This window comes from Lepidochelys kempii, chromosome 7, assembly GCF_965140285.1.
Source record: "Lepidochelys kempii isolate rLepKem1 chromosome 7, rLepKem1.hap1, whole genome shotgun sequence".
Classification (NCBI taxonomy): Eukaryota; Metazoa; Chordata; order Testudines; family Cheloniidae; genus Lepidochelys; species Lepidochelys kempii.
Genome location: NC_136386.1, coordinates 84074688 through 84146776, shown reverse-complemented (window position 1 = coordinate 84146776; position 72089 = coordinate 84074688).

Genomic DNA, 72089 nt, shown 5'->3' with positions numbered 1-72089 from the left:
CTCTTGAGTTGTCTAGGGAAGAATTTGATGATATCTTTAAATTCCTGGGTAAACTGTGGTGTGGGATCTTCTTTGAGTTCTTTATAGTAGGTGAGGTTGGAGAGTTGTCAGTTGGTCTTATTAACATAGTTATCAAAGTTGAATCATAGAATATCAGGGTTGGAAGGGACCTCAGGAAGTCATCTAGTCCAAGCCCCTGCTCAAAGCAGAACCAATATCCAATTTTTGCCCCAGATCCCTAAATGGCCCCCTCAAGGATTGAACTCACAACCCTGGGTTTAGCAGGCCAATGCTCAGGATGGGGTGGGGAGAAGCAGATGGAAGACCTAGCGATAAAATAAACAATTAGCAAAAAAGTAGAAGTCCCAGATGGTTACTTGCCTAACCAATCCCAGATGGGAGCAATTTGCAGTTTTTAAAGGATGTTACCTGTAGATGGTAACAAGTCTTAGCCACCACAGATCTGCAACCTATTCAGCTCAGTGATGGAGAGGTGAAAGGTTCCTCTCACCCATCTCTTGAGCCAGCTGGTATCCATATGTTATAAATGTAGTGTTTTGATTACTATTCTTTTCAGATAAATTTTTTCTCTAAAACATAGGGCACGAAATAACCTTGGCAATGGGTCTGCTGACTGGACTCTGGAGGGTTTGATGTAGAAGCCAAGCTTTTATTCACTGCCAGTGTAAACAGAGTATAAAATGCTAAGCATATGAAGCATTCAAAGGGCTTTTGATTTCTTTGTTGCAGAGACTGGGAGGGAAAGATAAACTCAAGTTAAAAAAATACAACTTTAAGATGTTTATAGCTGATTTTTTAAACTATTTCCCAGAATCCCCTCCTGTCAGGGCAAGGATGAAAAATAGATATTCAGGGTATCATTTCATACACTCTTAATAATTCTAACACCTCCAAAAAAAACCCTTGGATAAATAAATATCTTTCCCCTACCATACACTTGCCTTGGATAGACATTCTTCATCTTCATCTTCTGCATTAACTGTAACTTTGTCAACTCGGAGCTCTATCCTACTCCCAATCAAGTTAATAGGAAAACTCTCGTTAAGGCGGTGGATCAACTCCTAACAGCTTTGGTCACTTAAATTGTCTACTTTACCCTCAGACTGCTGTATTAGCACTCTACTGCATCAAATAACTGCATCATAACACTGCTCAGATGGTATTGGAAGGGCATTGACCTGAAAATACCTCGTCAATTCAGCCAAAGCAAAGTCACTAAGTAAAGATGCATAATATCTATGAATTACTGTACAATAGCCAATGTAATACCCTCTAGTTAAGTGAGACCTCAGTTGATTACCCCCTTTCTTAAATGGACAATCAAGGTTGCTAGGCCTAAAACTGCTTTTGTTAGCTCAAACTGATGCTCATCACTTAAGAATTTATTTTTGTAAACTGAACAATTTCTGCAATTCAGATCCTTGAGTTCCTTTATATCCCATTATCAACAACCCTGAAAGATGAGCTTGTACCTCGATGCCTACCTTTTCAACAAGGTGAATCCAGCCTTTTAACTCTAGAGCTCAAGATTTTCTTTCCAGAATGAAACCATGCAGCAAAGATGAGAAAGAAGGGGGAAGATTCACATTTTTGTCCAGTTAGGTCAAGCTGCACTGTGTCACATATCAGGTAAACTCATATCATTTAGGTGTTTGAACAATCAGTCCATTCAAATCATACTTATTATGAACATGAAGATCTCTTTTTCCAGTAGAACTACCTCAGATTATATACCAAATTAAACAAATATATCAATGATCTCACTTGACAAAACACATCAGGAATAACTCTAATTTCAGATACTCATTGTTATAATAACAGATCTTTTCATCCCAGGGTCCCAGAGGTGCTTTGAAAAGGCATGCATTATTATGACCTCCATTTTACAGTTGGGGAAACTGAGGCACATTACATTTAAGTGATTTTGCCCAAAGACACATAAGTCAGTGATATCGCAGAGAATAGGATCCAGGCCTGTGAGGCTATTATAAATGGGACTCCACTTAAACTCTACAGTAGGGACAAATTGAACTTTGGGGTCACTTCATTGGAGTTTCATTACCTATACTAGGACTATATTTGCTCCTAAAACTTGTTAAAGGATAGAGACTGTCACAGTTCAGGGCAACGGCACCTGTATTCCCCCTCTGTAGTCCCTTGAGGGCATATACCTAGGTATCTGGCTCCTCAGTCATCCCCTCTCTTGGACAGAGAGACCCGTGTCTCTCCCACTCCTGACTGAGTTTTTTTTCTAGACTGCGCAGTCCCTGCCTGCACTGTGATATTCCTAGGAAGCCAGACTGCCTAAATAGGCCTGCATCTGCAATTTACTTTCTCTTCAAAGGCTATAAACAGTGCAAGTGCCACCAGTTACAACTTACCGCACACCTCTTTCTAATAAGCACATTGATTCTTAAAATGAATCAGAAAGAATTACTGGGAAAAAACGCATATTAAAACAATAAGAGAATCTACATGCATACTAAAAATCTTACCAGAGATCACCTCCCAACTCCAGCAAAGGCTCCCAGTAGGAATCAGTCCTTCAAACCCCACAAAGAGGTTTTTCTGTGATTACAAGTTCATAACAGCCTCAGTTCAGAACTAGCCCACCCATGAATAGTTCAGTCTTTCCTTTATACAGTTTGGGCCTTTGATCCTGAGACTGCGGGAATAGGTAATCAGCAGACAATGGATCCCTCCTCAGGGTGCAGCCTCAAAAGACTGGGGTTTTGTATAACCAGAGGTAGGGAATTTACATTCATCTCTCCCTACAGATTTCCTGGGCAAAACACATGACACAGTTCCAAAGGTCCATTCTTGTGTGGGATGTTGTTCAGTGTAGTCCTTTGAAGTTCACTTCCCAGGGTTCACTTTCCATTTCCCTTCTAGAGAGAGGTTCCATACAATCCTGGCCCACAATAATACATAAGCCGTTCATTTCATACAATGGACCCCGAACATGAGCAAGCTTAAAGCTACATCTACGCTAGAGACCTTACAGTGGCACAGCTGTGCTACTGTAAGATCTCACATGCAGCTGCTCTGTGCAGACAGGAGAGAGCTCTACTATTGACATAGTTAAACCACCCCCAACGAGCAGCAGTAGCTCTGTCGGTGGCAAAGCATCCTGTTGCCCATTGCCTGGAAGGTAAAACCCTTTCAAAGGAACCCACAGTGAGATCCACTGGCACTGCATTACATTTCTACTGTCTCAAGCCAGCTTGTTTATCGCTAGCTGCAGGCTATATACTCTTGGGCCCTATAACGTCTGGGTATCTGAGTGCATCTGGAGTAACAAATTATGGCCCCCGTGGTTGTATTGGAGCCACACTGTGGAGCAAAAAAGGGCTGAACAAACTCCTCAGTAGGAGAATAGAACTATATTTGCATTAGAATGGTCTGAGCAAGGGAAGATCCAGCTTGTAGTAGCCACTCAAAAGGCAATGACTCTGTCCCCCATAGCTCAAAAGGTGGCTGGCAAACACCAGGCCAAGACCCACGTATTTTGCCCAGCCTCAAGCTAAAGGGGTTCTTTAGCCCTCTGGTGACAAAAAGTCTTGTAAAATTTCCCCAGACATGATGGATATCCATGTTACACACTGTACCATAGTAATAACGACAGTAACTAATGATATGCTAAATTAAATAGTGATTTGGGGAGTAAAAGCCAAATAGAGGAAACTATAGGCATGTTCTGAATGCACATAACCTTTTCCCTTTCCATCAATTATTTTGGGATGCTCAGATCCTTCCTAGTTCTTCCTTTCCATTCACTAGTATCTGATTCACATAATATATTTCTGTTCACATGACACCTACTTGCCCGGGCTCACACTTAAGTTTGATTGTCTGGGCTGATTGCCAATTGCTCAATCTTAATTTACCCATAATATCTATAAAAGCAGGAAGCCTGTAACTTGAGCCAGTTCATCTTTTCTTAGCTCCCATTAAAGTGAAAAACAAGACTATACACAGAACAGCAGCTTTACATGTTATAAGGTGCTAGGCAAATCTAAGTCCACATTCATCTTATTTGGAATGCACAATTATCTTGAACAAAATAAAAGCACATTTTAAACAATTGCAGCATGAACTGCTTTGCTCTTTAAAGACCACTACGCCAAATTCAACATCAGGGTACCTCCACTGGTTTCAGCAAAACTACACTGGTGTGAATATGGTCCACTATCTTTATTTTGAAACAAACAAGTGTGTATCTGCAGGTTCACAGATCCATAAATGCTGTCCTCCTCTCTGCAATTTGGATGGGAGGAAGATTCAGAGGCCCATCTAAGAGTAATTGAGAATGTTTTAAAAAGGTAGAATAAGTTAGCCCAAACTTTGACTAAGGCAGCTCAACTGGAGCACAGCCACCTTTCAGGTTCACTCATCTTTAGAAATAATTCACCATCCAGGCAGGCATTAATGCCATGCTTGATATCCTGGGTAAAGGTGGATTTCAGGAGAGGGTTTGCTGTTCAGTGTATTTGACACACCTTTAATGATTTATTACCCCGTGCTCCTGCTCTCTCTTGTGTGTGTATGGTATAACAAAAGCTGCCACATGGGTGAAAGAGCAGATTCATCCCTGGCATAACTCCATTATCTGTGGTAAGAGGGGAGAATTGGGCCCAGCTAGTTTAAATGTGACTCACAATGCCCTTTGTTCCTCCCGCTTTGTATCCTAGGCTATCCCCCTTTTCACTTCCTCAGTGCTCTCTACTCAACTGCACCTGCTTGCCAATTAAACTACCCACCTGCAATTGCTTTAGAATAAGCTCACTGCAATGTGGCCATAACCTTATCCATGAAAAGGCCATCACATATAAATCAATGGAGTTACATAAGGAATGGATTTAGCTTCTAGCATGTACAGTTATGGACTCCACTATTTAGGAAGAATGTAGAAAACTAGTTAAAATATCAATTACAGATGATACAAGAGTAGAAAATACAAGAGGGGATCTGAAAGAGCTAAAACTGACAGAGCTAGTCTAGTGAGGGGAAAATCCAAGGGGACAGATTACCTCTAAAAAACTTTAAGATAACAGTATAAACAAGGAAAGGGAATTATTCTCAGTTTCACAAGGATGTTAGAACAAGGACCAGCAACCTAAAGCTAAGAAAAGAAACTTGTATAGCCATAGCAAGTATTAACAAAACATTCTTAAATGTAAATGCAATTGGGTAGCAGAATAACCAGTTAGTAGCTTTAAAAAAAAAAAAAAAAAAAAAGTGAAAGCAGCTTGGTCCACTTATACAAGGTATCTTATTGGGCCTAACTGGGCTGGAGTCGTTAGAGGGCTCAGTCTACCTGTGAGTCATTTGGTATCTGCCTGAACTTATAAAAGCCTCAGTGAGAAGACATTGCCTAGAAGCTTCCTTCCACAGGGTTTCTTTCTCTGTTCCCCAGTAGATGTGTTTTATCCAAAGGTTTTGTCTTAGAAGTTAAAGGCAGAGGACCTTTGTCCTTAAGATTGGCTAGGAAGAAAAAAAAGTTAGGGTCTTTAGCTAAAGATAGAAGAGCTGATTTAAGCTAATTTGCTAGGGTTTGCTGTTGTATTTGGAGAGTCCCTTTCTTACCTGTACATCTGCGGTAGAGGTGCTAGAAGTAAAGGAACTTGTTTATGTGCAGTAGTTTGAATTCTTTATCATGGGCTGCAGATTTTGCATAAATAAATGTCTGCCTGGAATGGGTCCTTGTCTTAGGACTCTAACCATATCACAAGAGGAGACTAAAGCAGTGTCACTGCAGTGTTTCTAGAAGTGATTAGATAAAGGTATTAGAGAAAATATCAGGAGAAATAATACCTTTAAAATACCAAAACTGCCTTGAATTTTAAAGGGCTCTTCAGTGCACAGAAAGCTCCCTGTGTTGGCCAACCAGTAAGTCTTAGGGTTCAAAGATCATGGTGGCAGGCTGATGGCCTCTGATGGCACATGGAAGTCTTTGAAGCACATAATCATAATAGTTTCTCTTTAATAGAAAACATACATGAACAATGTAAACTCTCTGCTTTTCCATGAATATTTTAGAAAGTGGATTTAGGGCTCGAGCAGTGATTGCTAGACAGCCCTAGTGATTGCAGTCCATCATTTACGTACCCAACAAGTCCAGCTGGGAATGCAAGCTTTTGCACATTATCATGCTAGTATGCTTTAGGGACTGGACTGATTTCACCAAGTAATCTTATAGAGGTCATGGAACATTTGGTCATTAGATGAGGCACAACTAGAACTCCAAGTCTGAATCACTTCAAAACTTTTTAGGGGATGATTGATCCAGAATTGAATCCCCAGATTTGAACCTGCCTGTACAGTTTAGAGCTTCTAGATTGGATCTAAAACTACAAAGGGTCTATTTTCCAACGGAGATCTGTTTGATATTGTGGGAGTTTACAATGTTGGGCCAGAATTGTAGAAGAACAGCACTCAAAATTTCTGCACCATTGAATCTAAACTAAACACAGCCTTGATCCAGATCCAAAAACTGCTTCCAGGCCTGACTTCAACCCAGTATTACCATGGCTGGTTGATAATCAGTTGCTAGTTCAAAATCTCCTGAGCCAGCCAGGCCCTCCCCATTTATCTTTGCATTATTAATGAATTGCATAAAGAATCGATGTGTTTTCTGGAGATGGTTCAGCAATAGCACTGTTTAAGATCAGAAACTCTTCTCTAGGGGCTGTTTCCCTAGAACAGTGGTTATCAAACTTTTCTTTGCCCCAAATCTCCCCTCCCCTTAGATCTTTCATACCAGAAATCTTTCTTTGTATGCTTTCGTTTAGCTGTATGGAAAAGGCAGGGTAGTTGTGCATTGAGCTAGCCCAAGGATGACATTTCCATTTCATGACAACATTTTTGAGGGTTTAAAATTTGGTTTTGTTGTTCTTTGGAATGAAACACAAACCTTTCAAACACTTTCACAAAGGAGACTTGTGTCAAAATATCCATTTTCCAATTGAAAAAGCCAGGTTTTCTGTTTTTGGTCTCTCTCACTCTCTCTAGACACTGCTGACCAGAGAGTGTTAGACCTTAGCAACCTTCATATTTAAAACTTTGTTGAAATTGATACATCTCTACCAAACATTTTGGCTTTGATGAAACAGCATATTTCAACGAAAATACATTTAGTCAAAAATGTTCCAATCAGCTCATACCATGACCAACAGGTGGAGAACTCATGCTCGGTATGTCGTCTTTTGAAGTTATTAGACCCCCATTTTGCCAGTTCAGTAGGCCATATTTCATGGCTCTTCCATTGAACTGAGTCTATATGATGAACACTTTCTAGATTCTTTGGTGCAGTGTTCTGCCCTGTAAAGACCTCCTGGGCAGGGGGTCTAAAAGTCTTATTTTAAAGAGTGGGCAGTGTGTTCTGTGTTTCCCTGTGACTATAGTCCAGTGTGAATAGGAAAACTTTGCTTGAAAGTAGTAAGCCATCCTAGAACATTCCTAGACAAAAGGTACCAACAATCTTGAAAATACACAGCTATAAAAAGAGAATATGAGTCTGAAGAGATTTATATGAATATATGCAAGTGGTTGGATTCTATTTATTCAGGTCATGTCATCTCAGTGCACTTGAATTACAGGAAAGGAAACTAGGGAGAGCAATTCTGAAGTGAAGCTAGAGAAACTTTACTCAAACAGAGATGTGCTAGAGAGCTAGGTATAAACTAGGTGAAAGCATTAATCTTTCACGCATAGGTTTAGATCTGGCCTGGATCCCACTTACAATAGCAAACAAATATGGTGGCCTCAAACTACATCTAGTAAACACGTCTATACTTTATAACAGGAAGGAGCCAGCCTGGCCTGGGGAACTTTAATCCCCTTTGAATTTTTTGTATTAGCTTTTAAATTTTAGAATAAATCAAAACATTTGATATTCATATTCTGTTAGAGCTGGCCAGCCCCTCCCCACCTCCCCACTTGAGAATGGGTAAGGAGAGCTAGGGAGTTGTGTGTATGAGATGCAGTTCTGAGTCCCTTAACTGACAATCCAGTATGTAACTAGTGAGTGCAGTCTCTGGCATTAACAGTGATGGATTTAGAAGGTAGCATGACATTAGAGGGAGAAATTGGTTTGCTTCTGGACTTACTTGGCCACTTACTGCTTCTGGAATATTTGACCACTATTCCATTTCACAATGGATATTTCTCTAGATTTTACAAAGAAAACACACATGCTGAGACTGATGGCAAATGGAGAGATTTTAATGGAAATCCCTACCACTCCTGACACTAATGACATGGTAAATGGCTCTGAGTGTTTTTACTGCTCCTGGAGAATTAACTATTAGGGGTGACCTAGAGGGCAAAAGTGTCAACAGTAAGCATTTTTCCTTTTTTGTTACATGTGAAAACAAACAAGTTGGTCTAATTTTAAAGGCACTTCTCTCCTCAAACTGAGGATTTAAGGAGCCCCAAGAAAAGGGCTAGTATTGGAAATGATTGGTGCAACTCAAAAGCGCAACTCTAAGACAGAGATGCTGGAACAATTTTTTTATAGTGGGGGTGCTGAGAGCCATTGAACCAAACTATAAACCCTGTATATAATGGAAATGACTTCAATCCAGGGGGTGCATCTGCATCCCTAGTTCCAGCACCTAGGCTCTAAGAGAAGTTTCAGGGGATTTCAGAAAAGGTGGGTTTCATGGAGAGTAACCCTTAATCCCAGACAGTCTGACATGGGGATAGGGAGTGCAGGGGACAGAAAGGGGAGCTTTGAGGGAAAATTTGAAACGCCTTTATTGCTACAGAAATCTCACAAAGCTTTCTTAGTGCAAGACTAAGAAGTAAAAGTCCTAAAAGGACTGTCTTTCCTCCTATTATTTCACTTACAGTATGAGCCTATGTACTCAGTTATTCACTAGGCCAACTCCTGGGCCTGTAACATCTCCTTTTTACCGCTGATGTAGTTATACTAGCCAGGGAGCTACAGATTCTTCCAGTGCGTGGGAGATTCCCAGGTGGTGTACAGCCATTATAAGCAGCTCTATCCTCCCGTCCCCATGCCTAAGGGGAGAGTGTGTGAACGTATACATTGAAAATAACTTATCAACATCTATGTGATGGCTCCTGCTGTCTCTGGCACCTGGTGGCAAGACACTGGAGTGGAGTCTCCCATCTAGTGGCTGCATTTGCTACATGCACCCTGCACATTATTGCAGCTGACTTGAACAGAGGCACATGGGGTCACTCAGAAGCTATTTTAGATGGTGAGCATATGGGGATCTTGCCTCTAACCAAGTCATTAGCCGCTGTGTTAACTGGAATTCACTCAAAATAGGGTACAAGTGGAACTCACGTGGTACAGAGGCTTTGTACTGGCCTTCTGAACAGGCCTGCTTATCTCTGATCTCAGATGGGTTTCTGTATCTTAAATGGGAGTCCCATAATTAACATTGATGATAGGTCTTAATTGCCAGCTACTTCCTGCTGTTCAGTTTAGAGAACCTGACTTCTACCTCTTTCCTGCTCTAGAATTTGCTGTTAGGCTCAGCTGCATTTTCCGATAGCAGCTGTGCTTTGAGCAAACAGGTGTGCAGGTCTCTCTTACCAGGCCTAACTAGGTCAGGGGTGTGGTAGCTCCCCAAATCTGTGTGTGGTATTTTTAGAACCCCTGCATCTCACACATGATACTGTGTAACAAAACAAAACCGAGGTACAGCTTTCGCAACAATAACCTAATAAATTGAGTTTTTTCCTGCTGTTGCAGGGATACCCTTTCAGCCAGGAGGATCAGCCCACAAGATCACGCATGTAATCCCAGCCATAGAAAGTGATCTTCAAAATCAAAGAAGATTAAATCCCTTAATTTAAAATAACCTGATTAACTATTGCATCCCCCACCCCAAAAAAAGCTCGGAGAAGCCCCTGCTATGCAGATCTCTGTCGGTCCACATTACCTGCGGAAGAGCTTCTAGAATCAATCAGTTATTTTATTTCTTTTGGTTTATAAGGGCTCATCCTCTGCTTTCCAGTCCTTTTCTCTTCACCCCCTAGAGAAATGATGGGCTTGCAGCACATTCAAAAAGTGGCATGTCTGGGCTCTGGGAGGCCAAGGGGAGAAGTGCATTCTGGGACTGATGGGACATCATGGAGGAAGCTCCACCAGCGGCTCACTCTGTTCATACTAACCAATCTCCAGCTTGAATATCTCTTGTAATCACAACTGCAGTAGCAAGGTTCAGGGGGAGGAAGTCTGATGGGTTGATCCCAACCCATTATAGTCTTTAAAGGTCAAAAACAACACCTTGACTTCACCCTATAAATCCACAGCAGTTAGTACAGCTCTTGGCGCGTTTGCCTTTTATGGGATTTGGGTGTGAGGCTGCAATGAATAGGTGACATCCTCTCAGCTGATCTGGTGTGAGCTTTATCCTGCCTCTTCCTCCCAAATATAATTCACGGAGGTAGAGCAAAAGTTATCAACCTGCTGGGCAGGCCCCCCGGGGTTGAGGGCCATGGAGTGTATCCTGGCGGGGTGTGAGAGTTTTAGGGGAAAAAATGCACTGTGCACATTTACCCACAATGATGAATAACTACAGGAAAAGCTGATTCCTTCAAACATAGCAGGCCCTCTGATGCCGCTGTGCTTTTTGACGGATTTCTGTTAAGCTTGCGTAGCATTATACAAAGTCCTTGGCATCTGTATGTTAATCCTTTTGCTACTAGGCAGTGCGCACACTTAATTGTAAGTATGGAGCACAATTACAGGTTTGCTGCAGAATATCTCATATTCTTTAAGGGTTATTGTTGACTAGGTTCCTAGAGAACAAGAAGGTACTTCAAGGCAGAGAATGAGTGAAGAGAAAGATGCATGAGCACAGCCATTCATGTGTTATACATCCTTTTGAAATGTGGCCCAGTTTGAATTAGTAATATATTCATGCTGTGTGCTTCTTTGTAGAGCACTTCCCGTCTCCAAAGCAGTGCACAAACATAAACTAATTTCTGCAAGACTCCTATGAGGCAGGCAAGTATTAGTCCCATTAGTATTAGTCCCATTAGTTTACAACTGGGGGCACTAAGGGGAGACAACCAAGTTCATTTTTGGTATAAATCCACTGAAATAACTGAAGATGAATTTGGCCTGGTAACTCCAGTAACTTGCTCAATGCCGCACAGTGATTCAGTGTCAGAATCTGGATTGTGCTCCAGTTATTGGGTAATCCTGTCATTTTCATTTACAAGGTATACTCACTCACTGTAAATAGATATATGATAGCAAAAACTGACCAGTGACTCGGTATAAAATGGTTTATACATTACAGTGATAGATCCAACTCAATAACAAGTTGGAGCCAACTGACAAGCAAGAAAAGGGGACTGATTTTTACTGCTACCTTCGATGACTGCAGAAAGAAAACCATTTAGTCAGAATAACTAAGTTTATAAGAAAATAGAAAAACAGTATTTAAAATAATTGAACATTTTCTAAAATCTCCATTGACATGAACTGGGCAGCTGTGCGACCCCAGGGGGCTCTCACTTTGATGATCGCTCCAACAGAAGATGCAGGCTGATGACATGTATAAAGGCAGAAAAATCAAAGCTGCAGCCAGAGGCGCATGTCACAGCAGGGGGGTTTCACAGCTCTATTTTAGAAGAAATGTAATTTTTTTCAGTATATTTATTCACTTATTTTGATTTGCTTCACACTATGATGCAGTGGCATACAGGTGCATTTCCTGGCGAGTGGTATTCCCATTTTGGGGAAACCCAGATGAGTCTCATTGAATATTAAATAGAATAAGGTGCCATGAACCAGGTGTATTTAGGAGAAGGAAAACTTTAATTTCAAATTGGGGTAGACAAGGCTCACTTAGCCTTTTTAGGCAAGTCTGCCTAGGAGAAGGAAACCTGTGATTTCAAATCTAAGCAGTCCAAGCTTGTTGGCCTTAAAAGGCAAGCAGGCTAGGGTGGAACTGCTGATGCCTGTTCCTAGCAGGCCTGCAGGTTATGACATGGCATTCTCATGAGCTGGATAGGGTGGGTTGATCTAACAAGCTATTACATCCCAAATGTACTTGTTATAGAAACAGTACAGCAGGCCAGACTGACTTCTATGGATTTTGACCCAGGCCTATCAAGCCTAACAAATTGAAGTGGTCATGCATTTTGGATACCAGCTAAACATCTTGCACATATTGCGAGCTGGAATGTTAGAAATCTCTTTGCTCAGGCCAAACTGAACTAATAGTGGAGGAGTTAAGGAAGTTACAAGTTTCCTTTGCTGCCATTCAGGAGACACACTGGGCAGGGAAGAGGAGAGACCCCAGTTGGAAATTATATTTGCCTTTATTCCAGACGTTCAAGTGGACAGGCAACACACAGGGATAGGGTTGCTATAGCACTAGACAAGGGGACAGTTACTTCAATGAGCAGATGGAAACTGGTGTCTGAGCAGTTTACTGCTGCCTACAATACACTATGCATAGCTGTGATCTGCACTTATGCACCAACAGAAGCAGCAGAAGAGGAATCATAGAATCATAGAGTATCAGGGTTGGAAGGGACCTCGGGAGGTCATCTAGTCCGACCCCCTGCTCAAAGCAGGACCAATCCCCAACTAAATCATCCCAGCCAGGGCTTTGTCAAGCCTGACCTTAAAAACTTCTAAGGAAGGAGATTCTACCACCTCCCTAGGTAATGCATTCCAGTGTTTCACCACCCTTCTAGTGAAAAAGTTTTTCCTAATATCCAACCTAAACCTCCCCCACCGCAACTTGAGACCATTACTCCTTGTTCTGTCATCAGCTACCACTGACAACAGTCTAGATCCATCCTCTTTGGAACCCCCTTTCAGGTAGTTGAAAGCAGCTATCAAATCCCCCCTCATTCTTCTCTTCCACAGACTAAACAATCCCAGTTCCCTCAGCCTCTCCTCATAAGTCATGTGTTCCAGGCCCCTAATCATTTTTGTTGCCCTCCACTGGACGCTTTCCAATTTTTCCACATCCTTCTTGTAGTGTGGGGCCCAAAACTGGACACAGTACTCCAGATGAGGCCTCACCAATGTCGAATAGTGGGGAACGATCAGAGAGAATGATTTTATCCACAGTTGGATAGCATTGTAGATGAGATTCCTCACCATGATACGATATTGATAGAGAGAGAGAGGAATGTAAGGGTCGATAGCAGACATGATATAAGCATGTTGGACCACAAACATTGGGACAACAAATGATAATGGGGAAAGGTTAAGAACTTGCTGTGCGATGCAGTTTGATTGTCAGTACTTCTGTTCCTCACAAAGATATGCACAAGGTTACATGGAGCTCATTAGATGGTCCAACCAAAAATTGGGTTGATCACGTTATCGGTAAAAAACATAGACAGTGACTATTGGATGTTTCTCTGTAGAAGTGGTGAATATGCCAGTGATTGTGAACTACTAATGAGAAAGAATGAGATTAATTAAAAGTCCAAGAAAAAGATGGGTGCAACTGAAGCCAGATTTGATCTTGATAAGTGAAAGGATAGCTTTGTGAGGATGGCATCCAAGGTGATGTCTGCAGGGCGTTTCAAGGCCATTAATTTGCAATGATGAAGAAATCTCACTACAGACTGAATGGGAAATATTCAGGGAAGTCATCCAATAATTTTCACCTCTGTATTTTGTAAGGCATAAACAAACAAGGAAAAGCTAGATAAGCAATGAAACAAGAACATTACAGGAAAAATATAAACAAGCCAAGACTGCTGGAAATGTGGAAAGAGTAAAAGTGTTGTACAAAGTGGTGAAGAAATCACAAAGACTGCACGAGCAAAAGTTCTGGAAAGAAGAGGCTCAATAATTGGAGGAAGCATCAAGAAAACAAGGTATGAAAATGGTTAAGCTGTATGGAAACCCAATGATGCAAGTGGTAAGAACAGCATTTGTTGTCAGTTCACCAGTAGCCGAAAGACGTTCTGGAAGCGTGGAAGGGACATTTTGACCAAGTGCTGAGCCCTGTAGTTCATCAGATGCAAGCATTCTAGACCTGCTCGGTGAACAGGGAAGCTTGTAAGGTGGAGTGGATATCAGCACTGAACCATTGTCGGAGGAAGAAATAGAGAGATCAGTGAAACAGTTAAAAATGGGAAAACTGTAGGAATAGACCGTGTAACTGTTGAACTGCTTAAAAGTGTGCAGGACAAATGTTATCAAAGCATCAGGAAAAATATATAGGAGCAAGAGGAGGTACCACATGGCTGGCTAAAGGGAATAGTTGCACCAATCTTGAAGAAAGGAAACCCTGCCAATCTGAATAAGTATAGATGTTTATGCTTATTATCAGTACTAGGAAAAGTCATGATGAAAGTAATTGTCAGTTTTAGAGGAAATAGTAGGTGAGGAATAATGCAGCTTCAGACCAGGCCAAAGTTTGATTAATCAGATATTCATGATTTGACAGTTGATGGGGGAAGGGAGCAAGAATGCGGACTGCTGTTTTTCATTGACTTCAGAAATTTGATTTGGTTTGGAGGGAAACATTTATGGAAAGTAGTAAAATCATATGAAATTCCAGATAGGATAACTGCAGTATATACAGGTTCTGTAGAAAGGCTCCTGTCGTGCTGTAAGAATTGGTGGAAAATTAAGCATCTGGGTCAAGTAGAAGTCTGGTGTAAGATAAGGGGCCATGGAATCACCATCACTTTTCATCATGTTCTTAAATTGGATTCTAAGAATGGTAGATGAATTGGCAGGTGCGACATTGGGTAATCTAGAGTTAAGCACTTTAGTTTATGCAGATGACATCGTACCACTGGCAGACATGTTTAAATTAATGATAATACTCTTTGCTACCTTAGAAAATTGACTTTGTTGTCTAGGACTTATAATAAATACCAAGAAGATGAAGTGGTTGCACCTTGGAAAAGAGAGACTGAAGTGTTGAAATGCAGCAGCGACGTCATAGAACAAGTAAAATCTTATGTGTAACTAGGAAGCTTGATCTGTGCCAGTGGTTCTGTGACACTGGCAGGCCAGGTGCTAGCTCATGCCAAGGCCAACTATGTCTCAACTGGACACTAACAGACACATAGCTGAAATCTGTCTGGCTCACTTGTGGGTTAATACTGATAAAATAGGTATTTGAATGATAAGAAACTGCTTCTTGTTTAGATTCTATTGAATACTTATGACTTGCTGCATGCATTAACCTTACTTATAATATCTGTGTCCCATATTGTAATGTAATGTGTGAGTGATTGTATTGTGAGCCTCTGTGACTGTATGAATTGCCATGCAGGAGAAGGACATTCTTTTGAAGGGGCATAACAGTTTCTGTAGAAGAGCAGCTCTTCACACTAGAGACCCATTGATATCAGACAAGCTATGGGAGGATCTTACAACTGGAAATTTACCACATCTGGATTGAGCAATCATCAACAAAAGGACTAAAGGTTTTTGTTTTTTTTTAATTCTCCTCTCCTCCCTGTGAAGATGAGTCATGCAAATAGACTCCTCCAGTCACCTGAGTATGCAGCTCAGAGCACATGACAGGAGGGAATAAAAACCCCAAACAAAAGGAACTAAATATTTCTATGCTTCTTGGACTCTGGGGGGCAAGGTGTTTCTAGGCATAAACAAAAGATCCCCAGCTGCTTAGCCTGAGTTAGCCCTAAAGGTCAAGTAGAGCTTGCTGATTATAGAAGCTTCTATTATTTTTTGAAACCGAAGACTGTAACTCGTTTGTGTGTGTTTTCTTGCTTTAATCTTGTAAATAACTCTCTAATTTCCTTTTCCTATTTAATAAATCTTCATATAGTTTAGGATGGAATTGGTTATGAGCGTTATCTTTGGTGGGAGACCTAAAGCTCAATTGACCTGGGGTAAGTGATTGGTCCTTTGGGATCAGGAGTAGCCTGAATATTTCTGTGATTATTGGTATAAGGGGCCATGTATCACAGAGATACAAAACAGACTTGGGTACCCAAGTGGATTGACCGCGACTCTGGGTTAAAGTGCCTGAGGAGTTTGCACTTGGTATAGTAGGCTGCTGGAATCTAAGTTTAGAACTCACAACCAATTAGGAGCTTGTGCCCTGGTTTTTAAGAGTCTGCCTTGAGGTTGGCACTCATGCTCTTGTGCACTGCTGGGAATCTTACAGGTTCCATCAAGGATGAGGTTACAAGATGTGCTTTAGCAACAAGTGGTGCACAGAAGTTAAAATATGGACTGATAAAAACTTTACATTTTGTACCAAAGTGAAAATGTATCAAACCAGTGTACTAACAGTATTATTCTATGGTCTGAAAGCAGTTGCATGAAATGAAACAGACTCCAGATGACTGGAGGCAGTAGAGTTGAGAATTCTTTGGAAGATGGCAGGTGTAAAGTGGAATGGTTGTAAGACAAATGGAGAAGCTAAAAGGAGAGTAGGATGTGAAATCAGGGTATGGGATTTTCTGCAATAAAAAAAATATTATGATGGTGAGGACACTGTAGAAGCAAAACAAATGATTGGATGCCAAAGAAAATAATACAAATTTGTCCAAGGTCAGACCGACCTGGAGGCTAGCCACAGACTAGCAGGGACATGACCAGGCTGGGCTTAATGGAAGAAGAAGCCAGGGACAGGAATGAATGGTGATACTGTACTGCTCCCTGTGCTGGAAAGATGCTTTGAGGTGAGAAGAAGAGAGGGATTTTTATTTATTGCTTTCAGTCATGAATCCTAGAGAAAAATACAGAATTTACCTAAAAAAAACTCTCTGAAAATCCATTCTCATCCCCTGTCTCTCTGGCTGTGATTCTAATATTCCTGCCTTGATGCATCATTAGGTTGGTAATGAGACTACTTCTTGCATCATTATTTCATTTTATTTAACATTTTATTTCATTTTTACACATTTTAAAATTTCAATTTTAAATCAGCAATCTAGTTATGTTAATATTTGATCAGGTGATTGGAAACTATTTCCTATTACACTGTCATTTTCCCTTTAAGACAGTTTGTCTTCAGGATTGTGTTTGCAAGATGTCACTTGGGAGTTTGAACTCTCATTAAATTTGACACAAATGATTGTTGGCCTGAACACTTATTATACAAGCGTGCCAGCTGAGATTTGCTGTTCTCTTGTTTGAAATCTTTGTCAAATCAGGAAGCAGACACAACACTATGGATCTTAGGTGACCACATACACAAATGGCAAACTGTTGAGAAATATCGTACACAAACAACCCAGAGTCTGAAAACTATTTGTCCAACCTACTTTGTGAAAGCTTGTGTATAAGGAATACATTCAAAGAACAACAGGGTTAGTTTGTGAACAATTTGCTAACCCAGCAGGAAGACCCAGGCCTGATTTAGCCTGGATAGGATGCACTTAAGTTAAGAATGTGCTTAAGTGCTTTGCTGAATCTGTGCCAAAACTCCTAACAAATGTTCTTTGTAATGAATCGAATTGACAGACTCTAAGGAACTGTAAAAACTGCAGATAGATTTAGAATAGGTTAATACATTAATCTTTTGACTCTGTCCACTTGTTCCTCTTTGAAAAGGGAAATTCCCTCTACAGCTTAGACATCAGAACTCCAAAGAATATTTAGACTTCTGTTTTCTGCCAACTGGTGACTGTGCACTCCAAGGGAATTTAGACCAATGTATCCCTCTGTATCCAGGGTTTCAGCTTGCTGTGTGACAGACACAATGTCTCAAAGGGGACTAAGAGCCTCAGCCCTCCTGTTCCATAGGAAGTAGCTCTAGCAGGTGGGCTAGAAGGAGCTCAGACAAGAAGAGTTATGCTATGACTGTCTTTGCTGGAGTTTACTCTCCTATACATCAGTATCTTCTGCCTGTAAAGGAGTCTTGGCCAAAAAAGGCCCTCTCCTATGCAAGGCAGTGATAATCTGGATGGTCTGGAGAAGATGAAATAATTAATAAGATTTGGTTAACTGTTCCCTTTTTCCGACAGCTGCCACCTCCCCACCTTCCGTCACTGTCGCCCAAATGAATGTACAAGAAAAGGAAAATAGTTCTCACTCATGTTCTCAGACAACTGAAACATTCAACGAAACAAAATGAACATAATTGATTGTAAAAGCAACCCCCTTATGAGACAGTCTGAACATTTATCAGGAACAGTCTGAGAGGAAGGGGGTGGGGAATAAAACCAGACTGGAACAACAAATGTAGCATTTATGATAATTATCCACATTTAATCCCCATTTCCAACCAAGCATTCACTTCCTTTAATTAGTTCTCGATTAGAGACAGATTATCTAATAAATTGTACAAATAGAGAGAGGGTTATCTTTGCAGTGTTCCTGCACACACAGTTCTGAACTGACAGGGCCACAGAGACAAGAGCTGAGATGGGCCAAAATAGTGAAACCCATGGTTTACTTTTCCCTCATCTCTCTCTCCCCACTTCCCATCTCCTTGGCTGCAAATATTGTCCGTCTCTGGCATTAGCAATGCAGCCAATGAAGTAAATCCATAATTAAACTGAATTAGCATGTACCAGTAATTCTAGCACACAAAAAAAGACGGTTCCTGCTTGGAACATTTCCAGTATAATTTGTAGAAAAAGGGTTTAATGTGTTAACTTATTTTTAAAAACTACAGTTTTGAAAAGAAGAGAACATTTAAACAACACAAAGTACTTTGCCTAGGATGTGTTCTGCGTTTTTAATCACACAGTGTATATATACAATTTAATTTGGGGTTTCTGAATGAATGGTTGGACAAGGAGTCCAACTAGGAGTAGAAGGTCATTGCAAATGTCACACCAAAAGTCATTTCCCCTAGATTTGCCTGTGGGTCTTTTTGACCTTGATCCCTTGAGCTTTCTGTTCAGGTAATGGACACACAGGCAATGTAGTTGGTTTTGTGTAGTTTTGTTAGAATTGTGTTAATTTACACTGACAGCGTCACTCAGTAGAATCTGTTAATCTCTAAAATGCAGTTTGTTTACAATGAATATATCTATGCCTCAGACAGGGAACTCTGCTAAATACTATCAGTGGATATATCTGAATAAGAGCTTGTCTCCCTCAGTTTCTCCCACCTGAGGCCAGTTGGAAAGCCATGTTGATGATATCACACTCAGTTGGAAATGGCCATGATGTCATAAATTCAGTAGTCACTGAAGGATCAACTCTGCAGGGAGAATGCAAGTATCCACTGAAACAATAATTCTATCAGATCCTGGTCTTATTCTCCAAGTCTGTCTCAGAAAAGATGCTGCAGAATTAGCAAGGTTCAGAAAAGGGCCTGGAAAAACTCTCTCTCAAGGAGAGATTGAAAAGATTGAGATTGTTTACCTTAGAAAGGAGGCAAATAAGAGGGGACATGATAAATGTATATAAAATTGTGAAAGATATAGAGAAAGTAGATCAGGAGCTTCTTTTCTCCTTGTCTCATAATATGAGAAGATGGAAACATTCGTTGAAATTCAAAGGTGGCAAATTCAAAACTGATAAAAGGAAATAGTTTTTCACACAATGCATAATTGTGTAATTATGCCGTGGAACTCATTGACACAAAATGAAGTTGAGGTAAAAAACTTAGCAAGATTCAGAAAGGAACTGGATTTTTATCTGGATAACAAAAATATCCAGGATTAAAATAGTTAATGTTAACAGATTTTAGGAGAGATATTGAACATCATGTTTCAGGGTTTACGCCAATGGCCAGCTATTTGGGATTAGAAGATGATCTAAAGTGAGGGGAAACTTCCTAATGCAGTGTTTCTTTCACCTCTCTCTGAAGCATCTAGTATTGGCCACTGTAAGAGACAGGATTTTGGGTTAGATGGATCATGGTGTGACTCCGTGTGGCAATTCCTGTGTAACACCTTCCATTGCCTTACCTTACCTTGCAACTGCCTTTCAAAAGCTCCAGCAGAACCTTTCTTGCCAGGCCAGGAGTGAAAACTGGGTTTTCATCCTGACCTCCATCCATTAGGAAATGATGCCAGCTACTCAGGACACACCTTCCCTGGAGATCACGGGAGTTTGACCTCTGCTTCCGGGATTTCCCTGGGCTCTCCGGGTATGCCTACACTGCAATGACGTTCCCTTAGCTGGCCCTTGTCAGGTGACTTGGGTTCTCAGGCGGCACAGCTATAAAATTGCAATGTAGTTGTTTGGGCTTAGGCTGGCCAGGAGAGGGAAGGGTCCCATAGCTCAGGCTCTAGCCTGACGCCGAACATCTACACTAACATTTTATAGCCCCATATTCTGAGACCAATAGTCAGTTTGCATGGGCAGCTGTGGGTGTTTTACTGCAGCATAGACATACTCTCAGAGAGCTTTTGAGAGTCTCCCAGAAGTCAGTGCTTCAAGGAGTTCTGCCAGGAAGTAATGGGCTAGGCACCCAAAGGGCAGTATAGTACAATGCAAGTGGGTGTGATTATTAGGAGGCAAAATCCAACATGACCCTGATGGAGCCTTGGGAATCCTCCTATTTTTCCTACTTGAACCGCACTCCATGATTAAGGACTAGCAGACTCTCCTCTGTAGTCTGCCAGTCTTGCTCAGTAGCTGGCTGGAAGGAATGCTACTGGAGTGTCTGTCTGGGTGGCTCCTATAATTAGCTCCTTCAGTACCACCTAAATATGGCTGCCTGAGATCATATAAGACAGAATTATCCTTATCCCTGTACCATAGACAGAATTTTTTGTCCTTTCCTTTGCAAGAATGTTTCATTTTTCCTTTGACTTTCAAGGTTGGTGGAACTCGGTCATTCCCATGTATGGCTTCCTGTTTGTGCTTTACAGACACTAGAAACAGTAGAAATTAATTGCTGCCTTGACAAGGAGGTAGATGGATGCTCTCTGTCAGCCAGGTGGGGTTTATTTTATTGGGGAATTCAGGCATGCAGGGAGCATGCTGGTAACAGCCTAGTACGAGGTGACAGCTAGATGCATGTCCTCTGTATGGGTATGTGTGACTATCGAAATGAATCGACTCAGCACAGGACTATTATCTCCATGGTTCAGGAGATTTGGGGCCCTGAGTCCCGCTCTGACTCAAACTGGGGATTCCATTATGGGATCAGAGAGAGAGCATGCAATATAAAGAAAGACAAGAAGCATTAATCCGAGCCCTGAACAGAAAGCTCAACTTGTATGAGTCCAGCGTCACCACACTCCAGTGGCTGTTCTGAAATTGGAGTGTCAAGGTTCCTTCCCCACTCTGAACTCTAGGGTACAGATGTGGGGACCTGCATGAAAGACCCCCCTTAATAATAAAGACTACATTATTCTTACCAGCTTAGGTTAAAAACTTCCTCAAGGAACAAACTTTGCCTTGTCCTTGAACCCTATGCTGCCACCACCAAGCGTGTTAAACAAAGAACAGGGAAAGAGCCCACTTGGAGATGTCTTCTCCCCCTCCGCCCCCAAATATCCCCCCAAGCCCTACACTCTCTTTCCTGGGGAAGGCTTGAAAAAATCCTCACCAATTTGCATAGGTGAACACAGACCCAAACCCTTGGATCTTAAGAACAATAAAAAGGCAATCAGGATCATAAAAGAAGACTTTAATTAAAGAAAAAGTAAAAGAATCACCTCTGTAAAATTAGGATGGTAAATACCTTACAGGGTAATCAGATTCAAAACATAGGGAATCCCTCTAGGCAAAACCTTAAGTTACAAAAAGACAAAAACAGGAATATACATTCCATTCAGCAGAGCTTCTTTACCAGCCATTTAAACAAAAGGAAATTTAACACATTTCTAGCTAGATTACTTACTAACTTAACAGAAGTCCTGAAGAGCATTCCTGACCTGGTCCTGGCAAAAGCGACCGACCGACCGACCGACAGACCCTTTGTCCCTACCTGCCTCCAGCTTTGAAAGTATCTTATCTCCTCATTGGTCATTTTGGTCAGGTGCCAGCGAGGTTACCTTAGCTTCTTAACCCTTTACAGGTGAAAGGGTTTTGCCTCTGGCCAGGAGGGATTTTATAGCACTGTATACAGAAAGGTGGTTACCCTTCCCTTCATATTTATGACAGGAGCCTTTTACCCTGGCGGCACAAGCCAGGAGAGCTGGTGGTGCTGCCGCCCTTGAATTCTGAAAGGGCAGACCTATGGGCAAAAGGAGAATTGGCTTTGTCTTTCATGCGGGATCAAGCAAGACAAATCTTGTGATCTAAGCAGTGGTGTGGGGATCACTTTGTAAGTGCAGGACCTCCACCCTTACCTATTGTTTAAAGCAGGTGACAGGGAGTTAGAGCTGGGAGTAGAAACCTGATCTATCAAGCGCTTGAAATGTGATTTTGGTTAACTAAGTGTTAGTCTTACTATACCTAAGTTACCCTTCTGCAAAATACCCATCTTTGTAATGTGTTTGGTATCTGCTTATGAAAGGTGAGACGTAAGTGGAAATTAACATTTTATCATTATTTTATTAACATGAATGGGAGGTCAGAGACTGCTTAGCTCCTTCTGTTCAGGTCAGAAGCTAACAATGCCCATGCTTATACCCCTGCTTAGTCTTCAGTATGCTAGTGCAGCTCCTTGTCTCTGATCAGCAAAGACTGTCATTTACGTGATAGGTTTGTGATGAGGACAAGTGTCATATAGGCAGTTAGCCCTGAGACCAACAAACTCTTTTCCTATGTGAACTCATTAAGTTTGGAATACAAGGCTCCAAAGGTGAATGACTTCTGCTCTTGCTCATTTTGTTCCCTACCCCCCCCCCATTTACACTAGTTTCCAACCTAACAGGTTTTGTCCACAATTAAGAGGAGATGGGTAACAGGGCTGGAAGGGGTGGAAATCTAGGCAGAGTATTTCAAAAATTGTTTGTTTTTCTCCTCATAAGTTGCTGTTCCCCACTCTTGAAAGGTGAAAGGTCAGGTTCATATAGTTTGTTGTCAGATTAATACCCTCTCTCTGGTAGGCAAGTGGTTGTAACTTTCTATCTAGAAAGTTATTTTCCATGCTCCATGTAGTGCAGGTGGCCTGCTTACTTAGAGAATCCTTCAGAAGTTTCTTATCAGCTTTTGGGGAAAAATGAAAGTGATGAACAATAAGCTGGTGAGAAGGGAACAACCTTTCCCAATGCTAAAACATAAAGGAGTGAGATGTTTACCCTGCTCCCTCTACCTTCTGGGGAGCTGATGGGGTCAGAGCGTTCCATCATTCCCCCAGGACGATGCTATTGTGGAGGCGCTCCGAAGAATAATACCAAACAAAAAAAACCCACGCTTTAAAGAAGTGTGTGTGTGTGTGTGTGTGTGTGTGTGTGTGTGTGTGTATTAAAAAAAAAAAAAAAGAGGGGGGGTCATGGGAAGTAGGTGTGAGGTGGAAGGGGGTAAGTGTCTCTCTGTACTCTGTCAGTGTGTGTATTTCAGTCAAGGACACCTCTCCCTTGTGTATCTGCACAAAGTGACCTCCCTATTGATTGAAGCAGTCAATAGACCACTACTTAAGAATAAAGTTGCTTTTTATGTTCTTATTCATCCTCCTCCTCTTCTTCTTTTGTTTAATTATCTGAGCTAGATAAGCAGCTGTAGGCCAATTAGAAAACAATTCCGCACTGTAATCAATGCTGGCTTGGAAGGAGGGGGTATTGGCACTGGAGGAGGTCTTGCAACACAGAGTCGAAGTAACACTGTGCACAGCTCCATCCTTGGTGGCCCTTTGTTTTCACTTGTCCAAAGTAAACACCAGAAATGTCACTGTATGGCTACGAATTTCAGGCAAAAAATTGGATGGACCAGTTTGGCCACCTCTGAGCAAATGGAGACTACCCACCTTCCCATGGGCATGGTGAGTCCTTCACTTTCTAGAGCACATGTATTTAAAGCCAGCATGGTCTAGTGGCCTACTCCAGCTGTTGAACTGACCTGCTGAGGTGATCTTGGGCAAATCACTTCACCTTCCTGGACCTTCATTCCTCTCCCCCACCCCACCCCCACCCCACATCTTTGTCTGTCTTGTCTGTATAAATTATAAACGCTTAAGGGAAGGAACTATCTCTTACTATATGTTAGTACAGTGAATAACACAATGGGATCCTGATTCTGAAACCTGTGATTGTGGGTAGTGCCTATAGGCACTACTAGAATTAAATAATAAATAGAATAATATTTATCCTTTATCTTAAGGCAGGTAGTTTGTAACATTTTAGACAGGAAGGCATTTTCTTTTCCCATATTTTATGTATTCCCATTGATGCTATTGCTGATATAAATTTTTGTATAAGAGCTTTTCTGCCTCCTTCATAGCTCACCTTTGCCCTCCTCCTGCAGTGATGCTATAATGCTGTTTCTTTGACATCATTGTCTATTACCATGGCAATGAGTGGAATGTCACAATCTCAGCATTATGACTTCACTGTTTGTCTAAGACCAGAGAGGAAAATAAGATAAGATGAGCCAGGGCAAACCCTTGTTTTCATACAGATAGATTTTGTACAGTTCGCATTCGATTATCTGCTACCTCCTCACAGCTAATCTGCCCTCAGTATGTGTTAGCTATCTGGGTATGACCCAATAAACTGCTAGTTTTTTAAAAGCCCACTTTAAACAACAGCAACAATAATGCTAGTTTTGATTTATCGGGGGGAGGGATAGCTCAGTGATTTGAGCATTGTCCTGCTAAACCCAGGGTTGTGAGTTCAATCCTTGAGGGGGCCATTTAGGGATCTGGGGCAAAAATTGGGGATTGGCTCTGCTTTGAGCAGGAGGTTGGACTAGATGACCTCCTGAGGTCCCTTCCAACCCTGATATTCTATGATTAGTGCTTTAAAACACTATTTGCAATGAACCCCCAAGCACCTTGAAACAAGCCTGGTTTTGCATTTCATTACAAACCTTTGAAACTCGCATCAGGTTAACTGAAATGGTTTTTCAGGTCTGGGTTCCTTTCAAGCTGAACCTTAGCTGCAGTTTTGAGGCAACCTGGCCTGATTTCTTGTTTCACTATGAAACAAGCACATTTTACTAATAAGTAATACCTTACATAGCGCTTTTCAATCATAGGTCTCAAAGCGCTTTGCGAAGGAGAGTACGAAAAAGGCATGTTCAAATGCGGCAGTCCTATCAGCATTTCACTTTGGAATTATCATGCTCCAGGATAAACCCAGAATGTAAATATATGCATGTGATACCATAGAAATTGTTTGCATGAATCCCTGTGAAGCAAAAGGGTTACTTTTCACACCTCCCAACTCTTGTAGTGATTACAAACTAATTCTTTATCGCTGTTCACACATTTTATTATCCATTTGTTTATTAGCAGTCCTCAGCCTTGGTCTGATGGATAATTTTTTGTCTTGCTGCAAGTGTGTGTGGTTTTTTTAATTAAGTCTTTTTAACTTTTCAGATTGCATCTCAATATGAGTTCCTTGCCTTTAACCATGCCCACTTCTCGACAGATGGGCAGCTGAATATCTTTGGCAATAAAGCTATAAACTGTAGCTGTACCATGAAAGGTAGCAATGGAAACATGGATGATTGATGGATGATTGATATGAGCAATGTTACACCCTCACAGTTCCAACAGCCATTATGCTACATGACAGAATCCAGTTGAAAGACCCAAACATTCCATTAGTCACAGAATGGAATAAAGAACATGCACCTACACTCATAATAGGTAGGAAGATCTGGATTTTTGTCCCCTATCCAAAAGAATTATCACAACTAATGCCCATCTAATGTCAAATGAACCCTACTGAAAAGGAAGATAACTGATTGTGTCCATCTGATATGAGAACCTAGGGTTGGGAAAAGTATGGGAATACTTCTGAGATATAAACCGATAGAGAAGACAGACACTAAGGGCCCAGCTGACTTCCTAGAAGAATTAATATTACTACTTCCAAACCACGGAATTGAGACTCTAAGATTAATTGTTCTTTGAGATTTCCATTGTTCTGAGAGATTTCCAACACCTATGTAGGCAATGTATCCAACAAAACAGCCCAAGACTTCTTAGCCTCATTATAACTATAAGCTTTTCTTAGCTTGTCCCTGGCTCTGTCCATGTTGTGGGAAGTACACCAGAATTCACCTTGGATTTGAGGTACCTTGGTATTGTGGCCAGCACATGACCCTCCTGGACAAGACTGCATCTTCCTTAGAACAGAGATGAAGCAGATCCATCCAACTTAACTAGCTCATCTCTGGAAGCTCTTCACTCTGAAAAACTGTTGGAAGACCGAGAGGAAAAATCCACTCACACAGTGCCTCATGTTTCAGAGTGGTAGCTGTGTTAGTTTGTATCGGCAAAAACAAGAAGTCCTTGTGGCACCTTAGAGACTAACACATTTATTTGGGCATAAGCTTTTGTGGGCTAGAACCCACTTCATCAGATGCATTTTCCACTCCATGCATCTGATGAAGTGGGTTCTAGCCCACGAAAGCTTATGCCCAAATAAATGTGTTAGTCTCTAAGGTGCCACAGTGCATCATGATTTCCTTAAATGCATTAATTATTAGGAAAAATATAGTTTCAAACTGTATGAGATTGATAAGGAAGGTCTGAAATTTGAGCTGAGATAGGTCATGTTCTAAGATGTTGTTTCTGTTCCCTGACTGGCATGCATTGCAGTTTTGTTGCAAAAATTTGCAAGAGTTAATTCAAAAGTTCAGGCTCTGAGAACATTCAAGCATGCAACTCAGAAATTGCTTTCCTGGAACATTTTTAGCAGTAAAACTTGAATGTTTGAATGTTCACAAGACCAGAGTAAATTCATGAAAAAATGTGAATGTACATTAGCAAAAATGTTTCTCTTTCATTATTTGCACAGTTCTAATAATTATAACCAGAGTAAACAATAGAGTTTAAATCCACGTCTGTTCCAAACCAGTCCATGCTGTCCATTGCTTTTGGGAAAGAAGGGACACAATAAAGATTTAGTTATGGTGTTTTATATGTATTGCACAAAGGTAATAAGGGTGCACCAGCTCTAACAAGAAAAGAAACAACACAATGCACATTAATCTGCTAGGTGTCTGTTCTGAGAACTTTCCGATCTGTTGCTTGGTTCACATTTTTCAAGAACTTGTGTGATGCCTCCGCTAGTGATTTGTCACAATATGTAATCCTCAGTTTAGGGAGATACGTTCATCTCTACATACATTTCTTTTTTTATTACAGTCAGGACATGCCGTTTGCCCTGTGTAATAGGGCTTAAACATTAGAAAAATAAACATTTTTGGCGTCTTCCCATTTTATTTCTTATTTCTTCTCTTTACCTGCATGTGCTATCCACGTACAGTCATGAGTCATAATAACGGTCCATAGTATTTTCTTTCTCCGCCTCTTCCTTTCATGAAGATACAGTACAAATGTTCAACACCTTGCATATAGGGTCCTTCTCAGCATCAATATCTGATACACTTAGGTATTAAGCAGTTCTGTAGATTTTATTATGTGCTTTCCCTCTTTCCTGGCTGAGGTGACCAGGATCTTCCTGTTGTCTTAGTGCTGGAGGTTTCTTCAAAGGTATAGGTCTTTTTCCATTGCCACGCAGTGTTTACTAAAGGTTTTGAAGTCTTTATTTTTTGAGTGTTCAGTCCATGCAGTTTCTGTGTTGGTTTGCTTCCCAACTCCACCAAGCCACTGCTCCTTATTTACCTTGGCCGCACAAGATGCCTTGGTGCTTGGCAAATGGTCTGTTTTAGAATGCAGTGCTGCTAAAACTCCTTGTGAGGAGGGCAGCTGTGGAAAGCCTGTACCATGCACGTGAGAAGGCATCCTCTGTACCACCTGTGGCACAAAAATCCGGCTTCTGTTTGTTTTTACTTTAGTTGGGCATTCTGAAGAGGGCTCTTTATTATTATTATTATTTTATTTATTAGTACACGTAATGTACCACTCACTTTGGAGACCTAAAAAGACATAGGGGCTGATCCTCAGCAGGTGTCAGGCAGTGCAGCTCAGCTGATGCCAATAAACACCAGCTGAGGATCAGGTCATAACCCCTACCCTAGGGCAGGGGTTATGACCTGATAGACAATGTATTTTTGATGTTCAACCAAATGACCATTGTCCTCAAGCATGGCCTGGAGATGGCTGTTCCAAGGGAGATGGGTGCATAGCCATTACAGCAATAACGTCATCAAATGCCAGTCTTGCTCACCATCTCTCAGCAGGTACTGCTGGAACACCTCCGTGGCCTCACCCCAGCTGAGGTGCCTCTCAAAAGCCCCAGTAGAAACTTTGTTACGACACCAGAGCAAAAGCTGAGCATTCATCCTGACCTCCTTGATGGAAGGACTAGGAATGGTGCCAGCCGCTGCAGACTTACTAGAATTTCCCAGCAGCTTATGGGACTCCCACAGTTCCACTGGGAACTTTCATGAACACAAGTGGTCAAGAGGACCTCCTCACTTTTACACCTCAGCCAAAAGGCAGCAGAGTATCCCCTATGATATCTTTCAGAATCTCCCTACATTCACTGCTGCAAGGACTTGTGGCAGAAACTGTGGGATACGTACCCAGAGGGCAGCACAACAGCAGTGACAGCATGGACACCGGGCAATGCTGCAACTGAAACAGTACGCACCAGCGCTATCCCCAATGGCTGTGTTCTCCAGCACAGACGCAGTCATAGTGGCTGCTAGGACAGGAAAGTTGATTTATTACAGATTAGACTCATTTCACTCATTTCCTGCTCATTTCAGCAGGAAGCCTGGAGTTGTTTCCCTTCAGCCCAGCTCTGTGCTCCCTGTACTTGTATCCATACATTTGACTCCTTTTCTCTCCTCACCTCAGACCTCTCCTACTTTCCCCACTTTTGCAGTGATTCAGCTTTAGGTTTTACCTCCTCAAAGCCCTCTAGAGTCTCCCTCCAGCTGGGAACCAGCAGTGAGAAGACTCTCTCCTTTGACTTTAGCGTGTTAGAGTGTAAAAGAGCTGACCCAGCTGAGATCAGACTTGACCCCAAAGTGTTAAGGAAAAATGCAGACAGTCCTGCATTCCCCTCCTCCCTCCTTCACAAGATTGGAGAATGTTACCTCTGATCTCCTGCAGCAATCAGCCTTGCTTTCAACCAGGCACCATGTCAGTACAGTGGGTATTAAGATTTACTGTACAATTAGTTATGCTGGACAGAGAGTGACTAACACAAAGGGCAGGGATTTTATAATATTAATAGTTAAAGGGCACCATCAATGTACTTAAGCCTTACAAATCTCTTACTTTCAAAGCCGCTCGTTATTGTACATTGTAAGTTCCAGAGTCCCTTTCTGCCTTTTCCTCCCCCTCCCACTGATGCCTGTAGCTGTGTGAAATGTAAAGCACATAAAATGAACCTCAGATATTCCTTCTTTTGCATCTTGTACGTGTCTCAGTGACACTGGTGTAAATCCATTGTAGTTACTATGGCTTTACACCGGAGTAACTGAGATCCGAATCTGAGCCATAGAGAACTGTGCAACGTTTTTATGTACATACTTCACAAGTGGTTGGTTGGGTTTTTTGTTAAACTTCTCATGGTCAGAAGCTCATCAGGGGACACCAGTGTTGACAATTGTTAGGAATTAGGCTTTTGTTTTCTTAGGCGGCTTTGGAAATCTCAGCCTAAAAGATCATTGCTGGCAAATCAGTTACTTCTCAGGCTTGCTGTAGCAGTCATGAACAGTGACCCCATTTTGCTTAGCTCAGCAATATGGAAGTTCAGGGAGGAAGAGGAATGTATCATCTTATAAAAGTATAAAAATTGTGATTTTTGTTCCCCTGTATTTCTTAAAGTGAATATAGTGCTTGTGAAAAATGGCAAATTGTCAGACTGAAGTCCTCTTTGTCCACAGATTAGTATTAGTATTTGCATTGTAAGATTCCTCCATCTATATACTCTGCCAACATTTCTTAACTCTGATTTGAAAAAACTTCTGTTAGGAGTAAGAGAGTTAGTTCAGTCTTCATATACTTGTCACTCTGATGTGACAATCAACAAGGGTATTGACTGGTGCCTTGGTCATTTTGATGAGGACAGCTATTAGAGAACAATCATCAGAGTAACTTTGGTCAAATCTGAGTATATGACATAATATCTTATATCTATAGAGCACTTTTCTCTGAAGGCCCTTAATAAACTATAGAGGGACCACTGCATCTACCATGCAGATACAGCTAGGATGGAATGCAACAGCTGTTTAACAAAACACTGCATCCCTGTAAGGCATTTGAGAACAGCAAGTGAAGAATTTGGGGTGAAATCCTGGCTCCACTGAAGTCAATGGTAAAACATCCAACCAAAACCACATCCAATCAATGGTAAATGCATTCAATCAAAACCGCAAGGAGAATTTTAGGTAGGCAGAGAGTAACTACCTGAATTGGAATCTGCTGAGGCGACCAAAGCTAACACTTTCTACTCTTGCAAAGAATGTGGCAGAGTCTTTCATGAACACAAGTGGTCAAGAGGACCTCCTCACTTTTACACCTCAGCCAAAAGGCAGCAGAGTATCCCCTATTAACATGCGAGGCACTGGTTCAATACAGCCAAAGAAAGGAAAGAACCATTATAGATTCACCAACACACATATATGTTCCTTATAAGCCCCCCCATCCAAATCGTGATCCAGCCCATTCCTGGATAGACAGTGAAGTCTGACAGGATGAGCGACTAAGATGGCCTCATAGTAGACGCAGGGATAGAAGGCTGTATATCTCCTCCCATCCCCATAAGTTATCCAGGCACCACTGTGAAATGTATTTAACGGCTTTGTCATGATACTCTGTGTTAGCAACTTCTGATGGTGGTCACTGTTTTGCTGAAAAGTTACATCTCTTCTGACAATAGTGGCAGAGGAGGCCAATATCAGATTACAAACCATTTTTGAATGGAGCAGCAGGAAATGCATGTATGGTATACTGAATACCAATCATTTCAGTGATGTTTGCAGGATGTACAATCTATTTCTTAAGGCAATGAAGGAGTTAAAAATACAATGTTCTTATTTTTTCCTTATTCCACTGAAATGTTGTAGGGCTTCCAACTCTCAGATTTTATGGCAATGTCCCTATAACGTAATCCCGGCTACCATATTCTGGCTGCTGTCTCAGCCCAGACCACCCTGTGTTCCCCAGAACTGAAAGAGCACTTTCTCCAGGCAGTGGAGTGTTTCTGAACAGGCCAGTCACCTCTGAGCTTGCAGGGCTTGGTGCCAAGTTAGGTCAGAGAAGATGCATCTGCTGGTTGCAAAGTTTCCCCATTAAAATAAATTTAAACAGGGGAAGGGGTAGCTGATAGAAGACGAGAGGACTGGAAGAGTTCCCAAGAACAAGGAGAGAGCCTTGGCTTCTCACTGCAACGGAACAAATCCCTAGAGACCTAACCGAATGAATGTCCACTGATCTGCCACACAACCTACCCAATGCAGTTTTCTCTGTCCTCTCTGATGTTCCTTATTGAATGCTGGACAATATAATGATTGCAGAGAACACAACTCTTGTTGCAGAATGGTAGGCAGAACTTTGGGTCTGTCACAGACCAAGATAATTATCCCCACCTCAATCCCCAGATAGGCAATTGCAGACAACATTCCTTCCCCGTGTGTAGCTCTTTGCAGGGGAGGCCAAATCTAATATCCTCTGGACAGAAAACTGTACTGGAGCAAAGCACAACAAACAAAAACCCACCATAAGCCAGTGTCAGTGTAGCTATGAAGCTAACATTTATATATCATTATATAGCCACATTCAACTGAAGATCATATGTCATTTTGGTGGCAATGAATCCACTCTCTTGGGGACTAGACGTGAAGTTGCAGCAAATAGCTGCAGAATTCTGAGGAACATAATTTCAACATGATTTGAATGCATAATACTAGTTTTGAGCAACTGGCAGGCTACGCTTCTTCATGTTCTGATGTACTTGCAAATTCTTTCCTCTTTTACTTACGGGATTCCCTGCTAAATGATCTTCTGGAATATGGTAATAAATACCTCCTGATATTTTCCCCAGGTTTCCATCCAAAATCTGCCTCACCACTCATCATTTGCATGTGCTGAGTCACTCAGATACTGTCACCTTACAATGTTGTCTCCCTGTGTCAGTGTCAGAGGGATTTTTCTTTACATCAATCAGTAAAGGTTCCTCGGTTGAAATCACAAGAGACATGGCGTCTTTACAAGCTGTATAGGACCTGTTTGATACAAGAATTACCCCGCAACAGGTTACACAGAGAATCCAGATGAGATTGTGAAAGAAAATTGGCGTGCAATGTGCAAATATTCCAAGAGTTTAGATACAGGCCTAGTTATGCAAGAGCTATGAGCTGGGCATTTTGGGCATTGGGATGTATATAAGTACACTAATTACGTCTCCTTGGCTTCAGAATTCCCATGTCCAATGCTGCCAGAACACCTGGATTTTAAAGTGAAGCAGGATTTAGTTAGGTCAGATGAGTAGCTCTGTTCTAGTTTGCTCTGGTAACTCTTATATGACTTGTAAATAGAAAAAATAATCAGGGGTGAAAAAGCACTTAAGTGAAATAACAAGCAGCGGAGTAATTTGATGTGATTGGAATAACAGAGACTTGGTGGGATAACTTGCATGACTGGAGTACTGTCATGGATGGGTATAAACTGTTCAGGAAGGACAGGGAGGCCAGAAAAGGTGGGGGAGTTGCACTGTATGTAAGGGAGCAGTATGACTGCTCAGAGCTCAAGTATGAAACTGCAGAAAAACCTGAGAGTCTCTGGATTAAATTTAGAAGCGTGAGCAACAAGGATGATGTCATGGTGGGAGTCTGCTATAGACCACCAGACCAGGGGGATGAGGTGGATGAGGCTTTCTTCCGGCAACTCGCAGAAGCTACTAGATCGCACGCCCTGGTTCTCATGGGCGACTTCAATCATCCTGATATCTGCTGGAAGAGCAATACAGCGGTGCACAGACAATCCAGGAAGTTTTTGGAAACTGTAGGGGACAATTTCCTGGTGCAAGTGCTAGAGGAACCAACTAGGGGCAGAGCTCTTCTTGACCTGCTGCTCACAAACCGAGAAGAATTAGTAGGGGAAGCAAACGTGGATGGGAACCTGGGAGGCAGTGACCATGAGATGGTCGAGTTCAGGATCCTGACACAAGGAAGAAAGAAAAGCAGCAGAATATGGACCCTGGACTTCAGAAAAGTAGACTTTGACTCCCTCCGGGAACCGATGGGCAGGATTCCCTGGGAGAATAACATGAGGGGGAAAGGAGTCCAGGAGAGCTGGCTGTATTTTAAAGAATCCTTATTGTGGTTACAGGGACAAACCATCCCGATGTGTAGAAAGAATAGTAAATATGGCAGGCGACCAGCTTGGCTTAACAGTGAAATCCTTACTGATCTTAAACACAAAGAAGAGGCTTACAAGAAGTGGAAGATTGGACAAATGACCAGGGATGAGTATAAAAATATTGCTCGGGCATGTAGGAGTGAAATCAGGAAGGCTAAATCACACCTTGAGTTGCAGCTAGCGAGAGATGTTAAGAGTAACAAGAAGGGTTTCTTCAGGTATGTTGGCAACAAGAAGAAAGCCAAGGAATGTGTGGGCCCCTTACTGAATGAGGGAGGCAACCTAGTGACAGAGGATGTGGAAAAAGCTAATGTACTCAATGCTTGTTTTGCTTCTGTCTTCACGAACAAGGTCAGCTCCCAGACTACTGCACTGGGCAGCACAGCATGGGGAGGAGGTGGCCAGCCCTCTGTGAAGAAAGAAGTGGTTCGGGACTATTTAGAAAAGCTGGACCGTGCACAGTCCATGGGGCCGGATGCGTTGCATCTGAGAGTGCTAAAGGAATTGGCGGATGTGATTGCAGAGCCATTGGCCATTATCTTTGAAAACTCATGGCGATCGGGGGAGGTCCTAGAAGACTGGAAAAAAGGCTAATGTAGTGCCAATCTTTAAAAAAGGGAAAAAGGAGGATCCTGGGAACTACAGGCCAGTCAGCCTCACCTCAATCTCTGAAAAAATCATGGAGCAGATCCTCAAGGAATCAATTCTGAAGCACTTAGACAAAAGGAAAGTGATCAGGAACAGCCAGCATGGATTCACCAAGGGAAGGTCATGCCTGACTAATCTAATTGCCTTCTATGATGAGATAACTGGTTCTGTGGATGAAGGGAAAGCAGTGGATGTGTTTATTCCTTGACTTTAGCAAAGCTTTTGACACTGTCTCCCACAGTATTCTTGTCAGCAAGTTAAAGTAGTATGGGCTGGATGGATGCACTACAAGGTGTGTAGAAAGTTGGCTAGATTGTTGGGCTCAATGGGTAGTGATCAATGGCTCCATGTCTAGTTGGCAGCTGGTATCTAGCGGAGTGCCCCAAGGGTCGGTCCTAGGGCCGGTTTTGTTCAATATCTTCATAAATGATCTGGAGGATGGTGTGGCTTGCACCCTCAGCAAGTTTGCGGATGACACTAAACTGGGAGGAGTGGTAGATACGCTGGAGGGTAGGGATAGGATACAGAGGGACCTAGAGAAATTGGAGGATTGGGCCAAAAGAAATCTGATGAGGTTCAACAAGGACAAGTGCAGAGTCCTGCACTTAGGACGGAAGAATCCAATGCACCGCTACAGACTAGGGACCGAAAGGCTAGGCAGCAGTTCTGCAGAGAAGGACCTAGGGGTTACAGTGGACGAGAAGCTGGATATGAGTCAACAGTGTGTCCTTGTTGCCAAGAAGGCCAATGGCATTTTGGGGTGTATAAGTAGGGGCATTGCCGGCAGATCGAGGGACATGATCGTTCCCCTCTATTCGACACTGGTGAGGCCTCATCTGGAGTACTGTGTCCAGTTTTGGGCCCCACACTACAAGAAGGATGTGGAAAAATTGGAGAGAGTCCAGCGAAGGGCAACAAAAATGATTAGGGGTCTAGAACACATGACTTATGAGGAGAGGCTGAGGGAACTGGGATTGTTTAGTCTACGGAAGAGAAGAATGAGGGGGGATTTGATAGCTGCTTTTAACTACCTGAAAGGTGGATCCAAAGAGGATGGATCTTGACTATTCTCAGTGATAGCAGATGACAGGACAAGGAGTAATGGTCTCAAGTTGCAGTGGGGGAGATTTAGGTTGGATATTAGGAAAAACTTTTTCACTATGAGGGTGGTGAAACACTGGAATGCGTTACCTAGGGAGGTGGTGGAATCCCCTTCCTTAGAAGTTTTTAAGGTCAGGCTTGACAAAGCCCTGGCTGGGATGATTTAGTTGGGATTGGTCCTGCTCTGGGCAGGGGGTTGGACTAGATGACCTCCAGAGGTCCCTTCCAATTCTGATATTCTGTGATTCTATGAATTTTTAAAAGGGACCTTAAAACTTCAAACTAGACACAAGGAGCGTGTGGAAGCTGTTAGGTGATTCTGTTGGGTCTCTAGATGGGTTCTTTCTGCTCTAGCAATGTGTCCATGCTGAATTTTGACTTGATAATCATACACATGCACACACACCCTTTGCTTTTTAATCAACACCTCCTCTGTGGGTTTTCACTCATCCCTTGTCCCCTTATCTCAGCCTTCTTGCCTGGAAGCCACCTGCAGCAGGGAGGTAGGAAGCGGGTGAGGAGGGGGTTAGCCTTCGACCATGTGGAGTTTTTTCCTCCTCATTATCTCATGGATTTCCTCGTTTGCACTCTGTGCTTTTCAAAGGCCCCCATTATTTCCAATCTCCTTCACTTGTCAAAAGTAATTTGGAGACTTATTATTAAGACAAAATGGCTCTCAACCCCCCCACCCTCTGTGGGGGGCCCCCTGGTTCCTTTCAAACTTTTATCCTTCTGTTTCATTCAAGCTCCCGCCCCTCTTCCCCTTGCCTCTGTAGGCAAAGCTGCCAAGCTAACATCCAGCAAACAGAAACAAGCCCCAATTAGCCGCCTTTTCAAAAGGACAGGAATTTTAATTAGTAAACCAGTCAATTATATCAGTGGACAGCCTTCATCAACCCCCCGCCCCCACCCTCGCTTGCTTTCCCCTCTTCCGCCCTTCAACCACCCTCCTGCATTCCCGACCCCAGTGCCTTGCACTATCTGTGGTTTAGCTCTCCCTCCCACCCCACCTTCAACACCCCCAATTCCTTCACAGACTGGCAGCTACTAGTAGGACTTATCGCTTATTGAATATGGATCCATACAGCAGCCATGGCTGGTGCCTCCCTGCTGAGGCTGTGGCTGACTCTCCTTGACCTCTGTATGAACCAAAGTTCACAGCGTTCCCAGGCCTGACCAGTCACTGACTGCTTGAAAAATAACTGAATCATATAGAAAAGAGCCTTAGATTGGTACATTTGAAGGTTCAGACTTGTTTTTCTTCAATCTGATATAGGGGAGGGAAATCAGAGTTAAAAGTTTTGAAGAATTAATTTCTGTGTGTGTGTGTCTGTGTGTCTCTTGATGCTAATCTGGTCATCACCGCTATTATGAGATGGTTTTAGAAGTCTGGGCACAAATGAAACTTTCTGACTGTTAATATGGTCCCTCTCATATCAGGGTGAATCCTTTAGAAATGCCTAGGTCTGCTCTGTTTTTTCTCATTATTTACCCTTTCTAAAATGGCTTTCTATCTCCCCATTTGAGCAGCAGTGTCGCAAGGCAGTACTGAATCTCCAGTAAAGCTTGAAGTCCCCTTGTACTTGGCACTGTGTCTCAACCCATGCAAGGTGTGAAATAGCCTCCCAAAATACACTCTTCCTTGCATGATATTGATTAAATATTGCCTAGATTTGAGTTTCTTATTGTCACGCTGTCTGGAGTGGCTCACGACTGTTAGTGCCTACCCCAGACCAGGCTGTAAAAAGCAGGGCAGACTCCCCAAACTGATGGTGTGTTCTAGAATTCGATTTCACCAAGCCAGTAACAAATGTGAACTCCTGGATTACTGGTAACAGTCTTACCATGGAGTCACAGACAGTCCCCTTAGACTCTCCAGCAGTGTTCCCTCTAATTTTTCCTACCCATGTGCAGAATGAATTTTGTTACATGCACCAATATGGAGGTGAGGTGTGACACCTCACCTTCATATTGATGCACATAATAAAATTCATGTGGTGGGGGTGGGGCCAAGGGGTTTGGAGTGTGGGAGGGGGCTCAGGGCTGGGGCAGAGGGTTGGAGTGCAGGGGTGTGCGGGCACCAGCTGGGGATACAGGCTCTGGGGTGGGGCTGGGGCAGAGGGTTGGGGGCAGGGGGTGAAGGCTCTGTCTGGGGGTGTGGGCTCTGGGGTGGGGCTGGAGATGAGTGGTATGGGGTGCAGGAGGGTGCTCAGGGGCTACAGCGAGGAGAGGACTCCACGCAGCGCTCTCTCTGCGCAGCAGCACCTGGGCTGCGGGGAGAAGTGCCTCTCCCTGCCACAGGAGCTCTGGGGCTGGGGCTGCAGGATAGGTGCCCCGCCCCGGCCGTGCCTGGGCCCAATACGGCTGTGGCTGGGTCCGGCAGCTGGGCCCAATGCTGCAGCAGCTGGGTCTGGGCTGAAGGTTGAGTTGGGGCTAGGGGAGGGGCGCCCCTCCCATGGCAGGTTGGGGGCTGGGTTAGGTGGGGGCGAGGGGAGGGGATCCCCTCCCCCAGCCATGGCAGGTCCTCAGGCAGGTTCCCGGAGCGTCTGCATGTTGCTAAATAGGCTGCTCAGCTTACAGGGAACTTAGCTCTCCGGTCTACCTTGTCACCCAGACAAACTGAACTTGGGAATAAATGATCATTTACACCAATAAATCACACCACATTCCAGTCCCAAGAGCCCAGTCACTTACTCTGAGACAGTTGGTACTCGAGATCCTACACCAAAGACAATGTCTGTAGCCAATCCTGTAATAAACTATCTAAAGGTTTATTAACTAGGAAAAAGGAATGAGAGAGTTATTGCAGGTTAAAGCAAGCAAACATATACACACCAATGAGTTACCATCTAAATCATAAGAGTGACAGAGTTGTTATCTGTCTATTCAGAGTGTCTTTCAGGGCAGACATAGAAGGTAGCCCTTGGCTTCTGTTTAGAGTGTTTGGCCCTTCAAATTCAAATAGCCAAAAAGATGCAGTTTCTTCTTGTCAGGGATTTTTATTCCCTTCCCCCAGAGTTCAGGATGATGGGATGAGTTCACTTGCACTTCCCCTCTTCATTGGTGGGGGAAGCAATCAACAAAGTCTCTTGTCCTCTGATGTTCCACCATGGTTTGTCTGGTATCTATGGGCCTTCTTTTGTTGAGTGGGAGATAACAATACTTTCTGTGGCAAACTACTATTTCATACTTGGTAATGTTTCTCTCCTGACTGGGGGTTTACAGTTTCAGTGCAAACACTTAAATATTACCATATAATATGGGATATAGATTTATAAGTGAGATTAATACATGCAGCATTTCATAGATGCTAAACCGTAAATACATTATTATATGTCTAATACCTATTGTGAGCAAAACTACATACAGGTGACCTGCTCTGGACTGATCTCAGCTACAAGGTTCTCAGTTCTTAGGTAATGCCTGCAGCCGGGGCAAGAGCTAGCATCAGGCCTGCCAATGTCCCACTTATCACCTAACTTTAATATTTATGACTCTCTCATTGTAAGAGTAGGACAGATTAGAATTTGGTTTCATATGATTTTCACACTCGGGTACCTCAAAATGTTTCACAAAGCAATGAGTTTGAGAGCAGGACCTCACAGACTCTGGGTAAATAAACGTGCACTCCATAGCTCACACTCATTAGACACTGTTCTCATTTATACTATAAATGCAGCATATTTGGAAGCATGGCTGCAACACAGTTGTCCGCTAGTTAAAGCACAGTTCCTTTTCATCCCGTTGATGGGATCTAACCATGTCTTAAGATTCTCACTAAAGCCTCAGTGCTGTAAAGCTGAACTCATGACCTGTTAGCAAAGAGGTGTGAGTGCTAATAGTTGACTGATACTGACACATGTTGATTATATAACATAGTCATTATAAGGGGTTTAACAGAGTGTCTGGCATCGCAGACAGTCTCTTGGCCATCGGAGAGGGGAGTCCTCTTTGAGTGGATGGATGTTCTGGATTTAGCACTGGAAGGGATTTAGCACTATGTTGTAGCTGAATGTGAATATTCATACACAGGTGTACAGCATATGCAGTCATTACAGTAGGTCCCTTGTTCCACTTTACAGAGGCTATTATAAATCAGTGGCAGAAGAGAGATTATAGGAAGCTGATGCTACATGAGGGGTAAAACCAGCTGGCTGTACTAAGTGTGATATGGGTAACGTCTGGTGGTCATGCATTAAAACAGGATTATGATCAGAAAAGTGACTGTAAACACGGCATATTGATGTCCCACATTTATTATTCTTTATTTGCTGCCATATCAGATGTTCTCGGGTTACAAGTCAAAGCAAGTTTTTTACATCAAATATATATATTTTGATCTATAAATATTTTAATGCAGTTCCTCATGCAGAGACAGACATTATTATTGTGATTTATTATTTATTTAGATTACAGTAATGCCTAGAGGCCCCAACTGATCAGGTCACAGGAGAAACAGCCCCTACCTTGAAGAGGTTACAGTCTAAAGAGACAAGACAGACAAAGGGTTGGAGGGGAAACAGAGCCACAGAGAGGGGCAGTAACTTGCCAGTAGTCACCCAGCAGGTCTGTTGAAGAGGCAGGAGTAGAACACAAGTCTCCTGGTTCTCACACCCGTGCTCTATCCACTAAACCAATCTGCCTTCCCTCAGATATGCCAAATGCACATACCACATACACATGGCAAATAAAACACTACAGGTGAACACCTAATGAAATGAAATAGAAGAAATGACTTGCTGGGGCACAAGGTGAGTAAACTAGACTGTGTTCCAAGAAAATTACATACAGAAATATACAAGGTAGGGGAAGGCCACAACTAGTGTGTGTGTGTGTGGGCGGGGGGTACAGTTAACAGTGATTAGGTTTGCTGTTAGTTATTTTCTTCCTTAGTGAGTAATGAAGGATTACCAAGTCAAGTATTCAGCAAACCTTTCCCTTCTGGAATTTTCCATAGCACAGGCATCTCAGATCTTCATGATCAAGTGCCCCTGCTACATAATCAGCTTTGTTCCTTCTGCTTCCACCACCTCCAGCAGTAAATATTCTGGAATTAGAATTTAACTGGCAATTTTGTTGCTGATGCGTGAAGCAGAACAGAATATACTTTTGTTCTGCTGCAGCAATATTGGTTCTGCTTGGCTAATAGTAGTAAAAAGTTGGTTTTGTCATTAAACTAAGCAGATATGACTCATTGGGATTAGAGATGGGCAATAAAAAGGGGCATTTTACAGTGTCTGTTCTGACTGTACATTAATCACATGCTTAGACCAGTGGACTCTACTTGAAGCTGAAATCATTTTTCCCCTCATGCACCCCTCTCCCTTAGAGTGTATACAGATGCTCTCAAGGCTTTTTTCAAGGTATATTTTTCTGGCTGTTTTTACATATGAAATGTTAGGGACATAAGGAAGAGCATGTATTGAGCCCTCAGGATTCAACCTCAAGCTGTGTGTCATCACTTCCAGTCCTCCAATAAAAAGAGGCAAATCAAGACCTGCTGTTAGTAATGGGGGAAAAAAACCCAATCAAAACAAACAAATGCTAGGAGGTTAGATTTATGTACCTTAAAGGAACCCCAAAAGGGCACAAACATTTCTTCCCTTACAGTAGGGCAGACACATAGGACCAGATTTTCATAAATGCTCAGCACCCCCAGCTGGGGCTAGATTTTCAAAAGAGCTCTATGCTCATTTAGGCACCTAAATGGGGGCAAAATTTTCATAAGCGCTCAGCACCCAGTGGCTCCCAAGGTTGCTGAGCTCTTTTGAAAATTCTGGCCATAATGGCAGTACTTAACAATTGGCTGCATTAAGTTCAACATCCAAACTGATTGTCTCCTTCCCATTTCCTTTTGCCTGTTGTGGCTGTTTCTTTGAGTGATGGATTATTACACTGTCACAATTATTTGTCCCTAGTCACTAATCTTGAGAGCATCAGATTTTTCCAAGAACTCTTTCTGCTTTCCCCTTCCACTGTTACCAGGGTTTCCACCTCTCAGTTTAGCAAGTTTTGTACCACCAGACAAAGAAATGGTTCTGATGGAGGAGTAAACAAAGCAGAAAATACGTTGGAGAGCTACAACTGCAGCTCAGGCTTTCTAGTCCAATAAACTGTTTACTCCCCACTTGTGACCCAGGGGCTTTGTGCATCTGGGAGAGGGGTGCTTAGTTTGGGTTTTAAGCATTTCATTTCATTTTAATGGTCCTTGTTTTCCGAGTCATAGAGCTGAGACGTGTCTGCCCCTCTCTCCCTACTACAGAGTGTGCTGACTGTGTGCCCTCTGTGACATTCTGTGGTCACATCTGCTGACAGAAAGGGGTGCTGGGCAAAGGAGGAGAGAAAAATCCCTTTGTTTTGTGATCACGCTTTTCTGGTGCCTGAGTCCAAGCATGACTAATACCAACAGGTCACATGTTTTGACAGGGGCCTGGCATGACCTGGAGTGATGTGAGGGCCCCCCAGCAAGAGAGCGTCCGCTCGCTTCTTCATTAGGACTCCGGGACTGGTGTTGGCTGCTGCTGTGGCTGCCACTGGTGCACAGAAATTCTTCAGCAAGGGCTGTCACTCACTGCAGAGGCCAAATCTAATTAAAGGCTGGACAGATGGTTCTGATCCACAATGCTGGTGGGATAAAAAACAAAACAAGCCCAGCATGACAAACCCAGTGAGCACTAAGACCAAGAACTGAGAGGAGAGAACAGTACAGCTTTTTATCCCTGCATGCAGTCAACAAAACTTCCAAATGTAATTCATGGCCCTAAGAGATGTAAAATAGTGCATAAACATGTTAGACCAGATCCTCATCTGGTGCAAACCAGCCTAGCTCCACTAACTTTTATGCAACTATGGTGATTTATGCCAGCTGAGAATCTAGCCCTCTAAGCTGAAATCACTACAGATGGCTGTAAGTTGTTAGCATCTGAGTATTAAAACAATAAAATATACCCAAATTGTGCTTATTGTAAGGGTTTTATTTGTATCTCAAGGGATTCTGGAAAAACTCAAATTTTGCTGTCATTGTTTAGGGGGTCACTATAGCTAAAGTGCTGTGTTATGAGATAGAGTATAATTGTGGCTGCCTGTTAGAAATTGCTATAGTTAAGATGTAGGGACATTCAGATACAATACAATATATATTCACATGTGCAGTGAAGTTAAGAACACACTCCTGACATTCTGGAAATTGTACAATTCATTATTGTATTATCTGTAAGCCCTAATTTTGAGTCAGATATGGAGGGAGAGGTGTTAGAAGAAAGAAAAAATGTTTGTATTTGAATGTTCATAGTTCCCAGCTGTTAAGCTTGAAGCTCATAATATGTCCAGTTGTAGGCTAACGCTAAATACTGTGTAAGACAGTCAGATTTTGTATATGCAATACTTGCAGTTGTATGCTTCTTTAGTGATAGTCTATCAGCCTGGTAAGTTTTATCTGGCCCCCACTGCCATAGTATGTGGGCACCTTACAATCTTTAATGTATTTATTCTCATAACACTTCTGTGAGGCAGGACATTACTATTAATCCCATTTTACAAATGGAGAACCAAAGCACAGGGAGACTAAGTGGCTTGCCCAAGAGCACATGGAAATTCTGTGGCAGAGCAGAAAATCGAGCCCGGTGCTCCCAAGTCCAAAGCTAGACCCTTAACAATTGGCCCATCTCCTTCTCCACATCTTGTTACAGTGGCCATCCCAGTGTCACTCAGGAGTATATTTGTCACTTCTAGGTGGAGTGCTAACAGAAAGCTCTAGGGGAACATCACCACTTTTAAACAGAGAAGGTTGAAATTTTCAGGGTTTGGTTGTTGTTGTTGTTAATGACAAACAGCCTTTTTTGAAACCCGTGTTTTTCATGAAAAATCATCAACGTTGTTGAAATTTTTGTGATGTTTCTGCCTTTTAAATTTTTTCCCAAAAAACATTTTATTTTGATAAATGCTTATTGAATATTTTTGTTAACAAAACGCAAGTTTTAGATAACAATTTTGAAAAATGAATTGATGGAAAATGGGTCACTTTTGAACACTTTGAAACAAAAAAAAACCTTCAAAATTTCAGAATTTTGAATGAAAATAGTTTTACATAATTTGAGCAAATCTGCTTTTAAATTAGATTCTTAAACCCTGTCTGTTTTCACACAGGAAGTACACTCCATCTTCGACTGGGGGACAGTGAGTGAGGTCTCCCCAAATGCCACCACCAATACCTTTCAGTAGGCCGTGAACTCCATCCACACTTCCTATTGACACGGCCTTATAACTTGCACCCTGGTATTAACTCTGATACTCTCCACAAATGCAGAGCGCAAAAAAGACCAAAGGGCCTCTCCTACCCTGGAGTTTCCATCTCCTTCCATTCTCCTCGCTAAGGTCCATCCAATGGTGTTCCTCCTCTTCTTCCCCATCTCTAAAGCCCTCACGCTCTGTTTTTCTCCCACATCGAGGGCTCACTCATTGCTCGAGGTTCCACCCAAGGTTTGACTCCTCATGAGGAGGTGTAGTAAGTGGTTTTTGCCTCTGCTGATGCCGGCCAACTGATTGTGCACTTTCCCCTAGCTTGCAGACATGCAAGGCCTTCTCATCCCAGCTTTGCTTCCTCCCAGTCACTGCAGCCGTGTGGATCTGTAGGGCAGGAAATGCACTGGAGAGGAGCCAGGCATAGAATTTGCTCTGCACTCACTAGCTGTTGGCAGGGGAGAGAAACAGTCACCCTGCTGTCCTCCGCCCCTCACTAGCAGCTGGGGATAGTGGCTCCCATGAGCCAGAAGGAGAGAATCTGTATAGAGCCTTTAACGTGGGAGAAAGGAAGGAGGTGAGAAGGAGGAATGAGACAGATGCCTGACACTCCTGCTGGAGGCTTTTCAGCAAGCCTGGTTAATGGTAGATAAAGTATTTAATTTCTGTAAAAAGCAGCTGCTTGGGCCATCCATGATATTAATCATAAATAAATCAAATCATTGGCCCTGGGTCTGTTCTGTCCCCACAGCAGTGATTGTAGAGGATAGGGAGGGGAGGGGAGAAGGGAAATGAGGAAGAGTTGAGTAATAGAAATAACCTACTTTTTCTACAGGTAACTTGTCCACTGTCATTGTCAGCTATCAACTGAGATGGGAGGCCCATGTGGCGTTTAAATGCCCCAGGTCATGTGATGCAAGGGGTCCTTCACGTGACCAGACAACAAAAGATATTCATTAAATGGAGGCAACACTTCTTATCAGATGGAGCATCATTTCACTGGTACTTTGCATGGGCCATGTCACATCATATAGGTTCAAAACTGCAAAACACCATCAGCTAACCTAACAGCCTAATGACAGGTTTCAGAGTAGCAGCCGTGTTAGTCTGTATCCGCAAAAAGAAAAGGAGTACTTGTGGCACCTTAGAGACTAACCAATTTATTTGAGCATAAGCTTTCGTGAGCTACAGCTCACTTCATCGGATGCATTCAGTGGAAAATATAGTGAGGAGGTTTATATATACATAGAACATGAAAAAATGGGTGTTATCATACACACGGTAAGGAGACTCTGGAAGGAAGGAAGATTTGGGGGATTAGGAAGAGCTAGAATTTTTAGGATTTGGGTTATATTTCAGAGGTAACGTTCAGGACTAACTTGTTGGATTGAGCTAAATAATATTTCTATAGTTAGTTTGACTATTTTACTGTAAGCACTAAAAAAGTCATATGACATGGGCCAAATTCTCTCCCCTAACTCCAGCCCCATATATATTGCCTGAACAGTGGAAAGGGGATGGAAGTTGACTGCAGCTACCTGGTTGTAAATTCCCACAGTTGAGGGGAACTCTCAGGTCACATTAAGTTAGCAGAATTGGCTCCTTTGCCAGCCATGCCCCTGTCCTAGTGCAGAGGGCATATCTGGGGAAGGGTGTATGGAAGGGATGAGGAGGGATTGGGGCAGAGAGCTGCTCTGCTCTGACAATTCCAGCTGGTGTATCGTGCCTTAGGGATCATAATCAGCTAAATTAGAGCAGACCCTAGGCTGCTGTAACATATGCCAGAGCTGGGGCAGTTTCACTATCAGGGCACCATAAACAACTCTGTGGCATGCCCCATTCCTCATGTGAAGAGTCAGCTTTGGTGCAATTCACTGGCCCAGCTGCTTTAATGTACGGGGTTGATCTTAAGGCAGAGTACACATTGAGGTTGCAGACTCAGGACTTTTAGCTGACTGGTCTGATGTTACGGCACAGGCAGCTGTCAAATCGCTAGCTCATTTTCACTCTAGTTTGCTGGGCTGATTTTGAGGCATGAGTCCTCGTAAGCTCGCTGGCCCAGATACTTTAGTGTGCTGGAGTGATGTCAAGGCTCAGACTTCTTTGAGGTCACTAGGTCATCAGCTTTAGCGTCCCAGATTGTTGTCAAAGCCAAGGCCAAGACACGCCATCTTACTGAGATATCAAGCCAGGCCTCTGCGGAGTGTCTTAATCAGCACTTCTACTTGCTTGGCTAAAACCAAGACACATGCCTTTGTGAAGCTATTCCTCGCTTCTCTGGGCTTATGCCAAGGTGCGCTCGCGCGCTCTCTCTCTCTCTCTGTGAGATCGTTAGATCAGCAACCTTACCTTGCTGGGCTGATGATGACGGGAGGCCTCTCTGGCCTCTAGCTTGCTGCTCAGATGTCACTGGATCAGCCCTTCTTGCCAGGCAGGATGATGTCCAGTAGTCAGCCTTTGTAAGAGCACTGGATCAACTCCTCCAGTTGGCTAGATTGATGTCCAGGCAGAAGACTCTAATGTTTCAGGACCAGCAGATAGAATCATAGAACTGGAAGGGGCCTTGAGAAGTCATCTAGTCCAGTCCCCTACACTCAAGGCAGGACTAAGTATTATCTAGACTATCCCTGACAGGTGTTTGTCCAACCTGCTCTTAAAAATCCCCAATGATGAAGATTCCACAACCTCCTTAGGCAATTTATTCCAGTGCTTAACCACTCTGACAGTTAGGAAGTTTTTCCTAATGTCCAACCTACACCGCCCTTGCTGCAATTTAAGCCTATTGCTTCTTGTCCTATCCTCAGAGGTTAAGAAGAACAATTCTTCTCCTTGTAACAACCTTTTATGTACTTGAAAACTGTTATCATGTCCCCTCTCAGTCTTCTCTTCTCCAGACTAAACAAACTCAATTTTTTCAATCTTCCCTCATAGGTCATGTTTTCTAGACCTTTAATCATTTTTGTTGCTCTTCTCTGGACTGTCCCCAGTTTGTCCACATCTTTCCTGAAATGTGGCCCCCAGAACTGGACACAATACTACAGTTGAGGCCTAATCAGCACAGAGCAAAAGAATTACTTCTCGTGTCTTGCTTACACTACTCCTGCTAATACATCCCAGAATGATGCTTGCTTTTTTTGCAACAGCGTTGCACTGTTGACTCCTATTCTGCTTGTGATCCACTATGACCCCCAGATCCCTTTTTGCAGTACTCCTACCTAGGCAATCATTTCCCATTTTGTATGTGTGCAACTGATTGTTCCTTCCTAAGTAGAGTACTTTGCATTTGTCCTTATTGAATTTAATCCTATTTACTTCAGATCATTTCTCCAGTTTGTCCAGATCATTTTGAATTTTAATCCTATCCTCCAAAGCACTTGCAACCCCTCCCAGCTTGGTATCATCCACAAACTTTATAAGTGTACTCTCTATGCCATTATCTAAATCATTGATGAAGATACTGAACAGAACTGGACCCAGAACCAATCCCTGCGGGACCCCACTCATTGTGCGCTTCCAGCATGACTGTGAACCACTGATAACTACTGTCTAGGAATGGTTTTCCAACCAGTTTTGCACTCACCTTATAGTAGCTCCATCTAGGTTGTATTTCCTTAGTTTGTTTATGAGAAGGTCATGTGAGACAGTATCAAAAGCCTTACTAAAGTCAAGATATACCACATCTACCGATAGTTGAGCTGATGTTAGGATACAGGCCTTGCTGAGCTCTGCACCCCTTTTGCAAAGCTGACCTGATGCCACTGGACTCTCTGAACTTACTTGGTCAGCACCAGTGATTAAATTAGAGGAAAGGGCCCACCCATCGAGGGGCTGTGATATCTCATGGTTATTGATACCATGTAGTGAATTGACTTTGCATCTTGTGTGAAGGTATGTGACACCAGAAGAATAATGAAGACAATTGGTTAAATATATCTGAAGGATTCCGTGTCCCCAAGCAGGCACTAGCCAGCCAAAAAAAGTGTGTGTGTGTGTGTGTGTGTGTGCGCACGTGTGTGTGTGCGCATATGCACTGTGCACACACAAAGTGGAGCTGTGAAGGGAAACAGCCCTTTTTCTCTGAACCATCTCCATAGCCAGGAGGAGATGATGGAACTGAGTGGGCAGTTCCACTCCCCCGGGATTCTGGTTGGGGGTGATGACAGCTGTGGTAGGGTCTTCCTTTTTGTTTTTTTGGAGGGGAGGGAGAGCTGGAGGCCACACATTCTCCCTCTCTGCCCTGCCTTCAGCTCCCAAGCGGGGAGGGAGAGCCAGCAGGGGGAAAGAATTTCTGAGGCAGACGGAGGGCTCCCAGCTTGGAGAACTGGTCTCTCCTCAGGTGGCAATGGTGCGCCCCCTACTGGTGGGAAAGGCATGGAGCCCCACCCACTCCTTGACCCAGGCACCCTGAAGGAAAAGGAAACCTTTCAGAGCTTTGAGCTGCCTGTTGGCCAGGAAAATGAGAGGCGGGGAAAATTCTGTTTTCAGTAGAGGAGGAGAAACTCCTCTTTCCCCCTCTGCCTCCACGCTCCACCTTGTTCTAATCCCTGGTTGGTCCTGTCCACCCTCTTAGGAGACCCAAGTTCAAAACTAGTTGAAGGGGGGAATAGTGGAGAAGGGAGCTATGTTTGACACTGTCAAATATTAGTGTATTCACAGCTCTAGAATTAGCTGATCCCTGTAGCAGGCCCAATGAGAAAGAAAGTAGCAAAGAAAGAGCTGGGAAAAACGGGAGAGAAACAACACAGCCAAAGTGCACCTGTAATGAAGAGGTACAGCAAGTCCTGAATTTCACAGTTCACGTGCCCTGTCTTCCTGCCTAACAGAAATCAAAATAACAGTAAGTCATAAAATCACTGTCTCATTTTCAAAACCACCTCTGACCCAAAAATAGCCCTCAAATAAGTATGAGAAGTTAAGAGCAGTTCAGTGAGGAAGGGCTGGCCAGTTCTTCACTAGGGTTTGTTTGTGTGCGAAATGTATTATTACATATCGTGGGAAACAGATGACATTATATTGCTTTGCATTTGTGCTCTTTTCGCTTCAAGGCTCCAGGATGATTTGTGATGGCGGGGCCAGGAGAAGATAACAAATGGCTGTCGAGAGGTGATGAAAAATGGAATTTTTTCCCCTCTGTTATAGCATTAAATAGCTATTTGTAATACAGCAATTTCTTTTTTGTGGCGTGCTGAGATATAAAAGTTTATTTGTTAATGCCACATTATTTAATTTAAACAGTCTGAAGGATCCCTTTAATAAATTTGCTTCCTATAAGAAAAAAATTACAAACATGGGACACAAGAATTTTTTTAAAATGAAATCTGACAACACAAAAAGTTAGAGCAGTTTTATGACAGCACTCTCTGTGTTTATGGGCTGAATCATATAGTCCTTTGGCTTTCCCTGTTTTTGGACCTAGGTTCTTGCAGCATTTCTGTGACCCAGGGACCTGACCCCAACTGGCATTGGGCACATGGGTGCATAGGATTTTACAGGGATCCTCTGGGTGGATATATGCGTAATGATTCACTAGCAGGTGGCATGTGAGGTCTCTACCAAGAGCCAGTAGCCCACTGATCATCAAGAAATGTGTAGATGGATAATATTTAAGGAGTTATGTGTCTATGCTGAAAATTATGTTCTCAGGGAAGGTAACCAGGAGCTGATATGTCAGACAGGTTCCTTTCAGGCAGGAGGTAACAGATGCTTCTCTCTCTGTCTGATCATTGTATATTGTGGGCTTTGCAACGTATGCCAGTTTGCATACAGACACTGACAAAAAGATAGCAAAATCTTCAGGAAAGAAGTATATAGGAAAAAAGGCAACCATAAGGCAGGTTTTCTGTTTATGAATAAGGACAATAAATTGACCTGATATATCTGGGGGTGCAAATAGACACCTTGGATTTTTCACCAAGGTGGCAATCTGATGTCGTGACTTGTCTCATGAATGGATGATCAGTGCCAAGCCTGGCTGTAAGAGGCTGGAGGGACTTTGCGGGAGAACTGCTCTATAATATATCTAGTTAAGTGAGTTTAGGTTCTAGAGTGCGTGCCATGATTTTATTGTACATGTAAACATTTGTTTCCGTTACTACTACTTGCTAACACTTGACTCTCTAGCCTTTGTTAAATAAAGTTATATTTGATCTCACTATAAACATAGCTAAGTGCTGTCCGGTAAGCAAAGTGGTGATGTGAGGTGGCCCTGGTAAGCTGGGGCAGAATGCTTCTTTGGAAGCAGTGAATCTGTGAATATTGTGACTGTCCAGTAGAACAGGGGCTGGACACTCCAGGAAGATGCTCTGAAGTCTCAGGGGTTGGAGTGTGCCTATCACTAACCTGTAGAGTGACAGCGGGGCCTGCAAGGCCTGGAGGGGAGTGCTTGTGTTGCCTAGAAGTGAGAAGCTGACCCTGGCAGGCACAGACGAGGCTTCCTTACGCTAAGGGCAGGTGGTAGTGAGGTGCCTCATAACCCTGAGTACTCCTGGGAAGCGTTAGAATTGTCTAGTACTGTCTCCAGTTTGGATGCTGACTCATTGTGTGACATTATGGCACCACTGAGTGTCTGGCTTTAGGATCTCCACAAGGCTGTAGAGGCTATGCTGCTGTAATTATACCATTATACCAACTAGATGAGGGAAAGGGGCATCTCAAGGGCAGTGAATGCATGACAAGATTAAGTATTTTTGGACTGATACTGAGGTTTCCCTAACACCATTCTGTGTCTCTCTAGATCATCACACTCTACAAACACCAGCACATGTTTAGCTAGGTCAAAGAGGAGCCCTGCTTATTGTGCCTGGGGGGTAGTAATAGACACTATTCAAGTTTGATGTTAAAGCTATGTACGATGGAAAGAATCTACTTTCACATAAGGATGTTCTTATGGTTGATGGATTAATGATGCTGCCATGAGGCTTTCAAAACCACAGGGCCATCCCCTCCAATCCCTCTGCCAATGGTGGTAATTGGCTCTGTCAGAAGAGTAGGATTTGTTTCATAGTTGCTGCTGAGGTTACTGCAGGGACCTGAAAAGCAGTGTGTGTCAAGCAGTTGCTTGTGTGTGTGTGTTTGAAGTGCTCATACCACTACTAGAAATGATTGCTAGCATAAAGTTAACACTTGGTTAAGGGATAGACACTATAATTGGACAAATATTAAAGAAACGATGTCCAAAGCAATTAGATGGACAAGGCACGGTGTGAAATAACTCAGTTTTCCCTTAAGAATTTCCATTTTCCCTTAAGACCGTTGGAGAGTCTTAGGGAACATGGAGCTGCATCAGCTAGTGGCTAGCCACATTATCCTAATGTAGAAAACAAAAACTTCAGAGATTAAAAGCCATAAACACCATTTGCAGGAGCAAAGAGCTGGCCAATGTGTGTCCAGGTTTCCACAACAAAAACTTCACCAGCCAGGTTTTGTCTGAACAAGAAACACCAGAGATGGACTTAAGCTGGAAAGTGTGATTCCAGATCTGCTTCTGAATGGACTCAAAGTTTCTTGGGGTATTTTGGAACAGGGTTGGAACAGGATGTAGGCCCATCTCCAATCAGCATCCACTGCTACTTGTTTGAATATGGGCTTTCTCCTTAATAACCTAATTCCTCCTGCTACAGCTTGATCTAGCAGTAAAACCACAGTAAACCCAAATTTATGATATCATGATATACTGCTGTGGCAAATATCATCAGAGGCTGAGCATTATGGTTTCACTGAAGGCAAAGGCCTGAGAACACTGCAGAAGAAAATGTAAATAAAATGTATCAGTAACCATTGTGGGCTCATCCCTGGTGTAGGCCCGCTGAAGTCAACAGAGTTACACTAGGGGTGCGTTTGCACAGATAAAGAATAAAATGGCCTGAACTGACTAATACTGTAGGACACCAAAGCAGATCCTTGCATTGGGTTTGCTGAAAAAAAATCATCCATGAGTGGGATTGGGAGGAGAAAGTTTAGTCAACAAAAACGTTACTTGGCAGGGCCCATTCATGAGGAAGGGTTTTGATTGGCTGATCTATTTTACTCTGCTATAATCCACTGCTGTATATGAGCCTCTTCCACACACTCCCTTTTTATACAGTGTAATGCTGGTGAAAGGGACTTGACTGACAGTCCTGAAAAAGAAGCCCTGCATTTATCCATAGGCTAGACAACAGCAGTGCAAGTTTCTCTACACCATTCTTGCAACATACCTCAACCCTCATCGGAGGGGCCACGGTTAGGGGTGAAAAGGGTATTTCCATCTCCAGACCCATTCATTTGTTGGCCTCTTCTCTATCTGGCAGAAAAGGTGTCATTGTAATGGTGGCTTTATAATGAATACAGCTCTCCACTGGAATCTAGCCACTAGATAGCTATTAGAAGCGCTTATATCTTCCTTTTGCTGTTAACCTGGATTTAAACGGATGGCCTCTGCATCCCATTATGACTCACCTGTATCATGCTGTCCCCTGACCGTGTGGAGTTGTCCTGTGCATGTTTCTTAATGAAACATCCTAACGGGGTTTCACCATCAGCAGATCTGCAGAGCCAACAAAAGCAGCTCATCAAACACACTCTTCGCCAAAGGCAGGGGCGGCTCTACCAATTTTGCGTCCCCAAGCAGTCGCCACCGAATTGCCGCCATGCCCAGAAGAGCCCAAAAGCCGCCACGGCAGGAAGAGCGGCAGAGCTGCTGCTGAATTGCCGGCATGGGACACGGACTGCCTCCCCATTCTGAATGCCGTCCCAAGCACCTGCTTGGAAAGCTGGTGCCTGGAGCCGGCCCTGCCCAAAGGGTAAAACATTTTGCAGGTTTGTCTGCAATCCTTTCACTAGTTTCCATGAAAACAAATTGCAGCTTTCACAAGCATAAACTACCATCTGGCTCTGAAAAGCTGGTTGTTATCTCCCATCAACAGAATTTGCAAGTTGTCAGGGACATCTCAGCAAAGTGGAAATGGATTGTTTGGTGCCGCTCCGCTAAAATCTCTGATCAGATCCCAAGACCCTGTGTACTGCAGGGCATTGTTACTGAAGGTTGAGCTGTCTTATTTCTCAGGAATGTTTGATAACAGGGACACTTCACCAAACTTTTTTGTTCCAGCCTATGCAAACACCAACTCCACAATCAACCACCACCAACCCTTCCTCAAAGAACACAATCATCTTTTTTAATCTCTTCTGATTTTCTTCCAAAGCTTTTGTTCAACCATGATCCAATTTGTAATGCATGCCTGGCACCTTCTGCCTTCACTGACACATGTGAGTCTGTAACCTTGCTGGAGTCCCAGGCACACATGTCCCAGGAGTAGAGCTAGAGACAAGAGCCATAGCCTGTCTGTTGGTCAAAACTGTCATTCTCAAACCAATTAAATCATTCAAGCCCCCTCACCTCTGCTCCACTTAACAATGCCATTAGCAGCATTGCTATTAAATATTTAGTTTGGCTTGTACTGTTACCCTACCTGAGAGAAGCCAACAGTTGTGAGAAACTTCTGTAGCAGTTCAGACAAAGGCCAAAGCAGATGAAACTAGATGATTCGGGGCATGGCTGTTATGTCCCAGGTTGTTGTTGTTTGAGGGGCTACTTAAATATAATCACTGAGATTTTAATAATGCACATCTATGAGCTTTACTGGCCATGACTGCACTGTACACGTTTTTGCACAGCCCATACTCATCAGCTACCTTTCCCATCACACAGCAGCTCAGTGTAAAACCATGGATGAATTCTGTGAGAGGAATTTCTTTGTTCAGTCCAATGTCCTGGTCAGGAATCGGACTAGGATGTCCCCAGGACATTGCAGTGAATGAAAAGGACATTTATTGAGCTAGTTGACTGAGAGGAAGCATAAAGGAGAGTTTAGAGAAGAAAAGAGTCCATCTAATGATTTACAGATTTTCAGAGTAGTGGAGAACAAAGGCAGTAGAACAAGACTGCAGGTGTCTATGTATATTCATAGCCTGTCTGTATCTGCTGCAATTGATCTAACTGAGTAAGTCTGAAGATAGAGCAAAGTCAACACAAGAAAGTGGGTCATTGAAGTTAATGTTCACTGACAACCAAAACAGACTGAGGGATCTTTACAGTAATTGCAACTTTCTCTGAATAATATCAGAATAATGCCTTTGGCTTTGTTCATCTCGACCTCCTTTATGAACACAGAACTTAGCTAGAGATACACTTGAACCTCAAGAGTTTGCCCACCTCCAGCACACACACTTTTTCTGTGGCTTCAGCATGGGTACTGTGTTGCTCTGCTCTTCCATAGCACTGTTCATCCAAGGATCTCAAAATGCCTTACAACTATGGAGCCTCGTTCTGACTTCTCTTACACTGGTGGAACAAAGCTGGAGTAACTTCAGAGGAGCTTATTGATTTACTTGGATTCACACCAGTGCAACTGCGATCAGAATCAGTCCCTTTTAACTAAGCTTGGAAAAATTTGATTTTTATTTTGTTTATAATTTCAGTCGTTAGGATCAATGTTTATTTTAAGCATTTTCATTGATATCAATTTGAATGTTCACAATTGTGGTAAACGAGGGGGGACAGACAATAGTTTTTTAATGACGGTAGCATTAAGGTTCCAAAAGTTAAAGATTTATAACCATTAAAACAAAAACTGTAAATATCACATGTCAAAATATACAAAGTAAGTATCCTTAAATTAGACACTAAGTTGTCAAGTAGCGTTTTTCTTACTTTGCCTATCAGTCAGTTTTGATGATTATTGATGGAAATATTTGTGTGTATGATGAAATCAACATTTACTGATAAAAATCTAATCCTTCCAAATCTACATTTAACTAATTAACCCCCAGAACACCATTTTGAGGAAGGTAGAGATATCCAGAGGTCATTTGAGCCACCACTGAAACGCAGCCATCTATAGGATGGAACACAACTACTGTTTCAATAGTACACGACAATGCTGCGTGACAGTTTAGGATGTCAAATTCAAAGCACTATATCCATTTCAAACCGCAAGAGGAATTTACAGAGGCAGAATTCAATTCACAGTATCTGGATGGAGCTTCTGCTGCCACTGGGCAGATTCAGATGAAATGCTGGAATCAACCAGCACAGCTCAGCTGATCTGGACAGCCTCAGGAAAAAAACATGGTTACTGCTGTGCACAGAGGGAGGCTTGGCTTATTAAGGGCTTTGCATGTTACGAGCAAATCCAGCTGAATCCGTTGTCTTACCCACAAGCAGAACAAGCTGCAATTGCCCAAGACAGAATCTGGCCAGAAGAGTGGAGTTAACATTGCTGCTCTTGCAAACAGTATCATTAATGATTGGAAGTGATCAGGACCTTGCTTTTATATCTCATTCAATAAGTGGTACCTCCAGCAGCACCGTGCCTCCCTACCACCAAGCGGGGGGATTGCTGCAATATGGACTCAGAGGGAAGAGTGCCACTCACTGAACCACCACTATTACTTGCTTCAGGATCGAGGCATTCCTTAGAGGTCTCCAGTCTGAATTGTGATTCTGTACAGCCCTTCTCAGCTTATGAGAGCCGATAGAATCATATCAGTAAAGGTGCATATTGTAACTATACCTAAGTGCCCACATGGCTCTAGACGGATGCATGTAGTTCACATCCAGTACCACACCTAAGTGCCCTCATAGTGTTGTTGCCCATAACCATAGATTAGAGTGCTCATGGTGTCAGAATCTGATCCAATCAATACCCAGTACATTGTCATACTTACTGCTCTTGGTTGCCAGTACATAGGAAATGAAAGTCATTCCCTCTCGATGTGAGTGTGCTTAGAATTCAGTGCTTTCTATATTTATAGCCTAGGTTACTGTGCCAACAATTGTGGTTTTGTATAGCTAAGGGAAATAGAAATCCATAGGCTTTGAAAATCCAGCTGTCCACCCCCCCCCACACGCACACACGTTACGTCATAGATTTAAGTATACACCTTTTATTTCATTACACCCTCTTGAAATCAGCTGAATTTGGCACCTCCTGTTGGCTGAGGAGACACATATTGTAACAAATGGCTGAACAGTCACTTCCAACAACATTATCAACAGTTATTAGAGAGGCAGTTCTCCCTTTAATGCTAATGGACAGAAAGTGAGGGAAAGATGGACAGTAAGGATAACAAGCGTGTGTGAATTAGCAGTCCACACAGCCAGAAGAGGTTTGTAGTAACCTCCTTTATTGCCTGTTCTCTCACAGAGATATCTTTCTCTGCCACCATACAGAAAGATTTTTTAATCTTCTTTTTAAAGGGAATCTTTGCAGGGGGGAAAAGCCAGCTTTTATGAGGCTGTTCTTTCACTTATTTATTTGCAAATTCTCAGATATTGTCAAATCTAAGATTAAAAAATAAACAAACACCAGAAAGGTGACTCTAGGAAGCAGGGTACTTTTTTTCCCTTACTGTATTCCACAGAATGAAAAACTGATGTTTTACATATATATATATATAAACAATAAGCATCTGTAACCTAGCAGTACTGGGATGTAAATTAGGTAACAGTGGGGATTTTATCTCATTCAGAATGAAATACAAGTCTCTAGTCTACATGAAGTTTAAAGAGATGTCTTTGAAGCTCAAGGCACAGTGTCTATATTGAGGCACAGAGCAATAGTAGAACACAGTAATCCTGATTCCATCCCATCGCACAAGCCCCACATCTCGTATGGCTTCAGAATCAAAGAGCATGAGAGAGGAGTGACCAGGGCTCCCTGTCGATCAAAACAACAGAAGGGAGGAGAGGAAGGGCCTATGTATTATCGAAAAAGAGATATGTGTTATTCTGCGTGAAGCAGAGGCTTTTCCTTTTTCCCCTGTGACAAGGATTGATGGCAGAACTTGATACCTATATGAATATTCTGGAGCTGGCTCTGTTTGATACCTGAGAGAATACAAACATACCCAGAACTCCCCATGTAGTGGCTCATGATTTGCAGACTGCAGGGATTTATCATGCGGCTGTTAATCAGCTCCCCTGCCCCCCGCATCGGGTCCCTCCTGCAATAAATGGAAAGTGGGAGATGTGTAGCACACAGAGATCTGTCTGGACATAAACATACATATCAGAGATCTTCCTAGCATATTCTCTCTCTCTCTCTCTCTTTGTTACATGTTTGTACAGCACTTAGCATGGGAGGGCCCTGGTCCTTGACTGGCGTGCTGCTGTAATAAAAATAAATAACTTTACATTTTGGGGTTTGGGAGCACCCAGCACCCACATTCTTTTCCTCCTGATGTGGTAGATATTTGAGAACTCTTTGTACTCACAAATCCCTCTAATTCCCTGGTAAAAGTTACTATACAATGGACTCAGTCTGCAACACATGTACAAGACACTTCACTCTCCGTTTATGTTTTCAGTCCTAGCCTACAAGCAGTGGCGGATTAATGATTTTGCCGCCCCTAGGCCCAGAAATAATTGACGCCCCCGCCCCCCCCACAGCAGCTCACCTGCCCCAGCTCACCTCTGCTCCGCCTCCGCCTCCTCCCCTGAGTGCGTCGCCGGATCCTGCTTCTCCCCACTCCCTGCCAGTGCTTGTATGTGAAACAGCTTCGCGAAGGAGGGGGAAAAGAGGGGAACGCAGTGTACTCAGAAGAGGAGGTGGGGCCGGGGCGGGGATTTGGGGAAGGGGACCAATAGGGGTAGGGAGGGGGCGGGGAATGGGGGCGGGGAAGGGGTGGAGTTGGGGCAGGGCTGGGCCGGGCCGGGTGCGGAGGGCGCGAACCAGCACCGGGGAAAGCAGCCTCTGGCTGCTATTATACATTTGCCGCCCTTGCAAATTTGCAGCCCTAGGCCTAGGCCTTGTCGGCCTAGGCGTTAATACGCCGCTGCCTACAAGTGAGCTCCAGAGATTCTAAAGTCCAAGAGCCGATTTAAAATGGCACCGTCAAGTACATTAGATCGAAACTGCCTTCTCTCTTTAAAAGTATTTTAATTTGATGAGGAGTCTCCTCGAGAGCCTAACTACTTTTATTTATGAAACAAATTCACTGCATGATCTCTGATTAAACTGCATTAAGGCTGCACAGTTAAGGATTTTAAAAAAAATCAGGAAATGACCAAAAATAAGGTTGAATGCCCAACATTAACTCTGCCCTCTTTAAGAGTATATGTAACTTAGAGCCCAGCAAATACTGCCAAAAAGATGGCACTGACATTTGTTTGAACAGTCACTTCAGTATTATAGGTTTCTGCAAACATTTGAATAAATGATTTCCTTCACAAAAATGTGCACAGAAAAGGGAGTATTATGAATTGTTGTGCAAATATGCTTGAAGTGCTCAGCTGGGCATCCTGATATATCTTTGAGTTTCCCCTTCCTGTATATCCAAGTTTCAGCTGTCCAATCAGGGAGCAAAAGTAATACCCTGTGACTTAGGCAACCTGGTCAGCTGTACAACAAATATCAAATTGATATAGCTGAAGACTGTAGTTAATGAAACCCATATGCTGAAATAGATTTGTATTAAGTGTTCATCAAACAGTTAATGAATAAATAAATAAAATATTTGTAAAAAATCTAATCCTGTTTGTGGATAATTCAAAACAGAAATGACTAAATGAATTGAATAAATGCTTAGAGTGGAAGGCTGGTCATGTGGCTACGGTACAAAGCTGGGGCTCTGGAGAGCTGTGTTAATTTCCTAGTTTTGCCACAGACATCCTATGTGACCTTGGGCAATTCACTTACTCTTTCTGTTCCTCATCTGTAGAAAGGGGATAATACTTCCTTTCTCCTGTCCTTTGTCTTTCTTTTTCTAAATAGATTGTAAGCTCTTTGGGGCAGGGGGTGTCTCTTACTGTGTGTTTGTACTATGCCTAGCATATTGCTCTCAGTTGAAACCGTTAAGTGCTACTGTAAGGCATATAATAAATAACCATTATGATGCTTCATAATTAGAGATTAATGAGTTATTTATAGCAACTTTTAATTATATGATGGGAACTAAGTTGCCATGCACACATGCCTGGAGTATCATTCCTTAGTTTCATTCATCATTAATGAACTTAGTAAAAAGTTCTGCTGTGCATGCTCAGTTTATTTCAAACACTCATAAACTGGTCAAAGCAAACCAATTTTCTCTGGATGAAGGTAATGCCTGTTCTTCAATGATGAGAGAGATTGGGGCCCCACTATGTTAAAAGCGGGTCAAGTATAAAGTAAAAGAGTGACAGTCCCTGTCCCAAAGATCTCCCAGTCGAAGGTCAGAAGCTGACATCCTTACTCATGTTGAACACCTTACCCTGCATAGTCCTACTGAAGTCAATGGGACTTTTTATGGAGCAAGGTGTTGCTCCATGTGAGTAAGGATATCAGAATTCATCTCCTCATAGGTGAGACAGACAAAGGAAGGGAAATCAGAAGTGTCATTTTCACCCTTATTTTACAAATGGAGACCTGAGCCACAGAGAGATTGAGGACCTGATTCAAAGCCCAGGGAAGTACACAGTGGACTTTAGATCAGGCCGTTAATAACCTGATTAAAGTCACAGGAGAAGTGAACAGAGAAGTCAGCTTTGATCTCCAGAGTCCCTGCCCCAATCCCTTATGTACAAGACTGTGCTTCCTTCCTCTCATACTATATTTATGATGCCACAGAATGAGGGAATGTAGTGTGCCCCCTCTGTGTAGCCTGTTCCCAGAGCAGTGCTGAAATCAGGGCAGATGCTGGTACACGATAAAGGAAAAGACCAAAAAGTAGGCCTCTCTACTTCAGCTCCATTTGAAAGAGAAAAAAATGGGGAACAAGATTTTAGTATGAATCAGTAAAGTGAGACATTTTATCTTCCAATTTCTACACTAATATCACTGAGAACAGAGTTCAAAAATTACTTTGAAAAAAATACTTGACAGTGTCCTTTTCACATTGCTCAGGCAATGGCCTTACTTTCCAGTGTCTGTGTGGCAATTTGCATGCTATTACCCATAATGCCTTCAACTTTAATGCTATTACATCTTGGCAGTCTCTCTAACTTAATGAAGAGAAACACTGCAGTATTTCTAATCTACTTTTCCCCAAAAGTACCCAATATTTTAAAGAGATGTTTCTGGTTTTTCTACCTTTTAAAAAAAAAATAAAGTCTCTGGAGGAAACTGGAGCTTATGATAGCATTAGACAAGAACTGTGTGGACAGGTGTTACTCAAGTTTCCCATACACAGCATTGCCAATGTACCAGAATTCTGACCTTCGACAGCTCTGCTTTTGCAGTCAGAGGCTCCTACACAACTTTGTCAGTACACCTCAGACCTGATTTGCAGCATCTTCTATGGCCTGCTTCTGCCCCCATTGATGGCATAACTCCCATTGCCTTCAGTGGTGCAGGATCATGGCTCCAAAGAGGAAGGATGGTCTTGTGGTTAAGTCACTAGACTGGGACTTGGACATTCAAGTTCAGTTCCCAGCTCTGCTAATGACTTCCTGTGTGACCTTGGGCAAGACATCTGCAAAATGTGAATAATATTTCCTTTCTCCCACCTTCTGTCCGGTTTATTTAGATTGTAAGCTCTTTGAAGCAGGGACTGTCATATACTATATGTTTGTACAGTGCCTAACACAATAGTTGGAATTTTTAGGTGCTACTGTAATAGAAATAAGAACCCTAGGGTCTTACCTATATGTCCTATGTCTTTCCTGATTTGTAACACCCCAACTGTCCCACCCCTGGTTCCCAATGCAGAACTGCAAAAGCACCTCAAAGTGCAGTGTCCCTGGCAATTAGATTATATGGTCTTTACAGAGCTCTGTTAATGCATTTCAATGCATTGTTCAATACCTGGATTAACGCGCAGCTCTATCTGAGTACTTCAGTCCTTGTCTGAAGACCAGCTTGTCACCAAATGCACCCCTTTTTTCACACCCTGCACACCATTGTAATAATCTTTGTACAAAATATGTGTTGTGAGGAATCATTTGAAAATTAATAACTTGCTGGTCAATGATATCATGGTGAAATGTATGTAGCAACATGATATGTAAAGTTATGAATTGCCTCTGAATGACGTTGGTGGCACATGTTCAAACCCATGTAACCCTAATCAGGCAAAGCTGGTCAAGCAGGCCTATTTTAAACAAAGGAATGTGTGTTTACCTCAAGTTACCTCAAGTACTAAACTAGGTCCTGGAGACAGAAAGAGAGAGAGAGACAAGGCAAATCTGCATTTTAGTAATCAAGAGCATGACACTTCTTTCACCACCAGATTCTTTGTCTCTGTCTTCACACCAGGAATGAACTTTAACTAGGGGTAACCCTCAGGAAAATGCTTTTCAAAGGGTGACTGAACTATAAAAGTGAGGGGCAAAACCACCCTAATTATCTTTCCCTAACCATCTTTTGCCTTTTCACTTAAGAAGACAAAAGAAACAATCTTTGAGCAGATCCTGGCCTCAGAATTTGGTCAGCAATGTTAATGGGAGCCTGTTGTAAGAACTTCACCTTGGACCAGGTCTAATTTGCTAAGGTTCGTACTAAGAAGCATTTATCTTTATTTCTCTTGTAACCATTTTTACCTTTAATGCCTTACACTTGTGCTCACTTAAACCTATCTCCTTGTACTTAAATAAACGTGTTTTATTCTTTAATTAAAACTAATCCAGTGTTGTGAATTGTTTGGGTAACTTCATTTAAGGTAGTAGACCATAGGCGCTGTCTCCGTGGGTGCTCCGGGGCTGGAGCGCCCATGGGGAAAAATTAGCAGGTGCTCCACACCCACCGGAAGCTAAGCTAAGCTCCCCCCTCCTCACCTTTTTCTCCCCCCTCCCCGAGTGCAGGGCATTCCCATTCCTCCCACTCCCTCCCAGTGCTTCCCGCCCCCCACCCCTAACAGTTATTTGCCAACGCTTAGGACTTTCCGGGAGGGAGTGGGAGGAGCAGGGATGTGGCATGCTCAGGGGAGGAGGTGGAGAAGAGGCAGGGCAGAGGCGGGGACTTGGGGGAAGGGGGTGGAATGGTGGCAGGAAGGGGGTAGGGCTGGGGTGGGAAAAGGCAGGGTGGGACCAAGAGACTTTGTCCATTGGACCATATGAACTGGATCCATAAACTCCCTGAACATTAAATCTCACCAAATGAGGGTCAATCCATCCTCATCATCATATCCACTCATTATAGTCCACACCTGAACATTGCCATTATATGAACAACATACCCTCAAATCTCAATGTCTGTACTTTGACCCATTAACCTTTTACCCCCAATTGGGGATATTGCAGACTATGTATTCCTTATGCCATCCGATTTTAAACCGAACTTCGCACCCCTTGATAATCTGTACATTATTCCCTGATAACCAGAAACTTCTATGCTTACACTCTGTACCATTCACTTTTTTTTAAACATCATCTTAATAAAATTTTTATTTCCTTGGACCTCTTTTCTTTCTGACCCTTCCTTGCTTCCGCTGACATGCCTGCAATGAAGAAAAGATATACCAAAGTGACATGGTGAGAAATTCTGGGGGTTGAATGCGGTTTCTGTTTCTCTTGTTTTGTATTGGTGACTGGGAACTGTTGTTTGTACATGTGTAACATAGCATAGAAATCAACATGCTGCTTATTCCAAGGCAAAGAGCAAAAACCTTACGTCAAATTCCCATTTATGTGGCTGCTTGGGCTAGCACTCAGTAATACTGTGTCAGTGGGTATTTGCCTCAGTAAGGACCTCAGGATTTGGCCACCGGTACAGACAAAGGCATTGAGTGCAAAGCCGTGTTGTCAGGACACACACAGTAACGTCAGATAGATTATGGGTTTGGGGGCAGTAAATATGGTCATTTTCTCTGGAAAAAACAATTTTCATTATCTTATTAAAACAAACAGAATTGAAGTGGCTTGGAACAATAAACTCAATTTGTCTTTGAAGCAAAATTAATTTACTGCACACAACAGCTGTTGATTCAGCCCAGGTGGCCAATAACCTCATGGATATCCACAAGCTGAAGGCAATTCTCCAGGGCGTCAGGAGCACTGGGTATTACCAGAGAGGGCTGCATACCTCTCAGATGAGCCTACACCCTGTGAAATGCCTGGAATATTTTTGTCCCACCTGTCTAGTGAGGAAGGGAGAATTGTCTTCCAGACAGCACAGCTCCTTTTCAGTTCTGTAACCACTGCTCTTGAGTATTTTTTAAATGTGCATTTGGGGTGGTATTTGGTCAGACTCTTGATGGGCAACATGCATACACAAAGCACTTTATTTTCCTCTCCCTTGCACTGGTTTTACACCAGCAGAACTCCGCCAGATGAAGATATTAAAATATGATATATCATGATCCCAACGTTGACACATCAGCTGGCCGAGGTTAAACAAAACACAGTCAAATATAAATTGATCACATAATCAGTTTTTCATCTGATCAACACCCAGTGTTTCAGCAATATTTTAATTGGAGCCCTGCCATTCATTGGCACAGAGCAGCCTATTGGTGGTGTACATGTTCATCTTGATTTCTTCTGTTTTCTGCATCCACATCATTTAGATGTTACTATTACAGAGGAGCAAAGGCAGTCACAGTATGTGCAGGATTAGAAGGTGTGCAAACATAATATTTACATCAGTAAGACCTTCTGTGTTTGACTGGCAGCTAAACAATTTAAAGGAAGATTGATTTGTATGGTAAAGGGTAAACCAGGTCAGGGTTAGGAAAAGAAGCTTTCAATACCATTCACAAAAGCAACATAACCAATCCCCAGAATACTCTTTAAGTTCTGGAACTGTCACAGGAAGATAATTCAAGCCAATGAAAAGCAGTAGAAGGGCAAGTAGCACTGCTAAGGTCTCTGTTTTCAAGATCTTTTTCATCAAGTTTCATTGTAGAGCTGGTTGGAAACTGAAATTTCTGTTCTGTGGGGACAGTTTCTAAATTTGTTTTTGTCCTGAATGAAGATGAAAAGCCAACGTTTTGCAATTTCCTGTGAAAGGAAAATTTTGGAACGTTTGGATGCACAACCAGCAAAATATTTTATTTTGATAATGTCCAAAGGTTATAATATAGCATAAAATACTATATATAATATAGATTATATATTAAATACATTAATGTAATATAAAACATAAAAGTCAAAACAAAATGAATTGCAAAGTCAGAACAAAATGTTTTTATTTTATCAAATTGGAATGTTTTGACTTTAGCAAAATGACACAAGAAAGTAAAAGTGATTCATTCTGACTTTTTCCTATCAAAAAAAATTCAACACACGCTCATGAAATGTTTCACTTTCAATGACACTGCATTTCTGATGGAAAGCTCTTCCGTCACATCTTTGGACCAGCTTTTATTTTATTATAAGATCCTTGAGAGCCTTATTGTCTTTCGTCTGTGTGCTGTACAAAGCACATCATCCATGACTTTTGACATCAAGAGATCTGTGTCTGAGTGCGTGGATGTGACGGGAAGAGATGAGCTCATTTCACCGAGAACCTTGGCAGCTGCCACATTAAAACCTAGCCTGCATGGGAAGCTAGCAAAATGCAAGGACTCTCAGAGGTACGGGCTAGCGATGTGTTGGTGGGGTCCAGGGATGCCCTTGCCCTAGTGTAAACTGATGGAATGACTCAGCAGAAAAATCCCAAGCCCACTGTTGCAGCCAGCAAGGTCTTTTCCACAGTGAATAACATTTCTCACAATAAAATAAGTTAAGTAATAAAGGAAACTGAAAACTCCCCAGGGTGGGTTTCAGCTCAGTCCTGTGGCCCTGGGTGTTGGACTTGACCTTCCCAAACACACACTCCTGCTCTCTCCTCCAAGCAACCACTCTAGTAGTCCTTATCCAGAGCATCTGTTCAGTGGGAGGGAGAAGCTGAGCTGATGCTGAACCCTTTCCCCGCGGGACCAGCTATTCCCCCTGGTCCCTGTCACAGGAGGGTGACTTTGAGGGGAGAAAGTCACAGCATTCTCAAGGCTGCTACTGTAGGGCTCTGTGCGGCACATCTGCTCCTTGCAAGGGCTGAGGCAGGAATGCAGTCCTGAACCAAAAGCTTTCTCCTGCTGCCCCCCTACATTGCTGCTGCTGGGTGTGTGTGTGTGTGGGGGGGGACAGCAGCCTGAAGTTGATTTTAATGACTAGTGGGATGCTAGTAAATGGATTTATTTTGTTTGATTGAGAATAAAGCATATGTGGATTGAACAATGGTAACCAGTGGCTTTTAGCATTTTGTGTCTTTTTTCCCATATGCAGACCATGACTTTCTCCTCACAGAATGAATCATGACTAGCCCAAATAGTAAAAGTACCAATAATGCTACTGACTCAAGAATTCTATGCTATGGCTGCCATCTTGGTGGAGCGGCCAGCACAAGACCTGTGTGTGCGTGCAAGGATTCTCTTTGTCAGGTTTCAGAGTAACAGCCGTGTTAGTCTGTATTCACAAAAAGAAAAGGAGTACTTGTGGCACCTTAGAGACTAACCAATTTATTTGAGCATGAGCTTTTGTGAGCTACAGCTCACTTCATCGGATGCATACCGTGGAAACTGCAGAAGACATTATATACACACAGAGACCATGAAACAATACCTCCTCCCACCCCACTGTCCTGCTGGTAATAGCTTATCTAAAGTGATCATCAAGTTGGGACCAATTTATTTGAGTATGAGCTTTCGTGAGCTACATCAACTTGATGATCACTTTAGATAAGCTATTACCAGCAGGACAGAGGGGTGGGAGGAGGTATTGTTTCATGGTCTCTGTGTGTATATAATGTCTTCTGCAGTTTCCACGGTATGCATCCGATGAAGTGAGCTGTAGCTCACAAAAGCTCATGCTCAAATAAATTGGTTAGTCTCTAAGGTGCCACAAGTACTCCTTTTCTTTGTCAGGTTGTGTCTCTGGCCATTAGCTCTACTGCCCTGGAGATACAGCCATGTAAAGCCCAGCAAGGTGCCTGATCATGTGATTTGTGCACATACGTCTGGGAGCAGAATTTGACCCACTCTCTATTGGTGTAGTGTATTTGTCTGGCCTGACAGCTTCTAGCTAGCCAAACACTCTGGCTCACCCTGAAGATCTCTACCTGTCCGGTCCATAATGTTGTCTGGCTCTGAAAGCTCCTGTCAGTCTGTGCAATCTGTTTGTCTGGCCTTGAAGGCTTTGGCCTGTCCAAGTCTCACAGTCTGGCTCCAACAGCTTCTATCTGTTCTTGCATTCTGTCTATTTATGACATTGAAGCCTGAGGGCTTCTGGCTCCACTTGAAATCTCTCTGTGCACCCTGTCTTTGTGTGGTCATTAAAGGCCTCTCTTGATGCTGTTTGTCCATGCAGCCTGTCTGTCCATAGCAGAGATAAGGCGATGCTGAGACCCAGCAGCTCTATCAGGAGTGAATAAATTCCTCTCTGTGTGCCACACTGGTTCCGGCTCTGGCTCAGCACTAAAGTCATCCATAGCCCCAGGTGCTAATCTGTGGCTGCTGCCCTTTTCATTCCCAAAGTTTCCCTTTCCCTCAGTGCGAGGCAGATGAGACAAGACACTCATGTAATGGCTGATGAGCCTCATTCAACATGAAAGGGCAACTGGGCGAACAGCCTGATGGTTTGATATTCTACTTGCTTCAGAAGGATTTTTTCCCTTTTATTCCATTTTCATATGGAAGGCGGTGAGGGCATGGGAAGAAGTTGAATGGCAGATGCAGAGAATCAAAGCCTCTCTCTCCTTTCTTCTTTGCTTTTTCCCCAGGTTAGCGCTGTTAGCCTTCATGGTTCAGCTGCTAGAAACTGATACTAGTGAAAGCAAAACAGACCCCCTGTGAGGAATATGGCAGCAGTTTATTTTGGGGGCTGCATCCCTGCTGCTATTTATCCATCCAAGTCAAATAAGGTAATTGTATCATGGACTGCACTAAAAAGCTAAGGATCCTTCCACGTTGTCACAACAGGGAGTGCTGAGTGAAGGCCTGGCACCTTAGCATAGGCAACTGGCTGTGGCATTTTTAAAGGTGAAGCGTATTGGATGCTCCTGAAGGCGAGGGGTTGATGGCATCAGCTAGGGATCGTGGAAGCAGGTTCTCTACAGCGTTCACATAGACACACGTTTGGGGTGAAATTCTGCCCACTCTGAACTCAATGAAAGTTTTATGTATGGCCACAATTTCTCCTCTGGAAACCCAGGACTCAAACTGATAAGGGCACTTCAGGCTGGCCCTGAGATGCAGAGGCAGAGTTGTATAGTCTGAAGAGCAGAGCAGCAGGAAGTGCTGCCACTGATTACTGAGCTGCACTGGCAGATCTGTGGAGTGCAGAAGGAAGTGAGGCAAGTCAGAATTGAGCTGCATTAGCAGAGCATTGTGGGTTCCCAGCACTGCACTAGCAGGTGGTATTGCAAGTTGGGACCGAGGTGCAGTGGCAGAGCTTTGTTGGAAGCTCGCAGCCCTTGGCTCAGATTCACACTGAATTGTGCCCATGAAACCATTCCTAAGGCCCCTGATGGTACAAGCAGGGGCACTGTGACGCCAGCTTCTCATGATCCTGCTCCATCAGTGCAGGCGCAGCTCCAAAAGTGGGTAGGACTGACCTGGGCAGGACAGGGCAGGCTAACTGGGAGAAGTGCTAATGCAGTGCCTTTTCCAAGAAACTCCGATTGGAGGGTGTGACGTTCTGTACCTTGTGGGAACACCCTACACCCCCATGTTCATTCTTGTAAAATGATTGTGTGGTATCTAATGCAAAGTTTGTCATGTCAAGTGTCTTCGGAAGGCTCATGATGTACTGAGCATTGTTGTTATGGTAATGTTATAGTAATTGTTGTTATAGTAATGTTATAAGTTGTAATTTCATGTATACAGTTATGAGGCTGAAAATGTGTCCTCATGGCTTAAAGCAAGCCAAGTCAAAAACTCTCCAGAAGCAAAGGGGCAGTTCACACCTCATCAAGGCATGTATAGGACAGACCCAGCCCAGCCTTATAGGAACAAAGGACACTGGTCCAGGCAACAACAGAGGATCTGTTAGACTCTCAAGTGAATCACCCCTCTTCCTTTGGTCAGTTTGAAACTGTGATGAGGTAATGCTCACATGACTCTGAAGGTGGGGGGCAAAGCCAAGAGGGAAGAAAGAACATGATAAAAGGGAGAGACATTTGCCATGCTCTCTCTCTTCCACCTACATCTACAAACACCACCACCACCAAGTGACTGAAGCGCTGATCAAAGGGGAGAGCCTGGCTGAAGGGCAACAAGCCAGTCTGTGGTGAGAAGCAACTAAGTTTGTAAGGGCACTGAAAGTGTTAAGATCAGCTGAGAATGCATTTTGCTTTTATTTCATTTGACGAAATCTGACTTGTTATACTCTGACTTATAATCACTTAAAATCTATCTTTGTAGTTAATAAATCTGTTTGTTCTACCTGAAGCAGTGTGTTCGGTTTAAAGCGTGTCAGAGATTCCTCTTGGGATAACAAGCCTGGTACATATCAATTTCTTTGTTAAATTGATGAACTCATATAAGCTTGCAGTGTCTAGCGGGCATAACTGGACACTGCAAGATGGAGGTTCCTAGGGTTGTGTCTGGGACTGGAGATATTGGCTAGTGTCATTCGGTTGCACAATCCAAGGAGCAGCTTACATGCCAGTGGCTGTGTGTGAACAGCCCAAGAGTAGGGGTTCTCATAGCAGAGCAGAGTAAGGCTGGGTCCCAGAGTCAAGGATTAGAGTGACCTAGCAGATCACAGGTCCAGATAACACCAGAGGGGAACGTCACAGAGGGGCTCCTATGGAGCCATGGGAAGAATTTCAGAGGAGGATGTTGAAGCCTCTGGCACAGCTGCCCCCATGGTTGCACAACGTTGCAAAATGAAAGTGAATCTGCCCCTTTATCTGCCCCATCCCAGGCTTTAGACAATGTTCTCAGCCCTTCACTTTCACAAGCACCATTTAAAAACCAACAAAACACATCCACTCTAGGCTTTGCACCCCTGAGTTGTTTGTAGGCAATGTAAAAACCTACAGATCACCCAAAGGGGGTTAATTCAGGCACATGTTCAAACACTGTTGTGCTGACTGGAGAAGGCCAGCATCTCTGCCAACCTCCCTGAGTGGAGCTGGGAGCAGTGAGACTTTCATGGGGTGATACAGAGGATACAAGTAATGTTTGTGGCTCTTCTGGGAAGAGACAGGCATCCCCCATCTATGCCACTAAGCACTGCTGTCTGCTTGGCGATGTGACAATTAATCACTTTGTAAATATCTTCTGTTTTATTACATAAGCAATAAGCACTTTGTCGGAAATTACATAAGTTATAATGCAATTAAACAATAATTACATTGTAATGGCTTTGTAACTATGGCATTAATTAACTTTTATTGCCCTGTAAATTAACCATGGTATTGATGTGGAGTTCAGAAAAGACAGCTGACTCAGACAGTGGAAGGGGAGAGAGGGGGAGTCCCAAAGATGTTGCTTTACAACTCTGATTCCAGGGGGGATTGTGAGGGTTGGAATCATATCAAGCCCACTGTGTGAAGGAAAGAGCTCTTTTGTCAAAGATTCATAGATTTTTAAGGCCAGAAGAGGCCTCGATGATCATCTAATCTGCATAACAGAGACCATGAAATTTCACCCAGTGATTCCTACATCAAACCTATCATTTTTGGTTTAGAAATATTCTGCTCTGTGGCCTGGGAACGCTCTAGCTCTTTCTTTCTTCAGTATAGGTCTGTCTGGGAAGCAAAGATCCCCTTTTGCTCAGTGCTGGACCTTGAAAAGTGATGGGGGAGATGTGCCCATCTCTGAATGCAAACTTCAGGCTGTATTCAATGTTATGGATTTTTAAAACAGGCCTCACTGAACCTCCTGCTAAAGTGACAACATCATAGCTAGGTCCCTACCAAATTAATGGCCATGAAAAATGCGTAACGGACCGTGAAATCTGGTCTCCCCCAGTAAAATCTGGTCTTTTGTGTGCTTTTACCCTGTACTATATAGATTTCACTGTGGGAGACCAGTGTTTCTCAGAATGGGGGTCCTGATCCAAAAAGGAGTTGCAGGGCAGTCACAAGGTCAGATATTGCCACCCTTACTTCTGTGCTGACTTCAGAGCTGAGTGGCATACCACGCCATGCTAACCTTACTTCTGTGGTGCTGCTGGCAGAGGCTCTGCCTTCAGAGCTGGGATTCTGGCCAGCAGCCGCTGCTCTCCAGCTACTCAGCTCTGAAGGCAACGCCGCCACCACCAGCAGAAGCACAGAAGTAAGGGTAACAACCTTACTGCAACCCCCCTACAATAACCTTGCAAACCCCGCCCCCAACTCCTTTTTGGGTCAGGACCCCTACAATTACAACACTCTGAAATTTCAGATTTAAATAGCTGAAATCATGCAATTTACCATTTTAAAAATTGACTAAAATGGACTGTGAATTTAGTAGGGCCCTAATCATGACACCAGCTCTGTAGGAATGCAGTGGTGTCAGCGTGTAAACCTATTTCCATCCTGGTTCAACCATCAGAAGAAAAATATCAGTTTAAACTGCAGATATTTCACTGAAACATAAAACAGTTAATTTCTAATGAGCACTGAACTAGTATCAAAGCACCTTCCCTCACCTCTAAACACCTAGACAATTGTCAAGCCATATGTAGGCATTGGAATGATGACATGTATCTTGGATGCAGAAGAGTCTGCATTCGTTTGCCAGGATGCCCGTGAGCATTCAGTGAAAGATCGTACAGAAGGGGAGGCTCGCAAGCCGTCTTATCCTTTTCCTGTAATATGTGAATAGATGATTTTTTTCTTAAAGTTTGAAATTGTGTTCTTTTCAACTACAAGTGCTGGGCCATATTCATTTCTGGGCAGTGCCGGTGCAAACTCAGGCAGAAGTCATCCACTGGGGGACAGTGGAAAGCATATAGGGCCACAACTGTGAAAAAGATTTGCAGTGTTGGACAAACAAGATCTATGCTCATTGTGGTCAGATCCTCAACTGATTCAGTGGCTCCCTGAGGCAGCTCCCACTTGGAGGGCAGTTATAGAGCTCCAGCAAGCAGGCTGTCCATACCTCTTCCTCACTCCAGCAGAACTTCTGCAGAGGGTAGTGGTGGTAATGCTGCCTGCTCTCTGCAGGAGTAGATCCTTCATCTGGTGAACAGGGAAATGCTGGTGAGAAGTGATGTAGCTCATACTTCTCTATGCAGCCCTTGCTGAATGTGGCTCAATGACTGTTGAAGGTCAATTCTGAGGTGCATTGGCAAAGCTGCGTGGGACTGTCAAAGACCCCAGTCACAGCGGTCCCTCTTCTATTATAGAAGAAAGGATAGTTTTGGGGAACTGGTCTTTGGGCTGAGCTGGAGACCAGAGCCATTCTGGGACAAAAGGCAAGAACACTTGTGAGACATTCATCTGCATGGATTCTGACTGCAGGAAGCCTTATCTTTGCAGTTTGAGAGTTTAGCTGTGGGAAGTTTTGTCTGCAGATTTTGAATGGTCACATAAATAAACCCCTTTTCCTGAACGCCCGATTGAAATTCCAACTGTAGAGGTCCCATTTGGGCCTGTCACCACTGCTTTTGTGAGCTGGCATGCCCACCTGTTGCATACACAGTCCACTGTTGAGTGTGGACACCTTCAGTGGAGCTGAGACAAATTGTGAGAGCCTCGATATACCAGGTCATCAGTTGAAAAGTCCATAGTAAAGTCGTGCCAACTGGAGAATTTACATTGGAAGATCCACAAAGTGCTTAGCAAAGAGTCTTTGTTGTTTCACAGGAAGCCTTTCCCAGAAATAACACCACAGGATCTATCAGCCTTCTGCCAACCATGGTACAAAGATCCAACACTTTCAATCTGCTGCCAGCTCTGTGCTGCCTGAGCAAGAGGGGGCCATATCCAGAAGGCTCTCTTTCCTCAAGCCATGTATTAAAGGAAACTATTAGGGGGATACCCTTGCCTGGAGAATAGAGAAACACTGTACTTAGTGTTTAGGAGAGGTCTCCTTTTTGAAACACACAAGACTCTTCCTCCCTCCCCTCTTTTGACATGAACTTGCATACACATAAACACACTCTGCCATTTACCAGTCCCCAGAGTGTGGCTGTTTCTGTAAGGTGTATAGGTGCCACAGGTCAAGAACTGGAAACTGTGCTTTCAGCAAAACAAAAACAAAACCCTCTGGGCCTTACTCTGCCTTAGTCTCTGGTCCCTTCAGTTCAACTGGCTCCTTTCTTAACCTAGCAGCAGCAGCTGTTGGATGACAAAATTCTTCCCACACGAAGAAAAAAAAAAGACACAAGATAGGAAGGAAGAGGATGAATCAGTTCTTCAGGACTTTGAGTGGCACATCAGTTAGATGCTTGGAGCAGCTTCTGCAGTGCCAAATGTAGCAGGGCAGTACCAGTAATCCAGTCCACCTACACTTAGTGTTGCTTCTTTCAGTCCCTGTGGCTAAGGGCCAGAGTCACGAATTCATAGATGTGTAGGACTGGAAGGGACCTCAAGAGATCTTCAGTCCAGTCCCCTGCACTCATGGCAGAACTAAGTATTATCTGGACCATCCCTGACAGGTATTTGTCTGACCTGCTCTTAAAAACCTCCAATGACAGAGCTTCTACAACCTCCCTAGGCAATTTATTCCAGTGCTTAACTATCCTGACAGTTAGGAAGTTTTTCCTAATGTCCAACTTATACTTCTCTTGCTGCAATTTAAGCCCATTTCTTCCTGTCCTATCCTCAGAGGTTAATGAGAACAAATTTTCTCCCTCCTCTTTGTAACAACCTTTCATGTATTTGAAAACTGTTATCGTGCCCCCTTTCAGTCTTCTCTTCTCCAGATTAAACAAACCAAATTTTTCCAATCTTTCCTCATAGGTCATGTTTTCTAGGCCTTTAATCCTTTTTGTTGCTCTCCTCTGGATTTTCTCCAATTTGTCCACATTTTTCCTGAAATGTGGCAGCCAGAACTGGACACAGAAGTCTATTGGAA